This window comes from Bubalus kerabau, chromosome 15 (genome assembly GCF_029407905.1).
Source record: "Bubalus kerabau isolate K-KA32 ecotype Philippines breed swamp buffalo chromosome 15, PCC_UOA_SB_1v2, whole genome shotgun sequence".
Classification (NCBI taxonomy): Eukaryota; Metazoa; Chordata; class Mammalia; order Artiodactyla; family Bovidae; genus Bubalus; species Bubalus kerabau.
Window position 1 is genome coordinate 83,975,089 of NC_073638.1, and position 72,089 is coordinate 84,047,177.

Consider the following 72,089-nt stretch of genomic DNA (forward strand, 5'->3'; position numbering starts at 1 on the left):
ATCTGCTGGAGAAGGAATGACAATCCACTCTAGTATTCTGGCCTGGGAAGTCCTAGAGACAAAGGAGCCTGGGGGGCTACAGTCCACAGTGTCGCCAAAGGATCAGACAGGACTTACCGACTAAACAGAAACAAAAAATATTTAATGTATAAGGTATGTACTGATGTGTAACAAACCTCTTCAAGCTTATTGACTTAGATCAGATCAGTCTCTCAGTTGTGTCCTACTCTTTGCAACCCCATGAATTTCAGCACGCCAGGCCTCCCTGTCCATCACCAACTCCCAGAGTTCACTCAGACTCACGTCCATTGATTCAGTGATGCCATCCAGCCATCTCATCCTCTGTTGTCCCCTTCTCCTCCTGCCCCCAATCCCTCCCAGCATCCAGCATCAGGGTCTTTTCCAATGAGTCAACTCTTCGCATGAGGTGGCCAAAGTACTGGAGTTTCAGCTTTAGCATCATTCCTTCCAAAGAAATCCCAGGGCTCATCTCCTTCAGAATGGACTGGTTGGATTTCCTAGCCGTCCAAGGGACTCTCAAGAGTATTCTCCAACACCACACTTCAAACGCATCAATTCTTCGGCACTCAGCCTTCTTCACAGTCCAACTCTCACATCCATACATGACCACAGGAAAAACCATAGCCTTGACTAGACGAACCTTTGTTGGCAAAGTAATGTCTCTGCTTCTAATATGCTATCTAGGTTGATCATAACTTTCCTTCCAAGGAGTAAGGGTCTTTTAATTTCATGGCTGCAGTCACCATCTGTAGTGATTTTGGAGCCCAGAAAAATAAAGTCTGACACTGTTTCCACTGTTTCCCCATCCATTTCCCATGAAGTGATGGGACCAGATGCCATGATCTTCGTTTTCTGAATGTTGAGCTTTAAGCCAACTTTTTCACTCTCCACTTTCACCTTCATCAAGAGGCTTTTTAGTACCTCTTCACTTTCTGCCATAAGGGTCGTGTCATCTGCATATCTGAGGTGATTGACATTTCTCCCGGCAATCTTGTTTCCAGCTTGTGTTTCTTCCAGTCCAGCGTTTCTCGTGATGTACTCTGCATATAAGTTAAATAAACAAGGTGACAATATACAGCCTTGACATACTCCTTTTCCTATTTGGAACCAGTCTGTTGTTCTATGTCCAGTTCTAACTGCTGCTTCCTGACCTGCATATAGGTTTCTCAAGAGGCAGATCAGGTGGTCTGGTATTCCAATCTCTTTCAGAATTTTCCACAGTTTATTGTGATCCACACAGCCAAGGGCTTTGGCATAGTCAATAAAGCAGAAATAGATGTTTTTCTGGAACTCTCTTGCTTTTTCCATGATCCAGTGGATGTTGGCAATTTGATATCTGGTTCCTCTGCCTTTTCTAAAACCAGATTGAACATCAGAAAGTTCACAGTTCACATATTGCTGAAGCCTGGCTTGGAGAATTTTAAGCATTACTTTACTAGCGTGTGAGATGAGCGCAATTGTGTGGTAGTTTGAGCATTCTTTGGCATTGCCTTTCTTTGGGATTGGAATGAAAACTGACCTTGTCCACTCCTGTGGCCACTGCTGAGTTTTTCAAATTTGCTGGCATATTGAGTGCAGCACTTTCAGAGCATCATCTTTCAGGATTTGGAATAGCTCAACTGGAATTCCATCACCTCCACTAGCTTTGTTTATAGTGATGCTTTTTAAGGCCCACTTGATTTCACATTCTAGGATGTCTGGCTCTAGGTCAGTGATCACACCATCGTGATTACCTGGGTCGTGAAGATCTTTTTTGTACAGTTCTTCTGTGTATTCTTGCCACCTCTTCTTAATATGTTTAAAATGCTTCTGTTAGATCCATACCATTTCTTTCCTTTACTGAGCCCATCTTTGCATGAAGTGTTCCCTTGGTATCTCTAATTTCCTTGAAGAGATCTCTAGTCTTTCCTATTCTATTATTTTCCTCTATTTCTTTGCATTGGTCACTGAGGAAGTCTTTCTTATCTCTCCTTGCTACTCTTTGGAACTTTGCATTTAAATGAGTATATCTTTCTTTTTCTCCTTTGCCTTTTGCTTCTCTTCTTTCCTCAGCTATTTGTAAGGCCTCCTCAGACAGTCATTTTGCCTTTTTCCATTTCTTTTCCTTGGGGATGGTCTTGCTCGCTCTCTCCTGTACAACATCACGAACATCTGTCCATAGTTCTTCAAGCACTCTATCAGATCTAATCCCTTGAATCTATTTCTCACTTCCACTATATAATCATAAGGGATTTGATTTAGGTCACACCTGAATTGTCTAGTGGGTTTCCCTGTCTTCTTCCTTTTAAATCTGAATTTTTCGATAAGAAGAGTGGAGAAATAACTCCAGAAAGAATGAAGAGAGAGAGCCAAAGTGAAAACAACGCCCAGTTGTGGATGTGACTGGTAATGTAAGTAAAGTCTGATGCTGTAAAGAGCAATAATGCATAGGAACCTGGAATATTAAGTCCATGAATCAAGGCAAATAGGAAATGGTCAAACAGGAAATGGCAAGAGTGAACATCGACATTTTAGAAATCAGTGAACTAAGATGGACTGAAATGGGTGAATTTAACTCAGAAAACCATTATATCTACTACTGTGGGCAAGAATCCCTTAGAAGAAATGGAGTAGCCATCATAGTCAACAAAAGAGTCTGAAATGCAGTACTTGGATGCAATCTCAAAAAACGACAGAATGATCTCTGTTCATTTCCAAGGCAAACCATTCAATATCATGGCAATCCAAGTCTATGCCCCAACGAGTAATGATGAAGAAGCTGAAGTTGAACGGTTCTATGAAGATCTATGAGACCTTCTAGAACTAATACCCAAAAAAAGGTGTTCTTTTCATCATAGCGGATTGGAATGCAAAAGTAGGAATTCAGAGCACTCGAGTAACAGGCAAGTTTGGCCTTGGAGTACAAAATGAAGCAGGGCAAAGGCTAATAGAGTTTTGCCAAGAGAACGCACTGCTCATAGCAAACACCCTCTCCAATGACACAAGAGAAGACTCTACACGTGGACATCCCCAGAAATCAGATTGATTATATTCTTTGCAGCCAAAGATGGAGAAGCTATATACAGTCAACAAAAACAAGATCAGGAGCTGACTGTGGCTCAGATCATGAACTCCTTGAACATTACAGGCAGGATTCAAAAATGTCACATCCTTTACATGTACTATTAATTTTGCATTTTTATCACATCGCATTGAAATTTGTTATTTTTACATCCTGTCCCCTACTAGAGAGTGAAATTCCTAAGGAAGTTGTTGCTGTTTAGTCGCTCAGTCATGTCCAACTCTTTGTGACTGCACACCAGCCTCCATGAGATTCTCCAGGCAAGAATACTGGAGTGAATTGCCATTTCCTTCTCCAGGGAATCTTCCCAACCCAGGGATCGAAGCCGGGTCTCCTGCACTGGCAGGTGAATTCTTCTCCACTGAGGCCCCAGGGAAGCCCCATTGTGATTACTCATTCTCTCTCATCACTTAGCCCGTTAGTAAGTGTCCACTAAACGCTGGCTGAATGGAAGAATATGTGAATACCTGTTGGGCCTGCTGATGGAACACTTATTCTAAGCTCATTTCTTGGTTCAGAATAGAACAGGACATTGTCACAGTCTTTTAGCCAGGTCTTGCTTCAAGATTTTTTTTTTCTTCTCATTTTATTTTCAAGAGTTTTGTTAAAGTATAGCTCACATGTCATAAATCCATCCATTTTAAGTGTGCGATAATTTTAGTAGACTGAAATCATCCCCACAATCCACTTTTAGAACATTTCCGTCACTCAAGAAAAGACCCCCGTGCACAATGGTGGCTCACTTGCATCCCCACTGTAATTGTGGACCGTGTGCTGCAGTCTCTAAGCGTCGGTCCTTCGTCTATTATTTGGGGTGATACGTGCCTTGATCCCCCACAGAGAGACACAAGTGTCACAGCTGTGAGAACAAAGGAGAGTAACACATGCTTATGGAGTTCAGGGTTTGTATTTTTCCCCCAAGTACCTGTGGTGACAGAGACAGCACCAGGGAAAACCTGAAACACCAGGTGCTGCTACAGACTGTGTACGGAGTCTTTAATTCTGCAGTTTTAGAGTGGAGCACATGCATTCTTCTTAATGCTTGCCTCTACCATTGTTTTCCATGACAATCAAGTCCTTAGGCTCATTCTGGCTCCTAAGTTCATCAGTACCGGTACTCATCCTTACAACAGCCATGCCTATTTCAAATAAATAATTTGTCTTCCTTCCAAGGATAAAGCTATTCACCTGCAATCTCATCAGGGTGTGGCTCCATCAATAACTCACTTTCTGCTATTTACTTTCCACAGCTACCTGTCAAGTCTTGCTTCTCTCTGTTTATGAATATACCCACGTCACGGACTTCCTCTTTTACCTTTATCCGTTCATTCTGGGTGGGACAGCCCTCTCTCCCAATGGTGAGATCAGGCAGAATGATCTAAATAAGAGAGCACCTTTATTACTGCAGTCACAAGGCATGCGCGTTCATGGACTGAGCCTTCGCTTTCCTGCTTTGCATGGTTTGGAGGCTTTTCTTAACTCAACTATGTATCAGAGGTTATTTTCATCAACTCCAAATATAAATCTCTCTGGTGAATCTATAAGAGATAGTCAGGAGATGCTCTTGGCAACTTTTGAATGGCTAAAAGAAATCTGAACGTCCTGTCTAAGCACAGTAGAGCAGCCAGCGGGCAGATAGTAAGCAAGCCTTCAGGGGCTTGTTTTTCTAGCTCCACTCTACCCTTCTCAGGCACTTCTCTGCCCTTGATTCTTTTCAACTTAATTTAAAATAAATACAAGGGAAGCTATAAGAACACAGAACAGTGCAATTTTAAAAAAGCACAAAATCCTGGCACCCAGAAGCAGCTGCTAATAATAACACTGACTCTCTAGGGGAGCTCAAAAATGATCTCCGAGTAAAGACTCCCTAAGGCTCTGTGGCAACTCTGCACCTCATTTACCAAGGAGAGGAGCTGGTCAGTGATGCTGGGCTGGACAAAGTGCTTTTGAAGGCTTTCTCTGGGGAGTGCATGCCCAAGGTGCTAGGCTAAGCATAGACTGTAAGGGTCTGAAACTCATACATTTCATTTATTGAAATATAATTGATGTACAATGCTGTGTTAATTACTGCTGTACAGCAAAGCGATTCTGTTATACTTACGTATACATTTTTTGAATATTCATTATGGTTTCTCATAGGATTTTGAATTTAGTTCTCTATGCTAAAGTGAGCTTCCCAGGTGATGCTAGTGGTAGAGAACCCACCTGCCAATGCAGGCAGACCTGAGATGTGGGTTCCAACCCTGGATCGAGAAGATCTCCTGGAGGAGGGCACAACAACCCACTCCAGTATTCTTGCCTGGAGAATCCTATGGATGGAGGAGCCTGGCAGGCTGCAGTCCATAGTGTTACAGACAGTCAGACACAGCTGAAGCGACTTAGAACGCACGCCTTGTGACCCCATGGACTGCAGCACTTCAGGCCTCCCTGTCCTTCACCATCTCACGGAGCTTGCTCAAACTCATGTCCATTGAGTTGGTGATGCCATCCAACCATCTCATCCTCTGTCGTCCCCTTCTCCTCCTGCCTTCAATCTTTTCCAGCATCAAGGTCTTTGCCAATGAGTCAATTCTTCACATTAGGTGGCCAAAGTATTGGAGCTTCAACTTCAGCCTCAGTCCTTCCAATGGATTTTCAGGACTGATCTCCTTTAGGATAGACTGGTTGGATCTCCCTTGCAGTCCAGGGGACTCTCAAGAGTCTTCTCCAACACCACAGATCAGAAACATCAATTCTTCGGCTCTCAGTCTTCTTTATGGTCCGACTCTCACATCCATACATGAATACTGGAAAAACCATAGCTTTGACTAGATGGAACTTTGTTGGCAAAGTAATGTCTCTTCTTTTTAATATGATGTGTAGGTTGGTCATAGCTTTTCTTCCAAGGAGTAGTCTTTAAATTCCATGGCTGTAGTCACTGTCTCCAGTGTTTTTGGAGTCCAACAAAATAAAGTCTGTCACTATTTCCATTGCTTACCCATCTCTTTGCCATGAAGTGATGGGACTGGATGCCATGATCTTCATTTTTTGAATGTTGAGTTTTAAGCCAGCTTTTTCACTGTCCTTTTTAACTTTTGCCAAGAGGCTCTTTAGTTCTATTTCATAGATAGGCTCATCTGTGTCATATTTTAGATTCCACATATAAATGATATCATAGGGCATTATTTCTGACTTACTTTGCTTAGTATGATAATCTCTGGTTGCATGCATGTTTCTGCATGGCAGAAGTTTTTATGGCAGAGTACTATTCCATGGTGTATCTGCACCATGTCTTCTTCATCTGGTCATCTGTTGATGGGCATTAGGTTGTTTCCATGTTGTGGCTATTGTATATAGGGCTGCTATGCACATACGAGTCCATGTATCTCTTTTAATTACAATTTTGTCTGGATATATGCCCAGGAGGGGGATTTCTGGATCATGTGGTAGTTCTATTTTTAGTTTTCTGAGGAAATTCCATACTCTTTCCACAGTGGCTGCACAAACTTACATTCCCATCAACAATACAGGAGGGGGTCCCTTGTATTCACATCCTTCTCAGCATTTGTTATTTGTAGACATTTTAATGATGGCCATTCTGACTGGTGGTACCTCACTGTAGTTTCAATTTGCCTTTCTCTCCATTTTCAGTAAAGAATCCACCTGCAATGCAGGAGACCCGGTTCAATCCTTGGATCAGGAAGATCCCCTGGAGAAGAAAGTATTGGAACTTCAGCTTCAGCAGCAGTCCTTCCAGTGGATATTCAGTATGGATTTCCTTTAAGCAATCCTGATTTGATGTCCTTGCAGCCCACCAAGGGACTCTCAAGAGTCTTCTTTACCACCACAGTTCAAAAGCATCAGTTCTTCAGTGTTGAGCTTTCTTTAAGCTCCAACTCTCAAATCAGTACATGACTACTGGAAAAACCATAGCTTTGACTATAAAAACCTTGTTGGCAAAATGATGTCTCTGCTTTTTAATATACTGTCTAGGTTTGTCATAGCTTTCCTTCCAAGGAGCAAATGTCTTTTACTTTCCCCTAGTACAAATTTACAAAAACTATCCTGGTTTCTAAGATCATCAAGACAAAAGTGTTCATCTCATGTAGTTACAAAAACAGGGACAGAGTACTGCTTAGGAGTTCATCTGATTATTCAGCCTCTGTCGTGACTGATTAATCTCAGAACCTTTATCATTCTTGAGAAATTCCTACACAGGGATTCTATCTCCCAAACACCTATGTCTTTCAGGTAATTTGAAGGTCAGAATAAAAGGTAGCCAGGTATTCTGTTTAAATAGGCTCCTCTTATTTAAGGACCTTATCACTCTTTCATGAAGATCATGTTTTTTGTAATTGAAGCAATTTGAAATTTCACATAATGAAACTTCTCTGCTGTCTGTGACATTGATTTTAAACAGGTATATTGGAGATCATAATTATATTTGGCCATAAAAATGTTAAGGATCCAGCCGGGCAAAATATGTGGCATTTCAGGAGTTCCTTTTCTTTCTCAACTCCAGTCTAGTCTCAACTCCAGTCCAGTCTTGGTCACTAGGCTAAAGCTGAGGAAGATCCGAAAGGGATACTAATAGATGTTAGTGCTGGAAAAGACATTAGATCAAACCTATGTCTACCATCCTATATATCTAACTTGCCTTGACAAAACTGTATCCAATAACTGTAACTCAGGAATACGGAGTTTTCTAGGACTCAGGAATAAGGAGGCCTAAAAGCAGAAACTTCAAAGCTGTAGTGCCTACAGGTGTCCAACACTTGCTTTTAGTTCTTACCACATGAATACTCCTGTGGATTTTGAATTTTCCCTTCTGAACATAAAAGGGAAAATGAACAGAATGCCTTTTACCAAGAATAGTCTCCTGAATTATATTTTTTATTTCTGGCCTAAAGATTATGAAAATCAGAATCCTACCAGAAGATAAACAAGAGTGTTTTCTGTCCCAGCCTCAATACTTGAGTATTTCTCTGTGCCTTGTAACACTTCCAACCAAGGTTACAAGGGAAATAGACAAATCTAGACTTTCTCATGTACCAGAGTACATGTACCAGACTTTTCTCATGTATCAGCTTCTTATAGCTAATTTTACCAACCACTTTCCACTTGTTAATTACTGGAAAAACAACTTCCTAGTGGAGACTTGGTCTATTCAAAAAGCAAAAAACAACAAAAAAAGTAACATAAAGACATTGTTGGAGGTGCCAAAATCAGGCACTAGACCATCTCACCAGCAAAAGGCCATTTTCTGATTCCTTTTTCCAGTTACACAGTGAAGAACAAAGAACAGAGATGACTGTATAGCAATAACAGATTAAAAAATTGTCTAAATGTCTCTAACAAGCCAACTGATCAACCAAATCTTAAATATTACAGACATGTTGAGCATTCTCATTGCAACAAATTTATTTTTGTGTGAAGTTAACAAATCTTTGATCTCTTGTTTATTTTTGCTTTGAACAAGTCCATAAGTGAAGTAGTGAATTCATGATTTCCAGAGGTGAAAGAATAGGTTAAATGAGAGAACTAACAGAATGAGTTAGGAAATTCTTTTTTAAAAGAGCTCAGTACTAATAGTAATTCCTGTCCTGCCTAAAGTGAGATGCTATGGAGAGGCTTGCTGGTCTCCTGGCAACCTTGATCTACTTGGTCCACTGGCACCATTGGTCCTTGAGGTAGTACATGCTAAAGGATGGAACATTGAATGGAAGAGTCACATCGTCACAACTAACTACAAAAATGCTTGTGAATTTCTTGACCTATTGATATATTGGGTCATCACTGATGAAGCACGGAGATAATGAACTTCCAGATACTTCTCATGTGTTGTCCTGTCCTTGCACGAGCCATGGGTTTACATCAGAAGATGATAGTAATTATAACTCACTCTGCAGTTAGAAGAGTTGTGGATCAATGTTTTAGTTGACATTTCTCCTACAGCGTACAACTGAAATAAATTCCATAGTCAGTAACACCAGGAAAAGAGTTTCTTCTTCCGTATGCTTAGGGTATCTTTGATTTCTTTGTTCCGCAAGCTATAGATCAATGGATTTAGCATGGGGATTATAACAGTGTACAAGACAGACGCCAGCTTGCTTTGGCTCGAGGAACCATCAGAATTGGGATACACATAAACAAAGATACCCGAGCCAAAGAAGAGGGTCACTGCTGTCAGGTGGGAAGCACAAGTGTTGAAGGCTTTGGACCGGCCTTCAGCTGAAGTGATCTTCACAATGGTGGCGACAATGTAACCATAGGATATCATGATAACCAAGACAGACATGAACCCAAAGATGACTGTGAGCACAGATGTCATGACTTGAAAGAACAAGGTGTCTGAGCAGGATAGGGTTAGCAGTTGGGGCAGGTCACAGAAGAAATGGTTGATGATGTTTGGTCCACAGAAGTGGAGCTGAAGTAAGGCACACAACTGAATGAACGAGCCAAGGAATCCAGTTACACAAGATCCTGCCACCATCTGCACGCAGAGAGAGGGGCACATGGTGGCTGTGTAGAGCAGAGGACTGCAAATGGCGACGTAGCGATCATAAGCCATGGCAGCCAACAGACAGCACTCAGTCAGACCCAGGCTAGAGAACAAGAAGTACTGCATGATGCACCCCATAAAGGAGATGAGTTTATGCTTCCTGAAGAAGTCTGAGAGCATTCTAGGAGCTATGGTGGAAATATAGCAGGTGTCCAGCAAGGACAGGTTACTGAGGAAGAAGTACATAGGCGTGTGCAAATGGGAGTCCATCCTGATGAGGGCGATGAGTCCCAGGTTCCAAAACACTGTCGCCAGGTAGATCCCTAGGAACATTGAAAAGAGGACAGCGGTGAGCTGTGGAAACTCAGAGAACCCCAAGAGAATGAACTCTGTGATTGTTGTACTGTTCCTTCCTCCAGCCATCGCCCTGGGGGGTCCTCAGATCTGTAGGAAAAGGATAAATCTTTAAGTCAGTTGTTACCCCAATGTCCATGGGAAGAAACTGCCTTCAACCCACACCGAACACAGAATCGAGGGAAATAGTGAACAACTTTAAAAGCAACAACCCTGGTTAACTTTGCCCCTAACTGATCACTCTATGTGCCAGAGTTCCCACATGTACAAGATGGCAGCCCAGGGAGCTCAGCCTGGCGCTTTGACGGCCCAGCGGGGCGCGGTAGCAGACGGGTGGGGAGGCTCAGGAGGAAGGGATGTATGGACACAGACGGCTGAGACCCGCTGTGCAGCAGAAGCTAAAACCACATCGTAGAACACTTATACTCCAATTAACTTTATTAAATTTAAAAAGAGGATATTACACTTTTCAATATTAACCCACCTACCTATCACAAAGACAAAAGAATGTATACTAACATTTGGAAAGCCCTTCTTAGAAGATACTTGGGGAATTTTAGGATATTATTAATGAGATTATAACTCCTGTGTTTAGCTTAGTGACTAAAAACATGGTCTTAGATACTACATAGGTGTTCTGGAGTGTGACTCTGCCAACTGTGAGCTTTATGACTCCAAACAGATTGGTGTCCTTCTACTTAATTGACTTCATCGGAAAGCAAGAAAAATAATTACAATAGAACTTATCTCATAAGGTTTACTTGAAGTTAAATTAGGTCTGTTTACATACAGTAACTGCCGTGGATAAAGTAGTGTACAAAGCAGAGTCAATACGTAATATGTTCTTAATATCATTTTGAAGTATCCGTTTGTTTGTGAGAAACTTTTTTCAATATTTATTTTTATTTATTCGGCTGCACCAGGTCTGAGTTGCAGTATGTGGGCTCTAGTCCCCTGACCAGGGGTCAAACCCAGGGCCCCTGTGTTGAGAGCATGGAGTCTTAGCCCCTGGACCAGCCAATGAAGTCCCTGAGAGAAACTTTTAAAGTGAAAATTTTAAAAGGTTGGTCACACAGATAAGACTCAGACTACAGTGTGGTTAATTTGAAATCAGTAAACTATTTTCAAATATTCAAAATTATTCAAAAAAAAATTTGAAACCAGTAAAATAATGAGAAATAGCATAATTGGAAACTAATTACGTATTTCTAAACTATTCAGGAGTCAAATAATAAATTATTATAAAAAAGGCAGGGCAGGGACTGACATGCACAGGTTTCTTTCTAGTCTTTCTGCAGCTCAGTCTTCCCAGACTGAAAATAATTCCTCTAAAGCAGAGCTTCAACCGTGGCTGTCCATTAGAACCATCTGGCACACTTTCTAAAGCCCCATTGATCAAACTGATTAATTCAGCATCTCGGGGGCTGGAAGCCAAGTATCAGTATTTGGTAAAACTCTACAAAAGATTTCAATGTGTAGTCATACTTCAGTGTGCATAAGGCAGTGAACTGTTGGGGTTTTTTTTCAAACTTTAAACTTTTTACTTTGCATTAAGATATAGTGGATTAACAATGTCATGGCACTTTCAGGAGATCAGCAAAGGGACTCAACCATGCATATACGTGCATCCATTCTCCCTGAGCCCTCCCTCCATCCAGGATGGCACGTAACACTGAGCAGAGTTCCCTGAGCGGTACAGTAGGTCCTCGCTGGTTATCCATTTTAAATGGAAGACTGTAGCTCTATCTTAGGAAAGCAAAACCATAATCTACACCTATTTTTTGTAGCACCTCCAGTGGCTCAGATACTCGAGGGCACACATTTGTTGAAGGAATCAGCTTTTGTAAGAACCTGATGCTTCCACATAATATGTTATCATTACGTCCATTGGTGCATAAATCTTCAAATGATGTAAAACCATGATGGATTTTCTTTAACATTGGAAAGCAATCACACTTGTGGGACAAATAAGGATTTTAAGAGGCTCTTTTATACACTGAAATATCATCATTCCATTTTAAGGGAAATTATATATGTGGGGAAAATGTCTATTACAGAATGAGAAGCAGAATTTGATTTTCTCTAAGATGATAGCTCAGAGAAGGCAATGGCACCCTACTCCAGTACTTTTGCCTAGAAAATCCCATGAACGGCGGAGCCTGGAGGCTGCAGTCCATGGGGTCACTAGAGTCAGACACGACTGAGGGACTTCACTTTCATGCATTGGAGAAGGAAATGGCAACCCACTCCAGTGTTCTTGCCTGGAGAATCCCAGAGACGGGGAAGCCTTGTGGGCTGCCGTCTATGGGGTCACTCAGAGTCGGACACGACTGAAGTGACTTAGCAGCAGCAGCAAGATGATAGCTGGAGCTAAGGTGGGAAAAATACCCAGAGGGTTTCTGTGGGCGGCTACTACTTGTCCTTTTGACCTTTGCTAAACCAGCCTTGGGGACCAGGGGATTCAGAAATCCTGAGACTAGCATAAGTTCTTGGAATCTGAGGGTGTTGCTCTCAAGAAGGTTGATTTATGATGGGCCTTTCAAGCTTCCCTGGTAGCTCAGAGGGTAAAGCGTCTGCCTGCCATGCAGGAGACCTGGGCTTGATCCCTGGGTCAGGAAGATCTCCTGGAGAAGGAAATGGTGACCCCCTCCGGTGTTCTTGCCTGGAGAATCCCATGGACTGAGGAGCCTGGTGGGCCACAGTCGCAAAGAGTCAGACATGGGATGGGCCTGTTTTAACCTTTCTCAAGTTAGCAAAGAAAGTGTGTCCTATCTTTAAAAGCTATTTTCTCTTTATTATTCCTTGCACGCAGGGAAGCAAAAGAGAAGGAAGAAAGGGAGGATGGGAGGAAAGAAGGGCAGAGGAAGGGAGGGAAAGGCAGAGGAAGAAAGAGGAGAGAAGCCCATACTGAGAAAATTCAAAGAACAAACTGACCCACTTACACGCAGACTCACAATGAGGTATATTTAGCTCACTGATTCCTCATATTTGAGGTAGAGGGTATGTTGTACCCTTTAAGCCCTAACTAGACTCTAAATGAAGTTAGAAACAAGAGCCTTCAAAGTGTGAAATAAATGTTGATTCTTATTGAAATAGTTAGGCAATGTCAAATGAGGTATGCTCATTTTAATTATAAGAAGAGTTCGAGGTATGCTCATTTTAGTTATAAGAAGAATTCAGAAATTGACAGACTTAGAAAACCAACTGTAACTTTTAGAATGGTAGTGTTTGTGTTAGTCGCTCAATTGTGTCTGACTCTGCAATTCCCATGGTCTGTAGCCTGCTGAGCTCCTCTGTCCATGGAATCCTCCAGGCAAGAATACTGGAGTGGGTTGTCATTCCCTTCTCCAGGGGATCTTCCCAACCCAGGGATTGAACCTGGGTCTCCTGCATTGCAGGCAGATTCTTTGCCTTCTGAGGCACAGTATCTTAAATATCTACCTTTTTTTTTCTGTCTTCATTAATGATAATGATATTAAATACTTATTGAACACTTACTGTCCTAGTCATTCTTTTAAAACACATATTAACCCATTTAATCCTCACTACAACTCTATTTTAACATGAGACACACAAAGTTAGGAATTTGCACAGGGCCCCACTGCTAATAAGCAGCAGACTTGGAAACCCACTCAGGTAGGCTGGCTCCAGGGCTGGTAATTTAAAAATCATACTATCCTGCAAATTTTGTGTCTCCTTCCCTACAATTGTTCTACTAAATGCAGTAAGTCAGAAAGACAGGGACAAATACCATGTGATATCACCTATATATGGAATCTAAAATGTGATTCAAATGAATTCGTTTATGAAACTGAAACAGAGTCATAGACATAGAAAACAATCTTCTGGTTACCAAAAGGGGGATGAGGGGGATAAATTAGCAGATACAAACTACTGTGTACAAAAAGTAGATAAATAAGGCCCTACTGTGCAACACAGGGAATATATTCAATATCCCATAATAAACCATAATGGAAAAGGATATGTCTATATGTATAACTGAATCACTTTGCTGAATTGCTTTGCTAACACATTATAAATCAACTATACTTTAATAAAAATAATAAAATAAGTAAATAAATAAAAATTTGTGTCTCTAAATTTCTATTCATTTTTATAGCCCTGTTTAATAAAATTTATAAGTTGTTTACTGTTTCAAGATCATTTTAAAAGTATAAACAATGAAAATCAGAAGAGGTGGGTCAAAAAGCCACACTGGCCCAGTATAAACTCTAGCTAAAGTAAGTCATTTCCCACATCAGCTATTATAATGATTAATATCCCTCAGGTCTGAAAATATGGCAGCCAAGAATAATTTTTAATTTTTTAAGTTGGGTAAAATTGTATATTTATGCAAAATAACACCATCAAATTGCCTTGGAATAAAATCACAGCAAGCCCTCTGAAAGTGAAAGTCGCTCAATCTTGTCTGACTCTTTGCACCCCCCTGGACTATGCACTCCATGGAATTCTCCAGGCCAGAATACCGGAGTGGGTAACCTTTCCCTTCTACAAAGGATCTTCCCAACCCAGGGATCGAACCCAGGCCTCCTGCCTTGCCAGCAGATTCTTTCTCAACTGAGCCACAAGGGAAGCACAAGAATAGTGGACTGGGTAGCCTATCCCTTTCCCAGCAGATCTTTCCAACCCTGGAATCGAACTGGGGTCTCTTGCATTGCAGGCAGATTCTTTCTCAACTGAGCCACCAGGGAAGCCCCTCGAGCCCCTCTGGCTACTCTCTTTCAGACTAAGCAAAAGTTTCAACTTTCTCTGATGAATATAAGCAGAATTAGGGAGAAGCACAGTACATTTGGCTCCATCATTTACCAACTTCGTGATTTTTGGCAAATCACTGTATCTCTGTGGCTCTATTTCTTCATCTGTAAGGGAGAATTTATTACTACACAGGGTGTTTGTGAAAACCTACTAGGTATGTTACATAGGGCTTCCCTGGTGACTCAGGGGTAAAGAATCCACGGGCCAATGCAGGGAACATGAGTGTGATCTCTGGTCCAGGAAGATTCTACATACTAAGCCCCTTCATCTCAACTATTGAGCCTGTGCTCCAGAGCCTGGGCGCTGCAACTACTGAGCCCACGGTCCACAACTCCTGAGCCCACGGCCACAATTTCTGAGCCCACTGGCCACAGCTCATGAAGCCCACATGCCCTAGAGCCCATATTCCACGAGAGAAACCACTGCAACAAGAAGCCCGCACATGGCAGCTTAGAGAGTAGACCCCACTCACCACAACTAGAGAAAGCCCTATAGCAACAAAGACCCAGCACTGCCAATAAACAAATAAAATTAGTTTTTAAAAACATGTAATAGAGTGCTGGGCATCCCTCATAGCGCAGTTGGTAAAGAATTTGCCTGCAGTGCAGGAGACTCGGGTTCGATTCCTAGGTCAGGAAGATCCCCTGTAGAAACAAATGACAACCCACTCCAGTATTCTTGCCTGGAGAATCCCATAGACAGAGGAGCCTGGAGGGCTACAGTCCATGGGGTCTCAAGAGTCGGACACAACTTAGCAACTAAACCACCAACAGAGTGCTGGTCACACAGTAAGCTCTCCAAAACTGGAGTTGTTACATTAAGAATGAACAACCATAATGATTATGCCCCCAAAAGTATTTACTAACTGAAAATCTTCGACAGGGGAAGACTGGGAATATTTGGTGGTGACAGCTTGGGGCTCCTTGGCCCAGCTTGAGAGGCATCTTATCCTACCTTGCTCTCGCCACCCACTTGCTAATATCTGATATCCCACATCAGATGCTCTTCCTTAGGCTTTAACACCTCAGTTTCTGTTATAATTCAAATAATCCCATTGGGATAAGGGAGAAGAAGCATGGTTACTGTGAGAAAATAAAAACAACCACTGCACCTGAGTATGCGAAGTCTCTGGGTTGACTGCATAGGACAGCGAGGTTGCAAGAAGGAAAACAGAACATGCCAGATGGTCCCATTCTGATGTTACCCACCCAGATATTCTTGTAGACTTTCTGCCAGGTGTGTCTTGGTGGAACCTAGGAGGTGCTGCTGCTACAGAGGCCTTTTCTTGGACCTGTATCTTGATGGCACTCTAGATGCCTAGACATGCACAGAGTTCTTTCAGGAATCAGAGGACATGAATGGAGTATGAAGATTCTGGATGGTGAAGTTGGCTTTCCTAGGCTTCATGCTTTCAGCCTTGGCTCCTGCTAACCATTGCTATAAGAGAGGCGCTTCCAGCTCAAGACTCCCTTAAATGTTTCCTTAGGGTCCAGGGTGAAGAAAGAGGAAGCAATTAACAAAAAACACCACTCTCAGTTAATTATTCTCTAGAGTGCCGGATGGAGGAAGAAATGGAGAAATGATCCCAGCTGATTCCGTTCCTCCATATTAGCACGGACATCTCACAACCTTATGGAATCAAGCTCCAATTCTCCTTTCTAGATTTTTAGAGTCATGAGATCTGAAAGGGGCTGTCAATGCAGGGTGATCTTATTATTCATTATCAAAACTGGATCACCTTCGTCATGAGAAGGAGTTATTAATAATCATATAGGGGCAACAAGCATTAAGCAGCATTGTCCCAGGCAAACCAAACTGTATGGTCATCCAACATTTGCATGCTTTATCAGAAGAGTCATTCAGTGTAGTTTTGGTGATTATGTTCTCAGTCTCTGGGTGGACCTGCTTGGATTGACTTCTAACTTAGTTACTTACAAGCTTGTGACCTTGATTCTTTTACTTAATCTCTCTGTGTCTCAGTTACTTAATTCAATAAAATGGATGCAAGCCTGGATGGGAGGGGAGTTCGGGGGGAAATGTATGCCTGAGTCACTTTATGTGCAACTGAACTATCACAACATTGCTAATTGGCTATACTCTAATATAAAGAGTTAAAAAAACAAAGTAGTCATTTCCAAAGCTCAATATAACCCAGAGGTTATATTGCCTATCCATTTTTAATACCCAGATTTAGAAGGCACAAATATATCCATCCTGTGTCCAGGGCTCTACCTGGCTTGCCTTTCCAAGTACTTATAGAGAGCTGTGAGAAATGTTTACAGATCAGATCAGATCAGATCAGTTGCTCAGTCGTGTCTGACTCTTTGCGACCCCATGAATCGCAGCACGCCAGGCCTCCCTGTCCATCACTAACTCCCGGAGTTCACTCAGACTCACGTCCATCGAGTCAGTGATGCCATCCAACTGTCTCATCCTCTGTCGTCCCCTTCTCCTCCTGCCCCCAATCCCTCCCAGCATCAGAGTCTTTTCCAATGAGTCAACTTTTCCCATGAGGTGGCCAAAGTACTGGAGTTTCAGCTTTAGCATCATTTCTTCCAAAGAAATCCCAGGGCTGATCTCCTTCAGAATGGACTGGTTGGATTTCCTAGCTGTCCAAGGGACTCTCAAGAGTCTTCTCCAACACCACACTTCAAAAGCATCAATTCTTCGGCACTCAGCCTTCTTCACAGTCCAACTCTCACATCCATACATGACCACAGGAAAAACCATAGCCTTGACTAGACGAACCTTTGTTGGCAAAGAAATATCTCTGCTTTTGAATATGTTATCTAGGTTGGTCATAACTTTCCTTCCAAGGAGTAAGCGTCTTTTAATTTCATGGCTGCAGTCACCATCTGTAGTGATTTTGGAGCCCAGAAAAATAAAGTCTGACACTGTTTCCACTTTTTCGCCATCTATTTCCCATGAAGTGATGGGACCCGATGCCATGATCTTCGTTTTCTGAATGTTGAGCTTTAAGCCAACTTTTTCACTCTCCACTTTCACTTTCATCAAGAGGCTTTTTAGTTCCTCTTCACTTTCTGCCATAAGGGTGGTGTCATCTGCATATCTGAGGTTATTGATATGTCTCCCAGCAATCTTGATTCCAGCTTGTGTTTCTTCCAGCCCAGCGTTTCTTATGATGTACACTGCATATAAGTTAAATAAATAGGGTGACAATATACAGCCTTGACGTACTCCTTTTCCTATTTGGAACCAGTCTGTTGTTCCATGGCCAGTTCTAACTGTTGCTTCCTGACCTGCATACAAATTTCTCAAGAGGCAGATCAGGTGGTCTGGTATTCCCATCTCTTTCAGAATTTTCCACAGTTTATTGTGATCCACACAGTCAAAGTCTTTGGCATAGTCAATAAAGCAGAAATAGATGTTTTTCTGGAACTCTCTTGCTTTTTCCACGATCCAGTGGATGTTGGCAATTTGATCCCTGGTTCCTCTGCCTTTTCTAAAACCAGCTTGAACATCTGGAAGTTCATGGTTCACATATAGCTGAAGCCTGGCTTCTAGAATTTTGAGCATTACTTTACTAGCATGTGAGATGAGTGCAATTGTGCAGTAGTTTGAGCATTTTTTGGCATTGCCTTTCTTTGGGATTGGAATGAAAACTGACCTTTTCCTGTCCTGTGGCCACTGCTGAGTTTTCCAAATATGCTGGCATATTGAGTGCAGCACTTTCACAGCATCATCTTTCAGGATTTGGAATAGCTCAACTGGAATTCCATCACCTCTACTAGCTTTGTTCGTAGTGATGCTTTCTAAGGCCCACTTGACTTCACATTCCAGGATGTCTGCTTCTAGGTCAGTGATCACACCATCGTGATTATCTGGGTCGTGAAGATTTTTTTTGTATAGTTCTTCTGTGTATTCTTGCCATCTCTTCTTAATATCTTGTGCTTCTGTTAGGTCCATACCATTTCTGTCCTTTATCGAGCCCATCTTTGCATGAAATGTTCCTTGGGTATCTCTGATTTTCTTGAAGAGATCTCTAGTCTTTCCCATCCTGTTGTTTTCCTCTATTTCTTTGCATTGATCGCTGAAGAAGGCTTTCTTATCTCTTCTTGCTATTCTTTGGAACTTGCATTCAGATGTTTATATCTTTCCTTTTCTCCTTTGCTTCTCACTTCTCTTCTTTTCACAGCTATTTGTAAGGCCTCCCCAGACAGCCATTTTGTTTTTTTGCATTTCCTTTCCATGGGGATGGTCTTGATCCCTGTCTCCTGTATAATGTCACGAACCTCAGTCCATGGTTCATCAGGCACTCTATCTATCAGATCTAGGCCCTTAAATCTATTTCTCACTTCCACTGTATAATCATAAGGGATTTGATTTAGGTCATACCTGAATGGTCTAGTGGTTTTCCCTACTTTCTTCAATTTCAGACTGAATTTGGCAATAAGGAGTTCATGGTCTGAGCCACAGTCAGCTCCTGGTCTTGTTTTTTCTGACTGTACAGAGCTTCTCCATCTTTGGCTGCAAAGAATATAATCAATCTGATTTCGGTGTTGACCATCTGGTGATGCCCATGTATAGAGTCTTCTCTTGTGTTGTTGGAAGAGGGTGTTTGCTATGACCAGTGCATTTTCTTGGCAAAACTCTATTAGTCTTTGCCCTGCTTCATTCCGTATTTCAAGGCCCAATTTGCCTGTTACTCCAGGTGTTTCTTGACTTCCTGCTTTTGCATTCCAGTCCCCTATAATGAAAAGGACATCTTTTTTGGGTGTTAGTTCTAAAAGGTCTTGTAGGTCTGCATAGAACCGTTCAACTTCAGCTTGTTCAGCGTTACTGGTTGGGACATAGACTTGGATTACTGTGATATTGAATCTTTTGCCTTGGAAATGAACAGAGATCATTCTGTTGTTTTTGAGATTGCATCCAAGTACTGCATTTCGGACTCTTTTGTTGACCATGATGGCCACTCCATTTCTTCTGAGGGATTCCTGCCCGAGGTAGTAGATATAATGGTCATCTAAGTTAAATTCATCCATTCCAGTCCATTTCAGTTCACTGATTCCTAGAATGTCATATTCACTCTTGCCATCTCTTGTTTGACCACTTCCAATTTGCCTTGATTCATGGACCTGACATTCCAGGTTCCTATGCAATATTGCTCTTTACAGCATCGGACTTTGCTTCTATCACCAGTCACATCCACAGCTGGGTATTCTTTTTGTTTTGGCTCCATCCCTTCATTCTTTCTGGAGTTATTTCTCCACTGATCTCCAGTAGCATATTGGGCACTTACTGACCTGGGGAGTTTCTCTTTCAGTATCCTATCATTTTGCCTTTTCATACTGTTCATGGGGTTCTCAAGGCAAGAATACTGAAGTGGTTTGCTGTTCCCTTCTCCAGTGGACCACATTCTGTCAGATCTCTCCACCATGATCCGCCCATCTTGGGTTGCCCCACGGGCATGGCTTAGTTTCATTGAGTTAGACAAGGCTGTGGTCTAGTGTGATTAGATTGACTAGTTTTCTGTAAGTATGGTTTCAGTGTGTTTGCCCTCTGGTGCCCTCTTGAAACACCTACCGTCTTACTTGGGTTTCTCTTACCTTGGGTGTGGGGTATCTCTTCATGGCTGCTCCAGCAGAATGCAGCCATTGCTCCTTATCTTGGACGAGGGGTATCTCCTCACCACCGCCCTTCCTGACCTTCAATGTGGGATAGCTCCTCTAGGCCTTCCTGAGCCCATGAAGCCATGGCTCCTTGGACGTGGGGTTGCTCCTCCCGGCCGCCGCCCTTGACCTTGGGCTTGGGGCGTGGGGTATCTCCTCCCAGCCACCCCTGACCTCGGACGCAAGGTAACTCCTCTTTTTTTTTTTTTTTTTTTAATTTTATTTTATTTTTAAACTTTACAAAAGTGTATTAGTTTTGCCAAATATCAAAATGAATCCACCACAGGTATACATGTGTTCCCCATCCTGAACCCTCCTCCCTCCTCCCTCCCCATACCATCCCTCTGGGTTGTCCCAGTGCACTAGCCCCAAGCATCCAGTATCGTGCATCAAACCTGGACTGGCAACTCGTTTCATACATGATATTATACATGTTTCAATGCCATTCTCCCAAATATTCCCACCCTCTCCCTCTCGCACAGAGTCCATAAGACTGTTCTATACATCAGTGTCTCTTTTGATGTCTCATACACAGGGTTATTGTTACCATCTTTCTAAATTCCATATATATGCGTTAGTATACTGTATTGGTGTTTTTCTTTCTGGCTTACTTCACTCTGTATAATAGGCTCCAGTTTCATCCACCTCATTAGAACAGATTCAAATGTATTCTTTTTAATGGCTGAGTAATACTCCATTGTGTATATGTACCACAGCTTTCTTATCCATTCATCTGCTGATGGACATCTAGGTTGCTTCCATGTCCTGGCTATTATAAACAGTGCTGCGATGAACATTGAGGTACACGTGTCTCTTTCCCTTCTGGTTTCCTCAGTGTGTATGCCCAGCAGTGGGATTGCTGGATCATAAGGCAGTTCTGTTTCCAGTTTTTTAAGGAATCTCCACACTGTTCTCCATGGTGGCTGTACTAGTTTGCATTCCCACCAACAGTGTAAGAGGGTTCCCTTTTCTCCACACCCTCTCCAGCATTTATTGCTTGTAGACTTTTGGATCACAGCCATTCTGACTGGCGTGAAATGGTACCTCATAGTGGTTTTAATTTGCATTTATCTGATAATGAGTGATGTTGAGCATCTTTTCCTGTGTTTGTTAGCCATCTGTATGTCTTCTTTGGAGAAATGTCTATTTAGTTCTTTGGCCCATTTTTTGATTGGGTCATTTATTTTTCTGGAATTGAGCTGTAGGAGTTGCTTGTATATTTTTGAGATTAGTTGTTCGTCAGTTGCTTCATTTGCTATTATTCTCTCCCATTCTGAAGGCTGTCTTTTCACCTTGCTAATAGTTTTCCTTGATGTGCAGAAGCTTTTAAGGTTAATTAGGTCCCATTTGTTTATTTTTGCTTTTATTTCCACTATTCTGGGAGGTGGGTCATAGAGGATCCTGCTGTGATGTATGTCAGAGAGTGTTTTGCCTATGTTCTCCTCTAGGAGTTTTATAGTTTTGGTCTTAGGTTTAGATCTTTAATCCATTTTGAGTTTATTTTTGTGTATGGTGTTAGAAAGTGTTCTAGTTTCAGGGGCTGCAACAAGGTAACTCCTCTTGTCACAGCCCCTGACCTCGGACAAGGGACAACTCCTCTCGTCGCCGCCCCTAACCTCGGACGCGGGGTAACTCCTCTTGGCCACTGCCCTTCGGGCATGGGGTCCTCCCAACTTCTGCCCCTGACCTCCGACGTGGGGTGGCTCCTCTCAGCCGCGCATAGCAGCGATCACAGCCGCCTGCGTTTTAGTGCACTGGTAAGCAGCCGCCTGCGAAATGTTTACAGGTCCTACAAATTCCTCCTGGTTGTTACTTGCTACTCGGTGGATTTTCAAAGGAATTTCTCTGCTTCTATTTTCCTCTCTAGTAAGTAAATTAGGGTTAGGGTTAGCTTGTGCATCTGTCATATGAACGATCATTTTTCTCTCTCTCCTTACCCTAACACTGTTCACTGCAATGAGACAAGACGGCTCTTGCTGGAGAATGTATTCATACCTGTTCTAATAACAGAGAACAAGGCGGCAGAGCACTTAAGTAGGTGTTTATTCTCTCCTAGGTCAAAGACACAGTCAATATTTTGTGTGGAACAGAGGGAGTGAGCAGGGCTTCCCTGGTGGCTCAGCAGTAAAGAATCCACCTGCAATACTAGAGACACAGGAGTCAGGGGAGGGTTGGGTCCTGGGTGGGGGCCACCCTCTGGAGGAGAGCATGACAACCCACTCCGGTATTCTTGCCTGGAGAATCCCATGGATGGGGAAGCCTGCAGGCTACCTCCCATAGGGTCGCAAAGAGTTGGGACACAACTGGAGCGACAGAGCATGCACACACAGAGGGAGTGAGCATGAGGCAAGAGACGGTCAGACCCTGCCCAGGTGAGATGCATTAGAAGCCTTGCAGGTTGGTTGTAACAGCAACAAATGGGTCTATAACAAAAACAAACAAAAAACAGAAATAGGTGCATCCCAGCATATCTGAAGTGAGGTATCTGAAATAGATAACAATTTCACTGCTCATCCTCCTGCAATGCGGGGGATCTGGGTTTGATCCCTGAGTTGGGAAGATCCCCTGGAGAAGGGAACGGCTTCCCACTCCAGTATTCTGGCCTGGAGAATTCCGTGGACTGTATAGTCCATGGGGTCACCAAATCAGACATGACTGAGCGACTTTCACTTTCCCTGCTCATATCTGTTCATACCTCCTGTAGTTCAGTCACTCAGTCATGTCTGACTCTTTGCAACCCCATGGACTGCAGCACACCAGGTTTCCCTGTCCTTCACTGTCTCCCAGAGTTTGGTCAAACTCATGTCCATTAAGTCAGTGGTGTTATCTAACCATCTCATCCTCTGAGACTCCATTCTCTTCTTGCACTCAGTCTTTCCCAGCATCAGGGTCTGAAAAGAGTCCACTCTTCGCTTCAGGTGGCCAAAGTATTGGAGCTTCAGCATCAGTCCTTCCAGTGAATACTCAGTGTTGATTTCTTTTAGGAGTGACTGGTGTGATCTCCTTGCTGTCCAAGGGACTCTCAAGAGTCTTCTCCAACACCACAGTTCAAACTCTTTGGTGTTCAGCCTTCTTTATGATCCATTTCTCAAATTCGTACATGACTACTAGAAAAATCATAGCTTTGACTCTATGGACCTTTGTCAGCAAAGTGATAATACACTGTCTAGGTCTGTCATAACCTTTCTTCCAAGGAGCAAGCATCTTTTAATTTTGTGGCTGCAGTCACAGTCCGCAGTGATTTTGGAGCCCAAGAAAATAAAATCTGTCACTGTTTCCACTGTTTCTTCATCTATTTGCCATGAAGTCATGGAACCGGAGGCCATAATCTTAGTTTTTTTTTTTTTACTGTTGAGTTTTAGGCCAGCTTTTTCACTCCCTCTTTCACCCTCAAGAAGCTCTTGAGTTCCTCTTTGCTTTCTGCCATTGGAGTTGTATCATCTGCATACATGAGGTTGTTGATACTTCAAGCAATCTTGGTTCCAGCTTGTGAGTCATCCAACCCAGCCTCTGACTGTGTCCAGTTCCACTGTTACAATATGGAGGCTCCACTTTGGCAGGAACGAGATGCCATCCCTTCCTCCCAAGAGGGGAGGTACAGTCAATAGAGCTAAGAAGCAAGTAACCTTCCTTGCCCCAGCAGCTAGATCTGAGGTTCCATATAATTAATCTTATCCCTCCTCAACCAGTTTCAGATTTCCAGCAGTCTTAGGCATTATTTCAGATGGTCTAAGTTGCTTATCTAGAGGGTTAGACCATCCCTACATTCCTGAAGAGGCTGAGCCCTGAGTTACCTTGCTCTGTGTAGCTTTCGGTTACCACAATTGCCTGTTAACCCATCTCTAGGCCCAGAAACGTCAGGAGATGCCCCAGTGAATTCCATGGGTTCCATAAATACTCCTTCCAGCCCTTGCTATACAGCAGTGCTCACTGCTAACCCAGTGAGACCCTAGCTTTCTTGTTTATTCAACTGATAATTTTTTAAAATTTCCCTTCCTAAGAAGTGAGTTTAACTCACACACACACACTACATCTTTTTAAATTTTTTTTTCAGTTTGAGTAGCATTAGTTAATGTTTTGTTGGGTTTTTTTTTTTTTAATTATTGAAGTTCTCCTGATTATTCCTCAGCTCACGTCTACTTAGTGCTATGCCCTCTCTAAATGGAGGAGGTCAGTAGAGAATTTACAAAGCGTCACTTTCTGCCACATAAGATGCTTTAGTCTCATATAATCAAACATCAGAAATTACTCAAATTTCCTGACATATGGACTCTCGTTATCTCTCACTTCAGTAGTAATAAGGATAATTCACTATTTGCAAGTTTTGCAAGTCATCTCAGTGCAATGTAACTGGGAATGAGCAAAATGCTAGGGTAATGTAACATGGAAACTTACATTACCATATGTAAAATAGATAGCCAGTGGAAATTTTCTGTATGCCTCTAGGGAACTCAAACAGTGGCTCTGTATCAACCTAGAGGGGTGGGATGGGGCGGGAGATGGGAGGGAGGTTCAAGAGGGAAGGGATATATGTATACCTATGGCTGATTCATGTTGAGGTTTGACAGAAAACAGCAAAATTCTGTAAAGGATTTATCATTCAATTAAAAAATAAATAATGTAAACAAAAAGATGCCAGGGTGAAATCTGCTATCTTGTCGAAACGTCTCAACAGCTTTTTTTTTTTTTTAATATAGCATATTTGAAGCTTTAAAACTTACAAAACAACAGTGAGTCAGAATAATTGTGTCATGACAGTCCTTCTTTTTAGTCCCCCTTTCAACAACGGAAAATCAGCATCTCTCTCCCCTGGTGGCTCAGCAGTAAAGAATCCGCCTGCAATGCAGGAGACACAGGAAACGTGGTTCGATCCTGGGTCAGGAAGATCCCCTAGAGAAGGGAATGGTGACTCTATCGCTGATCCTGCTCCTGATGCCAGTTGGCTTGCTGTCCTCGCTGTCCACACTGTTCACTGAACCCAGGGCAGGCAAGGCGAGAGCTAAGAGGCTGGAAAGAGACTCGAGGTGCCCTAGGAACTGCTGATACGGTTATTCTCATCTGTTTGATCAGCAGCCATAGCAGAAGACATGCTGTATTCTCTCCTCTCTAGCTGACCAAATGGACATGGTGGGAACATGAAAGTAATAGGGCAGGTGTGTTTGGGTGGAGCCCGCATATGCCTACAGCACAAAGCAGTTCCTGACCAAGCCAGTACCTCCAGAGCGCACTTGCAGTGCTATAAAGGAGCTCAGCTGTTACAAAATGTGGGGCGAGAGAGCCTGACCACGCCACCTTGGGTAATTTGCCCTCTCCCTACAGCTACCTGCTCCAGTATCCTTGCCTGAAAAATCCCATGGATAGGAGAACCTGGTGGGTGGGCTACATCCGTGGAGTCGCAAGAGTCAGAAGTTACATAGTGACTAGACCACCACCACCATCCGCAAATAAAAGCACCTTTGGGAGAATTGTGGGTTTCAGCACTATATGCCAACAGACCTGAGCGGAGTCCTTCCCACCTGTGCGTCAGATAATAGGCATACAGATCTTGGCATGGCTGCAGAACCAACAGCCAGCCAACTGGCCAGACCACTCTTGATGTGATTGGGGAAAACTGCAAGAATGATTGGGTTGGTCTGACATCCATGGATGAGAGAGACTTTGCAGAAGTCCAACATTCCCAAGGAGAGATTTTAGTAGTCCATTGGTATTCTAGTGTATGCTCTGCTAATGTTCTAAGCCACTTCAGTCCTGTCTGACTCTTTGCCACCCCCATGGACTGTAGCCCGCCAGACTCCCCTGTCCTTTGGATTCTTCAAGCAAGAGTACTGGAGTGGGTTGCCATGCCCTTCTCCAGGGGATCTTCCCAACCCAGAGATCGAGTCTGGGTCTCCTGAAGCTTCTGCATTGAAAGCAGATTCTTTACAACTGAGCCACTGGGGAACCCTGACAACATTGGAGCAGGAAAAAAAAAAAAGACTTTGTATCCACTGGAAGAAGCAGGATCTTGCCACCCATCCAACAAGGCAACAGAGCACAGAGCTGAACTAGCTGGCAACAGTGTCTCCCAGGAAGCAGAGGAATAGGGTGATTATATGTCTGTAGAATTCTGTAGAGGAATGTGTTTCTCTGTCACAGCACCCAAAGTCCTAAAGCAGGATCTTTGTGACTGGGGGAGGGATGAGATAGGGAAAGAGCAAGATAAGAAAATCATTAAAAGGATTTGTTTTCTGGTGTTTTCATGGCTCCTGCAGGAAGCCCAACAATGACTCTGTGAGAACTTCATCTAAGGATGCTCACATCTGGTCTGAAGTGAACTCAATGCCCCAAGTTCTAACACATGTGTTCCCCAACTGCATCAGCTCATTGTGCTCATTCTCAGGTGTGACAGGAGAATGAACTTTGGTAAAAAATAAACACACTCATAAAATTGGACCATGCTCTAGGGGCAAGGGAAAAACCACAACTTGAGCTATATTGCCACATTCTGCAAAATGAAAGAAAGGTTGTCAGTAGCCAACCTGGTAAGCTGCAAGAACCAAAGAGACATAGAAGCTTAAGACATCAGTTGCGAGGGAAAGCAAGTGTGTGGAGCTGGTATAGTTATACGAGGTTGGAGAAAACTCCAGATATTACAGTAAAACACGACTGAACTTTTTGGCCAATGTAATAGTAACATGAAAACATATGCAAATGTATAACACAGGATAAATGGTAACTACATAGAATTACAACAGTCTAATCTGAAGGATGAAGGAGGAAGTAAAATTGTCATTAACTGCAGATGATATAATCACACCCAGAGAAAAATCTTGAAGACTCCCCCCAAAAAAACTGGCATAAGTAATCAACAAATTCAGTAAATATACAGGATATAAAACTGATGTACAGAAATTAGTTGCATTTCCATGCACTAACATCTAACAGAGTTCTGTCTCCTAAGGAAGTCATCATGGCCCCTTAAGAACAGACTCATACATCAATGCTTCAGAAAAACATTATATATATATATATATATATATATATATATATATATATATATATATATATATATATATATCTGATGCTGGGAAAGATTGAGGGCAGGAAGAGAAGGGAGCAACAAAGGATGAGATGGTTGGATGGCATCACCAACTCAATGAACATGAGTTTGAGTAAACTCTGGGAGATAGTGAAGGACAGGGAAGCCTGGCGTGCTGCAGTGCATGGGGTCGCAACGAGTCAGACATGACTTAGCAACTAAACAGCAACCACAAATACCTGAAAGGGAGGCAAAACATCCTTTATTCATATTACAGGTTCCTTATCATAGGATAAGCCCCACCCACCAGAGTTTCAACAATCCCCCCTTTCTAAATCTTACACATGTGTAAATTCATGGGAGATTTGGCAAAGACTTCAAATACATCTGCATTTACAGTCCTTCATTAAACAGAATAGTTCATGTGGCTCGTTGAAAATGAGACCTCTCAAACATTCATTAAGAGCCCAGTGAATCTCCAAGGGTAATATGTAAATGTAAATGACATCTGGTTTATATCAAGTTTGTTCAAGTTTCAAATCAATAGTGAATGCTGCTATACCTGTTCCTCTTTTGAACCAGACCACAATGACCAAAAGCTTTTTATCTTTCTTCAACAATGAAACTGATGACAATTGGGAACCCTGCCCATCCCACTATTTTGTCTCCTGGCCCTTGAGGATTCCTGGGAATAAACAGCACTAAGCAACACTATCAATTCTACTCCAGCCAACATACCACCCCTGCAGCCATAGATCTCTAGGAGATAAAACACCGTACGCACACGGGAGGAAGAGACGTATACCAGTTTTCCATATTTGTTTTTACTCCCTGCAATATTGAATATCCAGTAGTGCTATTATCACAATAATTTCCCACATAAGTCTCCTCACATCAAATTTTAATAGATCCTTTTGAGGTCAGAAATAATTGGGGGATCCAATCCCATTGGCTATGTCAAACAGAGTAATTTTCCAGGCTAAGGAGGGCAGAAGAGAAAGAAAAGTTTGAGTCCCACAGTGGCAGAAATTACTATTGGTTATGACATGGATTTTGAATATCATCTCCCATCAGAAATCCCCACTGGGTACCAGTTGCAAGAAATTACATCATCAGACTCATGAGTAAATGGCACTGAAGGGACCATGTGCGTCATTCCATTTCTCTTTATGATTCAAATCACCTCCTCCTTCCTTAGGTTACAGCTGGTAGAAACTAGGATGTAATCAAAATTTTATTAGATATTAAGCCCCAAAAGAGGCTTTGCACAAGCATAAGCTATCTCAGACTGGTCTTTCCAGGAGGCACAACCAAGCCAATTGTATACCTGTTTCTGTCCGAAGACACATTTCTCCTCTGTTCCATTGCATTCTTGTCAGATGCCCAAAATGGACATCAGTGAGCATCATGTCTGGATTACGCTACATCCAAATATTTGAGGGACAAGGTGTACACACTCCTGGGGCCTCTGTCAGGTCTCTCCTTCAGGGTCAGAAGCCCGAGATGGAACAGGGCTCCCTCTCAGAAGCAAAAAAGAAGTAGCAAGGTTCTAAACCTTAATGTTTCACAAATACTTACAGATATATTAATAAATGTTGAGGCCACTCCTCATGTAGGATGAAAACTATGAACCTCCAAGACACGAAGATATCATATTCATGTGGCAACAAGTCAGCTGTTGGTCCATATTGGCATATTGCATATCAAACTAAGCCCTCTTTGCCAAAGGCACCAGAAATTTTATAGTCCATTCATAGGAATATTATTGAGGGTTTCTGCTGCTTCTAAGTCACTTCAGGCGTGTCCGACTCTGTGTGACCCCATAGACGGCAGCCCACCAGGCTCCACCATCCCTGGGATTCTCCAGGCAAGAACACTGGAGTCGGTTGCCATTTCCTTCTCCAATGCATGAAAGTGAAAGGTGAAAGTGAAGTCGCTCAGTCGTGTTCAACTCTTAGGGACCCCATGGGCTGCAGCACACCAGGCTCCTCTGTCCATGAAATTTTCCAGGCAGGAGTACTGGAGTGGGCTGCCATTGCCTTCTCTGATTATTGAGGGTTAAGATGATTCTAAAAAGACAAATCTGTCAGAAATCTCAACCTATGACTTTAGCAACACCCTCTCTTCTTTTGCAACCTCTTCAAGGCATCTTTGATTTCTTTGTTTCTCAGACTGTAAATCAAAGGATTCAACATGGGAATCATCACAGTGTAGAAGACTGATGCAAATCTGTCAAAGCTGGAGGAACCACCAGAGCTGGAACTCAAATAGACAAACATACCTGAGGTATAGAAGAGAGTGACTGCTGTCAGGTGGGAAGCACAGGTGTTGAAAGCCTTGGATCTGCCACTTCCTGTCGTGATCTTCATGATGGAGATGACAATGGAGACATAGGATATCATGATAACAGAAACATTTATTACCCCAAAGATCATTGTCAACATAACAGTTAAGAGATGTAAAAAGAAAGTGTCAGTGCAGGATAGAACTAACAGCTGGGGCAGGTCACAGAAGAAGTGGTTGATGACATTAGGCCCACAGAAGTGGAGCTTGAGCATGAAACACAATTGGAATACAGTAGCAGAGAGTCCAGCCAAGTAGGATCCCAGCACCATCCGACCACAAAGAGCGGGCGACATGACTGACGAATAGAGGAGTGGGTTACAAATGGCGGCATATCGGTCATAAGCCATGGCAGTCATGAGGCAAGACTCACTCAGCCCCATGGTGGAGAATACAAAGTACTGAACAGCACAAGCCACAAAGGTGATAGTTTGCCGCTCCTGGAAGAAGTCGTAGAGCATCTTGGGGGCTGTGGAGGTCACATAGCAGATGTCCATGAGGGACAGGTTACTGAGAAAGAAGTACATGGGGGTGTGGAGGTGGGAGTCCATTCTTATTAAGATGAGGAGCGACAGGTTCCAAGTCAGGGTCAAAATGTATATCACCAGGAACACCACAAAGAGCACTACTATGATTCTGGGAAAATCTGAGAATCCCAACAAGATAAAATGAGTGATCTCTGTGATATTTCCTCCTCCAATCATTGGCTTGATGCTCCTAAAATCAGAAAAGAGACAAGAGAATACATTGCCCATTCATGAAATGATAGAATTACAATTCTCATATACACCATATTTTCCCCCATTGAGCACTGGAAAAGTGGAAATGCTCAACTGTCCCAGGGAGACACCCCAGCTTTTCATCTTGAATGGTCAAGAAATGCCTTCTCAATGTCCCATGGACTACAGAGTCCATGGAGTTCTCCAGGCCAGAATACTGGAGTGGGTAGCCTTTCCCTTCTCCTGGGGGTCTTCCCAACCCATGGATCAAACCCAGGTCTCCTGCATTGCAAGCAGACTCTTTACCAGCTGAGCCACCAGGGAAGCCCAAGAAGAGTGGACTGAGTAGCCTATCATTTCTCCAGCAGATCTTCCCAACCAGAAATTGAACTGGTGTCTCTGCAGTTGCAGAATTGCAGACAGATTCTTTACCAGCTGAGCCCCAAGGGAAGCCAAAGTATTTTATGAGGTCTCACAAAAATTAAAAGGAGGGTGGGAAGGTTTGGGAGAATGGCATTGAAACATGTAAAATATCATGTATGAAATGAGTTGCCAGTCCAGGTTCGATGCATGATACTGGATGCTTGGGGCTGGTGCACTGGGACGACCCAGAGGAATGGAATGGGGAGGGAGGAGGGAGGAGGGTTCAGGATGGGGAACACATGTATACCTGTGGCGGATTCATTTTGATATTTGGCAAATCTAATACAGTTATGTTAAGTTTAAAAATAAAATAAAATAAAAAAAAAGGATACTAAAAAAAATAAATAAATAAATAAAAGGCATATTTTTTAAATTGAAACTTTGAAATAAAGCAAAGTCTATCTCTGCCAAAGCAATTGAAATTCTGTGCTTGCGTATAATGAAGAGACCTTTGGTTAAAACAACAGGGAATGTAAAGACCTCTGATGATTTAATATATGTGACTGTTGCTTTATAATAATAAAAGGATAAGCAGCATCATTTCAGGACAAATTTGAACTAAACCTTCTTCCCATCATAGTCACCCAGATGGGTTTTCAAAAATTTCTTCTTTGCCCATAAAAAAATTACCCTGTTTATGGAGCTGGTTAAGCCCCCAGGATTGGGGGAGGCATGCCAAGGGTGCCCCAGATGGAGACCCGACGGTCATCTGATTTCCTGGAAATCAAATGCGGAGGGGCTAGTGGGCCACGTAGAGGCAACACCGATGTTTTAACAATGGTGCTGTATAGACGGAGAAGTCTTCAGGGTACTGTAAAAATAAGACTGAAAACCAGAAGCAGGAGGCTTAAATTCAAATCCTAAGAACACCAGAGAACTCCTGACTCCAGGGAACATTAATTGACAGGAGCTCATCAAACGCCTCCATACCTACACTGAAACCAAGCACCTCTCAGAGCAAGACATACCACACAAATTCTCCAGCAACACAGGGAGACAGCACTGAGCTTCAATATACAAGCTGCTCAAAGTCACTTCAAACCCATTGACATCTCATAACTCATTACTGGACACCTCACTGCACTCCAGAGAGATGAAATCCAGCTCCACCCACCAGAACACCAACACAAGCTTCCCTAACCAGGAAACCTTGACAAGCCACCTATACCTCCCCACCCACAGTGAGGAAATTCCACAATAAAGAGAACTTCACAAACTGCCAGAATACAGAAAGGCCACCCCAAGCAAAGCAATATAAACAAGATGAAGAGACAGAGGACTACCCAGCAGGCAAAGGAACAGGATAAATGCCCACCAAACCAAACAAAGAGGAAGGGAATCTACCTGATAAAGAATTCCGAATAATGATAGTGAAAATGATCCAAAATCTTGAAAAAAAAATGGAATAACAGATAAATAGCCTGGAGACAAGGATTGAGAAGATGCAAAAAGGTTTAACAAGGACCTAGAAATAAAAAAGCGTCAACATATAATGAATAATGCAATAAATGAGATCAAAAACACCCTAGAGGGAACAAATAGTAGAACAAATAGTAGAATAGTAAATACAGAAGATAGGATTAGTGAGGTAGAATATATCATGGTAGAAATAAATGAATCAGAGAGGAAAAAAAAAATTAAAAGAAATGAGGACAATCTCAGAGACCTCTGGGACAATGTTAAATGCCCCAACATTCTAATCATAGGGGTCCCAGAAGAAGAAGACAAAAAGAAAGACCATGAGAAAATACTTGAGATAATAGTTGAAAACTTCCCTAAAATGGAGAAGGAAATAATCACCCAAGTCCAAGAAACCCAGAGAGTCCCAAACAGGATAAACCCAAGTCAAAACACCCCAAGACACATATTAATCAAATTAACAAAGATCAAACACAAAGAATAAATATTAAAAGCAGCAAGGGAAAAACCACAAATAACACACAAGGGGATTACCATAAGGATAACAGCTGATTTTTCAATAGAAACTCTTCAGGCCAGGAGGGAATGGCAGGACATACTTAAAGTGATGAAAGACAATAACCTACAGCCCAGATTACTGTACCCAGCAAGGATCTCATTCAAATATGAAAGTGAAAGTGAAGTCACTCAGTCGTGTCCGATTCTTTGCAACCCCATGGACTGTAGCCTACCAGGCTTCTCAGTCCATGGGATTTTCCAGGCAATACTAATGGAGTAGATTGCCATTTCCTTCTCCAGGAGATCTTCCCAACCCAGGGATCAAACCCAGGTCTCCCACATTGTAGACAGATGCTTAACTTTCTGAGCCACCAGGGAAGTCAAGGAGAAATCAAAAGCTTTACAGACAAGCAAAAGCTGAGAGAATTCAGCATCACCAAACCAGCCCTTCAACAAATGATAAAGGATCTTCTCTAGACAGGAAACACAAAAAGGGTGTATAAACTCAAAACCAAAACAATAAAGTAAATGGCAACAGGATTATACTTATCAATAATTACCTTAAACGTAAATGGGTTGAATGCCCCAACCAAAATACAAAGACTTGCTGAATGAATACAAAAACAAGACCCCTATATATGTTGTCTACAAGAGACCTACCTCAAAACAAGGGACACATACAGACTGAAAGTGAAGGGTTGGAAAAAGATTTTCCACACAAATAGAGACCAAAAGGAAGCAGGAGTAGCAATACTCATATCAGATAAAATAGACTTTACAATAAAGGCTGTGAAGAGACAAAGATGGACACTACATAATGATCAAAGGATCAATGCAAGAAGATATAACAATCATAAATATATATGCACCCAACATAGGAGCACCGCAATATGTAAGACAAATGCTAACAAGTATGAAAAGATAAATTCACAATAACACAATAATAGTGGGGGACTTTAATACCCCACTCACACCTATGGATAGATCAGCTGAACAGAAGATTAACAAGGAAACACAAACTTTAAATGATAAAATAGACCAGTTAGACCTAATTGTTATCTATAGGACATTTCACCCCAAAACAATGAATTTCACCTTTTTCTCAAGCACACATGGTACCTTCCCCAGGATAGATCACATCCTGGGCCATAAATCTAGCCTTGGTAAATTCAAAAAAATAGAAATCATTCCAAGCATCTTTTCTGACCACAGTGCAGTAAGATTAGATCTCAATTACAGCAGAAAAACTATTAAAAATTCCAACATATGGAGGCTGAACAACACGCTGCTGAATAACCAACAAATCACAGAAGAAATCAAAAAAGAAATCAAAATATGCATAGAAACGAGTGAAAATGAAAACACAACAACCCAAAACCTGTGCAACACTGTAAAAGCAGTGCTAAGGGGAAAGTTCATAGCAATACAGACATACCTCAAGAAACAAGAAAAAAGTCCAATAAATAACCTAACTCTACACCTAAAGCAACTAGAAAAAGAAGAAATGAAGAACCCTAGGGTTAGTAGAAGGAAAGAAATCTTAAAAATTAGTGCAGAAATAAATGCAAAAGAAACAAAAGAGACCATAGCAAAAGTCAACAAAGCCAAAAGCTGGTTCTTTGAAAGGATAAATAAAATTGACAAACCATTAGCCAGACTCATCAAGAAACAAAGGAAGAAAAAACAAATCAATAAAATTAGAAACGAAACTGGAGAGATCACAACAGACAACACAGAAATACAAAGGATCATAAGAGACTACTATCAGCAATTATATGCCAATAAAATGGACAACTTGGAAGAAATGGACAACTTTCCAAAACTGAACCAGGAAGAAATAGAAAATCTTAACAGACCCATCACAAGCATGGAAATTGAAACTGTAATCAGAAATATTCCAGCAAACAAAAGCCCAGGTCCAGATGGCTTCACAGAAGAATTCTACCAAAATTTTAGAGAAGAGCTAACACCTATCCTCTCAAACTCTTCCAGAAAATTGCAGAGGAAGGTAAACTTCCAAACTCATTCTATGAGGCCACCGTCACCATAATACCAAACCTCACAAAGATGCCACAAAAAAAGAAAATTACAGGACAATATCACTGATGAACATAGATGCAAAAATCCTTAACAAAATTCTAGCAATCAGAATCCATCAACACATTAAAAAGATCATACATCATGATCAAGTGGTCTTTATCCAAGGGATGCAAAGATTCTTCAATATCTGCCAATCAATCAATGTAATACACCACATTAACAAATTGAACAGTAAAAGCCATATGATTATCTCAATAGATTCAGAAAAAGCCTTTAACAAAATTCAACATCCATTTATGATAAAAACCCTCCAGAAAGCAGGAATAGAAGGAAAAAACCTCAACATAACAAAAGCTATATGTGACAAACCCACAGAATACATTATCCTCAGTGGTAAAAAATTGAAAGCATTTCCCATAAAGTCAGGAACAAGACAAGGGTGCCCACTTTCACCACTACTATTCAACATAGTTTTGGAAGTTTTGACCACGGCAATCAGAGCAGAAAAAGAAATAAAAGGAATCCAAATTGGAAAAGAAGAAGTAAAACTCGCACTGTTTGCAGATGACATGATCCTCTACATAGAAAACCCTAAAGACTCCACCAGAAAATTACTAGAGCTAATCAATGAATATAGTAAAGCTGCAGGACATAAAATCAACACACAGAAAACCCTTGCATTCCTATACACTAATAATGAGAAAATAGAGAAATTAAAGAAAAAATTCCATTCACCATTGCAATGAAAAGAATAAAAACTTAGGAATATATCTACCTAAAGAAACAAAAGACCTATATATAAAAAACTATAAAACACTGGTGAAAGAAATCAAAGACAACCCTAATGGATGGAGAAATATACCGTGTTCATGGATTGGAAGAATCAATATAGTGAAAATGAGTATACTACCCAAAGCAATCTATAGATTCAATGCAATCCTAATCAGGCTACCAACAGTATTTTTCACAGAGCTAGAACAAATAATTTCACAATTTGTATGGAAATACAAAAAACCTTGAATAGCCAAAGCAATCTTGAGAAAGAAGAATGGAACTGGAGAAATCAACCTGCCTGACTTCTGGCTCTATTACAAAGCCACAGTCATTAAGACAGTATGGTACTGATACAAAGACAGAAATGTAGATCAATTAAACAAAATAGAAAGCCCAGAGATAAATCCAAGCACCTATGGACACCTAAGCAAACCATTCAATATCGCAGTAATCCAAGTCTATGCCCCAACCAGTAACACTGAAAAAACTGAAGTTGAATATTTCTATGAAGACCTACAAGACCATTTAGAACTAAAATGCAAAAAGATGTCCTTTTCATTATAGGGGACTGGAATGCAAAAGTAGGAAGTCAAGGAACACCTCGGGTAACAGGCAAAACTGGCCTTGGAATACAGAATGAAGCAGGGCAAAGGCTAATAGAGTTTTGCCAAGAGAATGCACTGGTCATAGCAAACACCCTCTTCCAACAACAAAGAGAAGACTCTACACATGGACATCACCAGATGGTCAACACCGAAATCAGATTGATTATATTCTTTGTAGCCAAAGATGGAGAAGCTCTATACAGTCAGCAAAAACAAGACCAAGAGCTGACTGTGGCTCAGATCATGAACTCCCTATTGCAAAATTCAGATATTAATTGAACAAACTAGGGAAAACCAATAAACAATTCAGGCATGACCTAAATTAAATTCCTTATGACTATACAGTGGAAGTGAGAAATATATTTAAGAGACTAGATCTGATAGATAGAGTGCCTGATGAACTATGGATGGAGCTTTGTGATATTGTACAGGAGACAGGGATCAAGACCATCCTCATGAAAAAGAAAAGCAAAAAAGCAAAATGGCTGTCTGGGGAGGCCTTAGCTGTGAAAAAAAGAGAAGCAAAAAGCAAAGGAGAAAAGGAAAGATATAAGCATTTGAATGCAGAGGTCCAAAGAATAGCAAGAAGATATAAGATAGGCTTCCTCAGCAATCAGTGCAAAGAAATAGAGGAAAACAACAGAATGGGAAAGACTAGAGATTTCTTCAAGAAAATTAGAGATACCAAGGGAACATTTCATGCAAAGATGGGCTCAATAAAGGACAGAAATGGTATGGACATAACCGAAGCACAAAATATTAAGAAGAGGTGGCAAGAATACACAGAAGAACTGTACAAAAAGAGCTTCATGACCAAGATAATCATGATGGTTTGATCGCTCACCTAGGGCCAGACATCCTGGAATGTGAAGTCAATAGGGCCTTAGAAAGCATTACTACGAACAAAGATAGTGGAGGTGATGGAATTCCAGTTGAGCTATTTCAAATCCTGGAAGATGATGCTGTGAACGTGCTGCACTCAATATGCCAGCAAATCTGGAAAACTCAGCAGTGGCCACAGGACTGGAAAAGGTCAGTTTTCATTTAAATCCCAAAGTAAGGCAATGCCAAAGAATGCTCAAACTACCACACAATTGCACTCATCTCACACGCTAGTAAAGTAATGCTCAAAATTCTCCAAGCCAGGCTTCAGCAAGACATGAACCGTGAACTTCCAGACGTTCAAGCTGGTTTTAGAAAAGGCAGAGGAACCAGAGATCAAATTGCCAACATGCACTGGATCATGGAAAACAGAAGAGAATTCCAGAGAAACATCTATTTCTGCCTTATTGACTGTGCCAAATCCTTTGACTGTGTGGATCACAATAAACTGTGGAATATTCTGAAAAAGATGTGAATATCAGACCACCTGACCTGCCTCTTGAGAAACCTGTATGCAGGTCAGGAAGCAACAGTTAGAACTGGCTGTGGAACAACAGACGGTTCCAAATAGGAAAAGGAGTATGTCGAGGCTGTAAATGGGCACCTTGCTTATTTAACGTCTATGCAGTGTACATCATGAGAAACGCTGGGCTGGAAGAAGCACAAACTGGAATCAAGATTAATGGGAGAAATTTCAATAACCTCAGATATGCAGATGACACCACCCTTATGGCAGAAAGTGAAGAGGAACTAAAAAGCCTCTTGATGAAAGTGAAAGAGGAGAGTGAAAAAGTTGGCTTAAAGCTCAACATTCAGAAAACAAAGATCATGGCATCTGGTCCCATCACTTCATGGAAAATAGATGGGGAAACAGTGGAAACAGTGTCAGACTTTATTTTTGGGGGCTCCAAAATCACCCAGATGGTGAATTCAGCCATGAAATTAAAAGATGCTTACTACTTGGAAGGAAAGTTATGACCAACCTAGATAGCATATTCAAAAGCAGAGACATTACTTTGCCAACAAAGGTCCATCTAGTCAAGGCTATGGTTTTTCCAATGGTCATGTATGGATTTGAAATTTGGACTGTGAAGAAAGCTGAGCACTGAAAAATTGATACTTTTGAATGTAGTGTTGGAGAAGACTCCTGAGAGTCCCTTGGACTGAAAGGAGATCCAACCAGTCCATCCTAAAGAGATCAGTCCTGGGTGTTCTTTGGAAGGACTGATGCTAAAGCTGAAACCCCCATACTTTGGCCACCTCATGCGAAGAGCTGACTCACTGGAAAAGCCCCTTATGCTGGGAGGGATTGGGGGCAGGAGGAGAAGGGGACGACAGAGGATGAGATGGCTGGATGGCATCACCGACTCGATGGATGTGAGTCTGAGTGAACTCCAAGAGTTTGTGATGGACAGGGAGGCCTGGCATGCTGCAATTCATTGGGTTGCAACTAGTTGGACATGACTGAGTGACTGAACTGAACTGATGGACACCTTATCTTTGACAAAGAAGGCAAGAATATACAATGGAGAAAAGACAGTCGCTTTAACAAGTGATGCTGGGAAAACTGGCCAACCACCTGCAAAAGAATGAAACTAGAACACTTTCTAACACTATACACAAAAATAAACTCAAAATGGATTAAAGATCTAAACCTAAGACCAGAAACTATAAAATTCCTAGAGGAGAACATAGGCAAAACACTCTTGGACATGAACCACAGCAGGATCCTCTATGACCAACCTCCCATAATATTGGAAATAAAAGCAAAAATAAACAAATGGGACCTAATTAAAATTAAAATCTTCTGCACACCAAAGGAAACTATAAGCAAGGTGAAAAGACACCCTTCAGAATGGGAGAAAATAATAGCAAATGAAGCAACTGACAAAGAATTAATTTCAAAAATATACAAGCATCTCCTGCAGCTCAATTCCAGAAAAATAAACGACCCAATCAAAAAATGGGCCAAAGAACTAAACAGACATTTCCACAGAAGGCATACACATGGCTAACAAACACATGAAAAGATGCTCAATATCACTCATTATCAGAGAAATGCAAATCAAAACCACAATGAAGTAGCATTTCACGCCAGTCAGAATGGCTGTTATCCAAAAGTCTAAAAGCAATAAATGCTGAACAGGGTGTGGAGAAAAGGAAACCCTCTTACACTGTTGGTGGGAATGCAAACTAGTACAGCTACTATGGAGAACACCGTGGAGATTCATTAAAAAACTGGAAATAAAACTGCCATATGACCCAGCAATCCCACGGCTGGGCATACACACTGAGGAAACCAGAATTGAAAGAGATACGTGAACCCCAACATTAATCTCAACACTGTTTATAATAGCCAGGAGATGGAAGCAACCTAGATGTTCATCAGCAGACAAATGGATAAGGAAGCAGTGGTACATATACACAATGGAGTATTACTCAGCCATTAAAATGAATACTTTTGAATCTGTTCTAATGAGGTGGATGAAACTGGAGCCTATTATACAGAGTGAAGTAAGCCAGAAAGAAAAAACACCAATACAGTATACTAACGCAAATATATGGAATTTAGAAAGATGGTAACGATAACCCTTTATGCGAGACAGTGAAAGAGACACAGATGTAGAGAACAGTCTATTGGACTCTGTGGGAGAGGGTGGGATGATTTGGGAGAATGGCATTGAAACATGTATAATATCATATGTGAAACAAATCACCAGTCCAGCTTCAATGCATGATACAGGATGCTCGGGGCTGGTGCACTGGGATGGATGACCAAGAGGGATGGTATGGGGAGGGAGGTGGGAAACGGGTTCAGGATGGGGAACACGTGTACACCTGTGGCAGATTCAGGCTGATGTATGGCAAAACCACTACAATATTGTAAACTAATTAGCTCCAATTAAAATGAATAAATTTATATTAAAAAATAAAGTTATTGGATATATAAAGAATTACCCTGTTCATAATAACATCTCAATTTTTTTACATATATCTCAACACATCATCTCCAAAATAATCTGGAAATTTATCTTAATTTATACTCCTGATAAAATTTGGTAGAGCAAAGCATGTGTGCCCAATAGTTACAAAATCAGTCTTCTCATGGAAGCCTCGTACAAACTGTTCTAAACGGAGCCTAGTACAACTCATTACTACCCTTAATTATTGTCCTAATATTCGAACATATTAGGACAATGTTCTAATATTATATCCAATAGACTGTTCTCTACATCTGTGTCTCTTTCACTGTCTCGCATAAAGGGTTATCGTTACCATCTTTCTAAATTCCATATATTTGCGTTAGTATACTGTATTGGTGTTTTTTCTTTCTGGCTTACTTCACTCTGTATAATAGGCTCCAGTTTCATCCACCTCATTAGAACAGATTCAAAAGTATTCATTTTAATGGCTGAGTAATACTCCATTGTGTATATGTACCACTGCTTCCTTATCCATTCGTCTGCTGATGAACATCTAGGTTCTAATATGTCCTAATATGTCTAATGTGTCCTAATATTCTGCATGTTAGACACCATTAGTTCAATGGACATGAGTCTGAGCAATTGCCAGGAGACAGTGGAGGACAGGGAGGCCTGGTGTGCTGCAGTCCATGGGATTGCAAAGAGCCAGATATGACTGAGCGACTGAACAACAACAAGGAAACAATAGGTTCCAACTCAGAGATTTAGTTCTCGGTGACATAATCAAGATGACAACATAGGTCATTCCTGACTTCAGTTCCCCTCACCAGAAAACAGAAAAGTGAAAGTCGCTCAGCCATGTCTGACTCTGTGACCCCCTGGACTATAGCCTTCCAGGCTCCTCTATCCATGGAATTCTCCAGGCCAGAATAATGGAGTGGGTAGCCTATCCCTTCTCTAGAGTAACTTCCTGTTCCAGGAATCAAAACAGGGTCTCCTGCATTGCAGGTGGATTCTTTCCCAGGTGAGCTACCAGGGAAGCCCCAACACAAAAATAATTAGCCATTATTTAGAGCAACGTACCAATGAAAAATCCTAAAGCACAGGAACGAGGCTGAACTAGAGAGATGGGGAAAAACCACATTAGATGGGTAGAGGACCAGATATGTTTGATTGTATTGCTCCTCTCCTAGCTACACCAAGAGCACCCTTCTAGGGCTATGGTTTCTTTATGGAAAAGAGAGAGAGCCCACTGTGGACCTCCAGGTCCTCCAGCATTACAGGTCACTCCTTAGGAAGACCTACTTTGGTCTCATGTCTTAGAAACCATTCAGGGATCTCTGGGGTGTGGCCAGTGAGAATCACACTGTGACAGAGAAGGGAGACCCACCTTGGAGCAGTCAGGGCTTGGATCTTGGCAGACTGAGTTCCAGCAGTTTTGCCTGATTTGGGACTCTGAAAAATGAGCCTTGCCATTCTGGGAGCCTCTTCTCCTGCACCTATGATACATAACCCCATCTACTACTGAGGTTATTCAAGCATGGCTAGAACACTCAGAAAATTCCATCACCCAGGAGCACTTGAGTAGTGTCCAGACGGGAGCTCTGCCCATTTGCATGGCTCCATCTGGCCAGAGAACTTTGTGTGCAGTTCTTCCTAATGTGTTTCCCAAACAAGGAGCCTTGCCAGTCGTGGGCCTGTTCTGTGGTCGTGTCCAGGCAAGAAGAATAATGTATAGTCCTAACCACTCTGAACACAACCTTCAGCCTCACCATCCAGGAGAACTAACTGAAGCATGTGGGAAACTGCGTAGCCCATCCCACAACCCTGCTTACAGTAGCGTGTGAGCAGAGAGCCCAACCTCTCTGTCTCTCTGCAGAGCAAAGCCATGCCCCCACGTGACCAAGGAACTCGGTGTACAGTTCTTCTGATTTGGGTTCCCAGTTAGTGGGTCACGACAGCCTTGGAGCCCATTCTGCAGCCCTGTCCAGGTTGTGAAGTTAATTCCCAGCCCTACCTCCTGCTGGATAGAGTACTCAGTCCTGCTCAGCTCAGAAGCCTGGCCCAAGAATCCAGGGAAGAAGAGAAGCTGTCCTGATGCTACTCTTGGCCAAGAAACCAAGGAAGCAATCGCATCAACCACTCCCGGCCAGCAGCATCTGCACCCCAGCCTCAGAGCCTGGGCAATGTCCTCGCCCCAAAATAGACCTTGATCAGTATCAGTATCAGTTCAGTTGCTCGGTCGTGTCCGATTCTTTAGGACCCCATGTACTGCAGCATGCCAGGCTTCCCCGTCTAGCAACAACTCCTGCAGTTTACTCAAACTCGTGTTCATTGAGTCAGTGATGCCGTCCAATCATCTCATCCTCTGTCGTCCCCTTCTCCTGCTGCCTTCAATCTTTCCCAGCATCAGGGTCTTTTCAAATGAGTCAGCTGTTCATGTCAGGTGGCCAAACGACTGGAGTTTCAGCTTCAACATCAGTCCTTCCAAAGGATATTCAGGACTTATTTCCTTTAGCATGGACTGGTTGGATCTCCTTGCCGTCCAAAGGACTCTCAAGACTCTTCACCACACCACACTTCAAAAGCATCAATTCTTCAGCACTCAGCTTTCTCTATAGTCCAAATCTCACATCTGTACATGACCACTGGAAAAAACACAGCTTTGACTATTTGGACCTTTTCTGGCAAAGTAATGTCTCTGCTTTTTAATATGCTATCTAGGTTGGTCATAACTTTCCCTCCAAGAAGCAAGTGTCTTTTAATTTCATGGCTGCAGTTACCAACTGCAGTGATTTTGGAGCTCCCCAAAATAAAGTCTGTCACTGTTTCCATTGTTTCCCAATCTATTTGCCATGAAGTGATGGGACCGGATGCCATGATCTTAGTTTTCTGAAAGTTGAGTTTTAATCCAGTTTTTTCACACTCCTCTTTCACTTTCACCAAGAGGCTCTTTAGTCCTTCACTTTCTTCCATAAGATTGGTGTCATCTGCATATCTGAGGTTATTGATATTTCTCCCAGCAATCTTGATTTCAGCTTGTGCTTCATCCAACCCAGAATTTGATAGCTAGCCCAATTGATAAAGGTCACTGCCGGATGATCTACCTAGAACTCCAAGCTGAGCTGAATGGGAAAGGGCTATCTCTACTAAAACAAGCCTGGAAAATTTGGAAGTAGAGATCATTTACGCAAATGTGCAGACACTAACAAAGGAATCAAGGATCATGAAAAATTAGGTAAATATGACACCACTAAAGGAAACTTATAAAGCTTTAATAGCTTTATAAGAATCTGCTGGCAAAGAATCCGCCTACAATGTGGGAGACCTGGGTTCGATCCCTGAGCTGGGAAGATCCAGTGGAAAAGAAAAGAGCTACACACTCCAGTATTCTAGCCTGGAGAATTCCATGGACTGTAAAGTCCATGGGGTTGCAAAGAGTCAGACATGACTGAGTGACCTTCACTAAAGAAATAAAGATCTATAAATGGTCTGACAAAGAACTCAGCATAATTCTCTTTTAAAAGTTTGGTGACATATAAAACCCATAAACAGACAACTGGATGAAATTAAGAAAACAATGCATTAGCAAAATGAATAAAATGTGTTTAACAAAGAAAGAGAAACCATTAAAAAAAAAAAAAACAGAAATCCTAGAGTTGAAGAAATCAATAGAGACTTCTAACAGCACACTTAATAAACAGAAGAGAAAACAATGAAAAAGAGTTAAGAAAGCCTAAGAGGTTTATTATGGGAAAACATCACCATCATGACAAAAGACATGTGCATTAGCTAATCTCTCTCTCTCTCTTTCATGCACACTGCATGTAAACTAAATACAAAGGCCAAAAGTAATTGAATGGTATGGTTTTTATTTTCTCCTTTACTTGTATATTGTTTTTCAACTTTCTGCAACTCCTATATTTCTAATAAGAACAAGTTACTAAGATATATGCATTTAATCCTTAATAGCAAAGGGAGACAGAGAGACAGGGAGAGGGAAAATGACAGAGAGAATGAGGAAAAATATCAGAGACAATAGATTTTCCTGACTTTTATCTACTGGCTGTGCAACACTTAGCTAGTTATTATCTCCCAGTTGCCTCATCTATAAATGGGGCTAATAATCCTTTACCACCTCATTGGGTTGTTGCAGGGACTGAATGGCATAAAGGGCTCAAAACAGTAAGAGATGAATAAATGTTAGCGGTTGTCATTTCCATGATCATTCCTCACCATAAAGGGAAAAATAAGGCAGAACTAATCCTGAAGTAGCAAGGAGTTCTTCATAAAATTAGAAATGAGTTCTAAACCTAGACTCCAGAATATTGTTAATAAGTGATTATGTTTATTTCTATATTGTATTATTTCCCAGTCAGAGAAATTGTAAGCTCCGATTTTTGCTTTTTATGTTCCACCAACACCAAGTAGAGTGGAACTTGTGATATTCACTATAGACTGCATGTAGACAAGTGGACGGAGAAGGAAATGGCAACTCATTCCAGTGTTCTTGTCTGGAGAATCCCCGGGACGGGGGAGCCTGATGGACTGCCGTCTATGGGGTCGCACAGAGTTGGAAACGACTGAAGCGACTTAGCAGCAGCAGCAGCAGCAGCAGACTAGTGGAGAGGTTATGCTATGTGCATCTCATATACTAATATTTGTATTCCTCAGTAAATATATGCTGGATATGTTAAGAAGTAATCCCTTAACCCATTTTTGGATATGAAAGTAAAAATACATTTGTTTCATTTCAATTTATACTTTTATAACTTTAAAATCTTTCTGTTTACTCTTAGTACTTCCAACATATTCTCATCCATTCTGTCCGAGATGTGTAGAATTCCATGAAAATATTTTGAAAGTATAAACTCTCACCCACATTCCCAGTATATCAACACAATTAATCAGTTCAGTGAAAGTAAGTCCAGCTTTTGACCAATCACTCGCAGTGAAATCTTTCATCTTCCCAATACATTCTAGGAACAGACTCAGCCTCAACTAAAGTTATCTGTGTAACCCATATCTGCCAGAAAAGAATGACGAGCTGTGTGTGGTTTCACTTATCCCCGATAAAATTTATCCTAAAAATTTATGTTGTTAAAATTTGGAAAACTGCAGGAAAAGCAAAGATCTTGTAATATAGTCACTCTCTTCGAATGAATCTTTCTGTATGTGTTCACCAGCTTTCAAGATGGTTTGTAGCAGAAAAGGTGACTGATGTAAGTATTGGTTGGAGATTTTCACTAGGGAGATATAGCCTATTAAAACTTCTTCCAAATCTTATCCACTAAGGACATGGTCATTTGCCAGGTGGTGCAGAGTACAAAGTCAGGTTAAGAAAGCCAAGAATGTTGCTGGATAAAGAAGGACAATGTAAGGAAGAAAAGACTAAAAGTGACATTTAAGCCAACACTACCTGTACTTGCAGTGGGGAATCTCTGATGTCTGTTTCATCCAAGCTCTGGTCCCCAAACCCCCGAATTATTCAAAATAATAGTGGACAGCAACTTAAAGTAATTCAAAAGCCCAGTGGAATGGTACTTGAGTACTTTTCCATAGCATTATGGCATGACCAGCTGGACTTTTGTTCCACAGAAATAATGAATCACAGCTGTATATTGAAGTGGAACTCAAATTCATTATTATCTTTTACAACCATTCTCAGCAAGCATAAATTTAAAGGGTCCTTGGGATGGATAAAGTTGGGAAACACAGGCAAGCATTTCTGAGCTTAGGAAATTCCCCTGAAATTCAGTAAACTATTAGTTAAATTCAGCACTCAGTTAACTTGTACAACGTCTTGGGCTTCACAGACATCATTTCATGTGAGTCTCAATGATCTTGTTACCCCTATTTTACCAGTGAAAAAGAGACGGTAACAGAGTTCAAAATTATATCCTTGGGAAATTGCAGAACTAGATCTCAACAGTTGTCTCTCACTACAGAGTGAGACCTGAAATTTTAAGTTAGAGATTATCCTTGTCACTGAAAGTCAGAGAATTTGCGTAAGGAGAAAGGGAACCTAAGGACGAGTTTAGGAGGTCATGGACCTGCGGTAGGGGGAAGAGTTGAAGAAAGAAAGAAACAGGACTAAAAACCTTCCTCTCTGAAGAATCACATAGCTATAGACATAGCACAAAATCCACACTTCTCTATAAATCTTGCCTTCTCACCTTGACTCAGATCCCCCAGAATGACAGAGTTCTTGCCAAACATTGAAATCGTCTATTTCTATCTCTCCAAAATTTCAGATGGGGCCTATTGCAGTCAAAGATGGAACCTTTTGTCCATGAGCTGGCTGTTCACTCACAGCCAGAGAGAATGCCACACGGGGGATACTCTTAAATGTGTTAATAACGGCAGAGGTGAAATGGAAAGCACAATTAGGGAAAGAAAACTCTCCAGGCACTTGCTCTCTGGAGTCATGGTTGTCACGGAGTCTTCGTCCCTGCTAATTTCAGGCTCGATTTTACTCTGTCCCTTCTGGATCCATTCCCCACTTCCCCATAGTCCAATCATGATTGTTTGATTATAACTTTTCTTTTAATGAACTTGGAGTCATTAGAGCTGGAGATCCCTGGACCTAGGGATTATCTAGTTCAATGCATTCAATTTCCAGGTGAGGACCTGAAGCCAGTGCAGCTAAGGGATTTGCTCAAGAAAACATAACCAGTTGGTAAATTGCATGAAAAAAAAAATAAACATGTGTCCTTTCTGTTTACAAAGCACTTTATTTTAGATATATGCATACACATATTTTTTCAATTGCCTTTACTGAATCAATCATCATAGCAGCCCTGTGAGGCAGTCAAGATGATGTCATTTTCTATGTATAAGTGAGGAAATCAAGGCAATAAGGAGCACAAAAAATTAATAGATGACAAGGCCACGAATTATTGTGGTTACAACAATGAGCATTGGTATCAGCAAATCTGAGTTCATATCATCTTTTAGACTTGAGGATTTCATAATCTTCAGCAAATTAACCTCCCTAAGCCTCAGGACTGCCACCTCAGTGTTATCATGGAGCTGACAATAGTAGCTATTTCATAGAGTAGCTCTTCATGTGTGTGTATGTGTGCTTAATCACACAAGATTTTTTAAAAGCAAGATACATTATATAAAGATAAGAAAAGCAATAGAAAATTAATAAAATCAAAGATGATTTTTGTAGGGATAACAAAGTGACAAAGCTTTAGACAGACTGAGAAAATGAGAGAAATTAACTCTGACCTTAACCCTAAATGAACCTATGAGCCATGCCATGTGGAGCCAGCCAAGACTGACAGATCATGGTGGATAGGTCTGACAGAATGTGGTCCACTGGAGAAGGGAATGGCAAGCCAAACTTCCGTATTCTTGCCTTGAGAACCCCATGAACAGTGTGAAAAGGCCAAAGCGGGACACAGAAAGATGGACTCCCCAGGTGAGTAGGTGCCCAATATGCTACTGGAGATCAGTGGAGAAATAACTCCAGAAAGAATGAAGAGATGGAGCCAAAGCAAAAACAACATATAGGTTTGGATATGACTTGTGATGGAAGTAAAGTCCAATGCTGTAAACAGCAATATTGCATAGGAACCTGGAAGGTTAGGTCCATAAATCAAGGCAAATTAGAAGTGTCAAACAGGAGATGACAAGAGTGAACATTGACGTTTTAGGAATCAGTGATCTAAAATGGACCAGAATGGGTGAATTTACCTCAGATGACCATTATATCTACTACTGTGGGCAAGAATCCCTTAGTAGAAAAGGAGTAGCCATCATGGTCAACAAAAGAGTCTGAAATGCAGTACTTGGATGCAATCTCAAAAAGGACAGTATGATCTCTGTTCATTTCCAAGGCAAACCATTCAATATCATGGTAACTCAAGTCTATACCCCAACCAGTAATGCTGAAGAAGCTGAAGTTGAACGGTTCTATGCAGACCTACAAGACTTTCTAGAACTAACACTCAAAAAAGATATGTGTTTTTTTTTTTTCATTATAGTGGACTGCAGTGCAAATGTAGGGAGTCAAGAGACACCTGGGGTAACAGGCAAATTTGGCCTTGGAGTACAGAATGAAGCAGGGCAAAGACTAATAAGGGTTTTGCCAAGAGAACGCACTGGTCATAGCAAACACCCTCTTCCAGCAACACAAGAGAAGACTCTACACATAGAAATCACCAGGTGGTCAACACCAAAATCAGATTGATTATATTCTTTGTAGCCAAAGATGGAGAAGCTCTATACAGCCAGCAAAAATAAGACTGGGAGTTGACTGTGGCTCAGATCAGGAACTCCTTATTGCCAAATTCAGACTTAAATTAAAGAAAGTAGCAAAAACCACTAAACTATTCAGGTATGACCTAAATCAAATCCCTTATGACTATATAGTGGAAGTGACAAATAGATTCAAGGGATTAGATCTGATAGACAGAGTGTCTGAAAAACTATGGATGGAGGTTCGTGACATTGTACAGGAAGTAGTGATCAAGACCATCTCTAAGAAAAAGAAATGCAAAAAGGCAAAATGGTTTTCTGAGGAGGCCTTACAAATAGCTGAGAATAGAAGAGATGTGAAAGGCAAAGGAGAAAATCAAAGATATACCCACTTGACTGCAGAGTTTCAAAGAACAGCAAGGAGAGATAAGAAAGCCTTCCTCAGTGATCAGTGCAAAGAAATAGAGGAAAACAATAGAATGGGAAGACTAGAGATCTCTTCAAGAAAATTAGAGAAACCAAGGGAACGTTTCATGCAAAGATTGGCACAATTAAGGACAGAAATGGTATGGACCTAACAGAAGCAGAAGATATTAAGAAGAAGTGACAAGAATACACAGAACTATACAAAAAAGATCTTCATAACCCAGATAATCACGATGGTGTGATCACTCACTTAGAGCCAAACATCCTGGAAAGCAAAGTCAAGTGGGCCTTAGGAAGCATCACTACAAACAAAGCTAGTGAATGTGATGGAATTCCAGCTGAGCTATTTCAAATCCTAAAAGATGATGCTGTGAAAGTGCTGCACTCAATATGCCAGCAAATCTGGAAAACTCAGTAGTGGCCACAGGACTGGGAAAGGTCAGTTTTCATTCCAATCCCAAAGAAAGGCAATGCCAAAGAATGCTCAAACTACCGCACAATTGCACTCATCTCACAGGCTAGTAAAGTAATGCTCAAAATTCTCCAAACCAGGCTTCAGCAGTACAAGAACCATGAACTTCCAGTTTTAGAAAAGGCAGAGGAACCAGAGATCAAATTGTCAACATCCGTTGGATTATCAAAAAACAAGAGAGTTTCCAGAAAAACATCTCCTTCTGCTTTATTGCCTATGGCAAAGACTTTGAATATGTGGATAACAACAAACTGTGGAAAATTCTTCAAGTGATGGGAATACCAGACCACCTGACCTGCCTCTTGATAAATTTGTATGCAAGTCAGGAAGCAACAGTTAGAACCAGACATGGAACAACAGACTGGTTCCAAATCGGGAAAGGAGTATGTCAAGGCTGTATGTTGTCACCATGCTTATTTAATTTATATGCAGAACTCCAGTACTCTTGCCTGGGAAATCCCATGGACGGAAGAGCCTGATAGGCTGCAGTCCATGGGGTCGCTAAGAGTTGGACACAACTGAGCGACTTCACTTTCACTTTTCACTTTCATGCATTGGAGAAGGAAATGACAACCCACTCCAGTGTTCTCGCCCAGAGAATCCCAGGGACGGGGGAGTCTGGTGGGCTTCCATCTATGGGGTTGCACAGAGTTGGACACAACTGATGCTACTTAGCAGCAGCAGCAGAACATATCATGAGAAATGCTGAGCTGGATGAAGCACAAGCGGGAATCAAGATTGCCAGGAGAAATATCAATAATGTCAGATATACAGATGACACCACCCTTACGGCAGAAAGTGAAGAAGAACTAAAGATGAAAGTGAAACAAGAGAGTGAAAAAGTTGGCTTAAAGCTCAACATTGAGAAAACGAAGATCATGGCAACCTGTCCCATCACTTCATGGCAAATATATGGGGAAACAGTGACAGGCTTTATTTTGGGGGGCTCCAATATCACTGCAGATGGTGACTGCAGCCATGAAATCAAAAGACACTTGCTCCTCGGAAGAAAAGTTATGACCAACCTGGACAGTGTATTAAAAAGCAGAGACATTACTTTGCCAACAAAGGTCTGTCTAGTCAAAGCTATGGTTTTTCCAGAGGTCATGTATAGCTGTGAGAGTTGGACTATAAAGAAAGCTGAGCACTGAAGCATTGATGCTTTTGAACTGTGGTGCTGGAGAAGACTCTTGAGAGTCCCCTGGACTGCAAGGAAATCCAGCCAGTCCATCCTAAAGGAAATCAGTCCTGAATATTCATTAGAAGGACTGATGTTGAAACTCCAATACTTTGGCCACCTGATGCGAAGAACTGACTCATTTGAAAAGACTCTGATGCTGGGAAAGATTGAAGGCAGGAGGAGAAGGGGATAACAGAGGATGAGATGGTTGAATGGCGAGATGGTTGAATGGCATCACTAACTCAATGGACATGAGTTTGAGTAAACTCTGGGAGTTGGTGATGGACAGGGAGGCCTGGCATGCTGCAGTCCATGGGGTTGCAAAGAGTCAGACATGACTGAGCAACTGAACTGAACTGAACTGATACATTTGTCAAAACTCACTGAAATGTAATTTTTATTTATTTTTTAGAAATGTATGTATTTGGCTATTCTGGATCTTTGTTGCTGCACTCGGGCTCTTTCTAGTTGCCATGAATGGGGGCTACTCTCTCACTGTGGGGCATGAATTTCTTATTGCAGGGAGTAATATGTACTTTATATCACTTTGTTGAAGTCTGGGAAATCTGGCAAGTCAACAGTCAATACACATCTTGTTCTTATTTTTAAGCTGATCACGAGGACCAAAATTTACATCCTCCTACTGCAGAAGAAAATTGGCCAGAGTTAAGAACCCTGCCTATTTTCAATCTATTTCGTGTTTTGCACCTTAAGGTTTCCTGGTAAATATCAGCTTTAAAGTAACTCTAACCATTCTACTCCAACCATTATATCACACCATACAACCACAAGTTTCTGGGACATAAAATGTTGAACACATATAAAAGAAAAGAATTTATACCAGTTTTTCATATTTGTTCTTGCTCTACAGTATGAAATATTTAGTAATTTTATTATGTTCATGAATTCTCACACAATTCTCATCACATTAAACATGTTTAGATGCTTGGAATAGCAGAAATTATTTGGTAGCATGATCATACTGTCTATGTCCAACAAGGGTGTGCTCAGCTGCATCTGATTCTTCAGTCCCATGCACTGTAGCCCACCAGGCTCCTCTGCCCATATGATTTTTCGAGGCAAGTATACTGGAGTGGGTTGCCATTTCCTACTCCAAGGGATCTTCCAAACCCAGGGATCACACCTGTGTCTCTTGCATTTCCTGCATTGGCAGGCAGTTTCTTTATCACTAGCACCACCTGGGAAGCCTGCCATCTAGGGTGAATTTTCCAAATTTAATGGGAGAGAGAGATTTGAGTCCTACAATATCAGAAATCTCTATTGACTGTGACATAGATTTTTAATATCATCCCCATGAGAACTCCCCATTCTACACTACAAGCAAGAAATTACATCATGGAACTCATGAGGAAATGGCACCGAAGGGAACACATGCTTCATTCCTTTCCTCTGTATGATTGACATCACCTCTGCCTTATTAGAGTGGTGGAGCCCAGGATATACTCCCAAACTATTAGGTAATTGTCCCTGAGAAGGACTTACACAAATATAAGCTATGTCATACTGGTCTTTCCAGGAGGCACAATCAGGCCAATGAAGTGAAGTGAAGTGAAAGTTGCTCAGTCGTGTCCGACTCTTTGCAACCCCATGGACTATAGAGTCCATGGATTTCTGCAGGCCAGGATACAGGAGTGGGTAGCCTTTCCCTTCTTCAGGGGATCTTCTCAACCCAGGGATCAAACTCAGGTTTCCCGCATTGCAGGCAGACTCTTTACCAGCTGAACCACCAGGGAAGCCCAATCAGGCCAATGGTACACTTGTTTCTGCCCAAAGGTATGTTCCCTCTCTGCGTACATTCTCATCAGAAACACAAAACAAACACTGGCCACCACGAAGTCCGGATTATGTTGTGTCAGAATATCTGGGAGACAAGGTTTACACACTCCTGAGGCCTCTGTCAGCTGTCTCTCCTTCAGGGTCAGAAGCCCGAGATGGAACAGGGCTCCCTCTCAGAAGCGAAAAAGAAGCAACAAAACACTAAACTCCAGTGTTTCACAAATACTTGTGGATGTATCAATAAATGATGAGGCCTCTCTTCATGTAGGCTGAAAGTAAAGAGGCCCTAGGATGTAAAAATACTGTTTGTGTAGCATGATCCAACTGTTCATCCATTTGGGGATATTATGTGTCAAATTAAGCTTTCTTGGTCCAAAAGCAGTATGACTTTTGTTATACTTCATTCATAAGAATGTTATTGTGTAAAGTGACTCTGACAGGAAAAATCCATCTGAAATCTCAGAATCTGTGGCCTCAGCAATACCTGCTCTTCTTTTGCAACCTTCTCAAGGCATCTTTGATTTCTTGGTTCCTCAGACTGTATATCAAGGGATTCAACATGGGAATCATCACAGTGTAGAAGAATGACGCAAATCTGTCAAAGCTGGAGGAACCACCAGAGCTGGAACTCAAATAGACAAACATACCTGAGGTATAGAAGAGAGTGACTGCTGTCAGGTGGGAGGCACAGGTGTTGAAAGCCTTGGACCTGCCACTTGAGGTCGTGATCTTCATGATGGAGATGACAATGTAGACATAGGATATCATGATAACAGAAACATTTACTACCCCAAAGATCATTGTAAATATAACAGTTAAGAGATGTAAAAAGAAAGTGTCAGTGCAGGATAGAACTAACAGCTGGGGCAGGTCACAGAAGAAGTGGTTGATGACATTAGGCCCACAGAAGTGGAGCTGGAGCATGAAACACAATTGGAATACAGTAGCAGAGAGTCCAGCCAAGTAGGATCCCAGCACCATCCGACCACAAAGAGCGGGCGACATGACTGACGAATAAAGAAGTGGGTTACAAATGGCAGCATATCGATCATAGGCCATGGCGGTCATGAGGCAAGACTCACTCAACCCCATGGTGGAGAATACAAAATTCTGAATAACACAATCCACATAGGTGATAATTTGCCGCTCCTGGAAGAAGTCATAGAGCATCTTTGGGGCTGTGGAGGTCACATAGCAGATGTCCATGAAGGACAGGTTACTGAGAAAGAAGTACATGGGGGTGTGGAGGTGGGAGTCCATTCTTATTAAGATGAGGAGCGACAGGTTCCAAGTCAGGGTCAAAATGTATATCACCAGGAACACCACAAAGAGCACTATTATGATTCTGGGAAAATCTGAGAATCCCAACAAGATAAAATGAGTGATCTCTGTGATATTTCCTCCTCCAATCATTGGCTTGATGCTCCTAAAATCAGAAAAGAGACAAGAGAATGCATTGCCCACTCATGAAGTGATAGCATTACAAGTCTCATATACACCATATTTTCCCCCATTGAGCACTGGAAAAGTGGAAATGCTCCACTGTCCTAGGGCAAGACCCCAGCTTTTCATCTTGAATGGTCAAGAAATGCCTTCTCAATGTTCCATGGACTACAGAGTCCATGGAGTTCTCCAGGCCAGAATACTGGAATGGGTAGCCTTTCCCTTCTCCAGGGGGTCTTCCCAACCCATAGTTCGAACCCAGGTCTCCTGCATTGCAAGCAGATTCTTTAACAGCTGAGCCACCAGGGAAGCCCAAGAAGAGTGGATTGAGTAGCCTATCATTTCTCCAGCAGATCTTCCCAACCCAGGAATTGAACTGGTGTCTCTGCAGTTGCAGAATTGCAGACAGATTCTTTACCAGCTGAGCCCCAAGGGAAGCCAAAGTATTTTATGAGGTCTCACAAAAATTAAAAGCCATATTTTTTTAATTGACTGAAGCTTTGAAATAAAGCAGTCTATCTCTGCCAAAGCAATTCAAATTTTGTGCTTGTGTATGATGAAGAAACCTTTGGTTAAAACAACAGGGATTTTAAAGACATCTGATGATTTAATATATGTCACTGTTGCTTTATAATAATAAAAGGATAAGCAGCATCATTTCAGGATAAATTTGAACTAGCCCTTCTTCCCATGATGGTCAGCCAGATGGGTTTTCAAAAATTACTTCTTTGCCCATAAAAAATTACCCTGTTTATGGAGCTGGTTCAGCCCCCGGGATTGGGGGAAGCATGCCAAGGGTGCCCCAGGAAATCCGACGGTCGTCTGATTTCCTGGACCCCAAATGCAGAGGGGCTAGCAGTCCGGGTGGACGCAATCCAGATGTTTTATCAACGGTGCTGTATAGATGGAGAAGTCTTGAGGCTACTGTAAAAATAAGACTGAAAATCAGAAGCAGGAGGCTTAAGTCCAAATCCTGAGAACACCAGAGAACTCCTGACTCCAGGGAACATTAATTGACAGGACTTCATCAAATGCCTCCATACCTACACTAAAACCAAGCACCTCCCAAGGGCCAACAAGTTCCAGAGCAAGACATACCATGCAAATTCTCCAGCAACACAGGAACACAGCCCTGAGCTTCAATACACAGGCTGCCCAAAGTCACTCCAAAACCATAGACATCTCATAACTCATTACTGGACACCTCATTGCACTCGAGAGAAGAAATCCAGCTCCACCCAACAGAACACCAAGACAAACTTCCCTAACCAGGAAACCTTGACAAGCCACCCATACAACCCCATCCACACCCTGGAAACTCAACAATAAATAGAACTCCACAAACTGCCAGAATACAGAAAGGCCACCCCAAACACAGCAATATAAACAAGATGAAGAGACAGAGGAATACCCAGCAGGTGAAGGAACAGGATAAATGCCCACCAAACCAAACAAAAGAGGAAGAGATAGGGAATCTACCTGATAAAGAATTCCAAATAATGATAGTGAAAACGATCCAAAATCTTGAAAACAAAATGAAATCACAGATAAATAGCCTGGAGACAAGGATTGAGAAGATGCAACAAAGATTTAACAAGGACATAGAAGAAATAAAAAAACAGTCAATATATACTGAATAATGCAATAAATGAGATCAAAAACACCCTAGAGGGAACAAATAGTAGAATAATGGATGCAGAAGACAGGATTAGTGAGGTAGAAGATAGAATGGTAGAAATAAATGAATCAGAGAGGAAAAAAGAAAAACGATTTAAAGAAATGAGGACAATCTCAAAGACCTCTGGGACAATGTTAAATGCCCCAACATTTGAATCACAGGAGTCCCAGAAGTAGAAGACAATAAGAAAGACCATGAGAAAATACATCAGCAGATGATAGTTAAAAATTTTCCTAAAATGGGGAAAGAAATAATCACCCAAGTCCAAGAAACCCAGAGAGTTCCAAACAGGATAAACTCAAGGCCAAACACCCCAAGATACATATTAATCAAATTAACAAAGATCAAACACAAAGAATAAATATTAAAAGCAGCAAGGGAAAAACCACAAATAACACACAAGGGGATACCCATAAGAAAAACAGCTGATCTTTCTTTTTTTTTTTTTAATTTTATTTTATTTTTAAACTTTACATAATTGTATTAGTTTCAATAGAAACTCTATAAGCCAGGAGGGAATGGCAGGACATACTTAAAGTGATGAAAGAAAATAACCTACAGCCCAGATTACTGTACCCAGCAAGGATCTCATTCAAATATGAAGGAGAAATCAAAAGCTTTACAGACAAGCAAAAGCTGAGAGAATTCAGCACTACCAAACCAACTCTCCAAAAAATGATAAAGGATCTTCTCTAGACAGGAAACACAGAAAGGGTGTATAAACACGAACCCAAAACAATAAAGTAAATGGCAACGGAATCATGCTTATCAATAATTACTTTAAATGTAAATAGGTTGAATGCCCCAACCAAAAGACAAAGACTGGCTGAATGGATAAAAACAATACCCCTATATATGTTGTCTACAAGAGACCCACATCGAAACAAGGGACACATACAGACTGAAAGTGAAGGGCTGGAAAAAGATATTCCATGCAAATAGAGACCAAAATAAAGCAGGGGTAGCAATACTCATATCAGATAAAATTGACTTTAAGACAAAGGCTGTGAAAAGAGACAGGGAAGGACACTACATAATGATCAAAGGATCAATCCAAGAAGAAGATATAACAATCATAAATATATATGCACCCAACATAAGAGCACTGCAATATGTAAGACAAATGCTAACAAGTATGAAAGGAGAAATTAACAATAACACAATAATAGTGGGACACTTTAATGCCCCAATCACACCTATGGATAGATCAACTAAACAGAAGATTAACAAGGAAACACAAACTTTAAATGATACGATAGACTAGTTAGACATAATTGGTATCTATAGGACATTTCACACCACAATAATGAATTTCACCTTTTTTCTCAAACTCACAAGAAACCTTCTCCAGGATAGATCACATCCTGGGCCATAAATATACCCTTGGTAAATTCAAAAAAATTGAAATCATTCCAACCATCTTTTCTGACCACAATGCAGTAAGATTAGATCTCAATTACAGAAGAAAAACTATTAAAAATTCAAACATATGGAGGCTGAACAACACGCTGCTGAATAACCAACAAATCACAGAAGAAATCAAAAAAGAAATCAAAATATGCATAGAAATGAATGAAAATGAAAACACAACAACCCAAAACCTGTGGGACACTGTAAAAGCAGTGCTAAGGGGAAAGTTCATAGCAATATAGGCATACCTCAAGAAACAAGAAAAAAGTCCAATAAATAACCTAACTCTACACCTAAAGCAGCTAGAATAGGAAGAAATTAAGAACCCCAGGATTACTAGAAGGAAAGAAATCTTAAAAATTAGGGCAGAAATAAATGCAAAAGAGACCATAGCAAAAGTCAACAAAGCCAAAAGTTGGTTCTTTGAGAGGATAAATAAAATTGACAAACCATTAGCCAGACTCATAAAGAAACAAAGGGAGAAAAATCAAATCAATAAAATTAGAAATGAAACTGGAAAGATCACAACAGACAACACAGAAATACAAAGGATCACAAGAGACTACTATCAGCAATTATATGCCAATAAAATGGACAACTTGGAAGAAATGGACAAATTCTTGGAAAAGGACAACTTTCCAAAACTGAACCAGGAAGAAATAGAAAATCTTAACAGACCCAACACAGTTATGGAAATTGAAACTGTAATCAGAAATCTTCCAGCAAACAAAAGCTCAGGTCCAAATGGCTTCACAGCTGAATTCTACCAAAAATTTAGAGAAGACCTAACACCTATCCTCCTCAAACTCTTCCAAAAAACTGCAGAGGAAGGTAAAGTTCCAAACTCATTCTATGAGGCCACCATCACCCTAATACCAAAACCTGACAAAGAGGCCACAAAAAAAAAAGAAAACTACAGGCCAATATCACTAATGAACATAGATGCAAAACTCCTTAACAATATTCTAGCAATCAGAATCCAACAACATATTAAAAAGATCATACACCATGACCAAGTGGGCTTTATCCCAGGGATGCAAAGACTCTTCAATATCCACAAATCAATCAATGTAATACACCACATTAACAAATTGAAAAATAAAAGCCATATGACTATCTCAATAGATGCAGAGAAAGCCTTTGATAAAATTCAGCACCCATTTATGATACAAACTCTCCAGAAAGCAAGAATAGAAGGAACATAACTCAACATAATAAAAGCTATATATGACAAACCCACAGCAAACATTATCCTCAATGGTGAAAAATTGAAAGCATTTCCCATAAAGTCAGGAACAAGACAAGGGTGCCCACTTTCACCACTACTATTCAACATAGGTTTGGAAGTTTTGGCCACAGCAATCAGAGCAGAAAAAGAAATAAAAGGAATCCAAATTGGAAAAGAAGAAGTAAAACTCTCACTGCTTGCAGATGACATGATCCTCTACATAGAAAACCCTAAAGACTCCACCAGAAAATTTCTAGAGCTAATCAATGAATATAGTAAAGCTGTAAGACATAAAATCAACACAAAGAAAACCCGTGCATTCCTATACACTAATAATGAGAAAATAGAGAAATTAAGGAAACAATTCCATTCACCATTGCAATGAAAAGAATAAAAACATAGGAATATATCTACCTAAAGAAACAAAAGACCTACATATAGAAAACTATAAAACACTGGTGAAAGAAATCAAAGACAACCCAAATGGATGGAGAAATATACCGTGTTCATGGATTGGAAGAATCAATATAGTGAAAATGAGTATGCTACCCAAAGCAATCTATAGATTCAATGAAATCCCAATCAAGCTAACAACAGTATTTTTAACAGCGCTAGAACAAATAATTTCACAATCTGTATGGAAAAAAAAAAAAAAAACTCAAATAGCCAAAGCAATCTTGAGAAAGAAGAATGGAACTGGAGGAATCAACCTGCCTGACTTCAGGCTCTATTACAAAGCCACAGTCATTAAGACAGTATGGTACTGACACAAAGACATAAATATAGATCAATTGAACAAAACAGAATCCCCAGAGATAAATCCATGCACCTATGAACACCTAGGCAAACCATTCAGTATCACAGTAATCCAAGTCTATGCCTCAACCAGTAACGCTGAAAAAGCTGAAGTTGAATAATTCTATGAAGACCTACAAGACTTTTTAGAACTAACACGCAAAAAAAAAAAAAATGTCCTTTTCATTATAGGGGACTGGAATGCAGAAGTAGGAAGTAAAGGAACACCTGGGGTAACAGGCAAATTTGGCCTTGGAATACAGAATGAAGTAGGGCAAAGGCTAATAGAGTTCTGCCAAGAGAATGCACTGGTCATAGCAAAGACCCTCTTCCAATACCACAAGAGAAGACTGTACACATGGACATCACCAGATGGTCAACACCGAAATCAGATTAATTATATTCTTTGTAGCCAAAGGTGGAGACGCTCTATACAGTCAGCAAAAATAAGACTGGGAGCTGACTGAGGCTCAGATCATGAACTCCTTATAGCCAAATTCATATTTAAATTGAAGAAAGTATGGAAAACAACTAGATCATTCAGTTCAGTTCAGTTCAGTTGTTCAGTTGTGTCCAACTCTTTGCGACCCCATGAATTGCAGCACGCCAGGCCTCCCTGTCCATCACCAACCCCTGGAGTTCACTCAGACTCATGTCCATAAAGTCAGTGATGCCATCCGGCCATCTCATCCTCTGTCATCCCCTTCTCCTTCTGCCCCCAATCCCTCCCAGCATCAGAGTCTTTTCCAATGAGTCAACTCTTTGCATGAGGTGGCCAAAGTACTGGAGTTTCAGCTTTAGCATCATTCCTTTCAAAGAAATCCCAGGGCTGATCTCCTTCAGAATGGACTGGTTGGATCTCCCTGCAGTCCAAGGGACTCTCAAGAGTCTTCTCCAACACCACACTTCAAAAGCATCAATTCTTCAGCGCTCAGCCTTCTTCACAGTCCAACTCTCACATCCATACATGACCACTGGAAAAACCATAGCCTTGACTAGATGGACCTTTGTTGGCAAAGTAATGTCTCTGCTTTTAATATGCTATCTAGGTTGATCATAACCTTCCTTCCAAGGAGCAAGCATCTTTTAATTTCATGGCTGCAGTCACCATCTGCAGTAATTTTGGAGCCCCAAAAAATAAAGTCTGGCACTGTTTCCACTGTTTCCCCATCTATTTCTCAGGAAGTAATGGGATCGAATGATATGATCTTCGTTTTCTGAATGTTGAGCTTTAAGCCAACTTTTTCACTCTCCACTTTCACTTTCATCAAGAGGCTTTTTAGTTCCTCTTCACTTTCTGCCATAAGGGTGGTGTCATCTGCATATCTGAGGTGATTGATATTTCTCCCGGCAATCTTGATTTCAGCTTGTGCTTCTTCCAGCCCTGCGTTTCTCATGATGTACTCTGCATAGAAGTTAAATAAGCAGGATGACAATATACAGCCTTGACGTACTCCTTTTCCTATTTGGACCAGTCTGTTGTTCCACGGCCCGTTCTAACTGTTGCTTCCTGACCTGCATACAGATTTCTCAAAAGGCAGGTCAGGTGGTCTGGTATTCCCATCTCTCTCAGAATTTTCCACAGTTTATTGTGATCCACACAGTCCAAGGCTTTGGCATAGTCAATAAAGCAGAAATAAATGTTTTTCTGGAACTCTCTTGCTTTTTCCACGATCCAGCAGATGTTGGCAATTTGATCTCTGGTTCCTCTGCCTTTTCTTAAGCCATCTTGAACATCAGGAAGTTCACGGTTCACATATTGCTGAAGCCTGGCTTGGAGAATTTTGAGCATTACTTTACTACCATGTGAGATGAGTGCAATTGTGCAGTAGTTTGAGCATTCTTTGGCATTGCCTTTCTTTGGGATTGGAATGAAAACTGACCTTTTCCAGTCCTGTGGCCACTACTGAGTTTTCCAGATTTGCTGGCATATTGAGTGCAGCACTTTCACAGCATCATCTTCCAGGATTTGAAATAGCTCAACTGGAATTCCATCACCTACCCTAGCTTTGTTCATAGTGATGCTTTCTAAGGCCCACTTGACTTCACATTCCAGGATGTCTGTCTCTACGTCAGTGATCACATCATCGTGATTATCTGGGTCATGAGGATCTTTTTTGTACAGTTCTTCTGTGTATTCTTGCCACCTCTTCTTAATATCTTGTGCTTCTGTTAGGTCCATACCATTTCTGTCCTTTATCGAACCCAACTTTCCATGAAATATTCCCTTGGTATCTCTAATTTTCTTGAAGAGATCTCTAGTCTTTCCCATTCTGTTGTTTTCCTTTGTTTCTTTGCATTGATCACTGAGGAAGGCTTTCTTATCTCTTCTTGTTATTCTTTGGAACTCTGCATTTAGATGCTTACGTCTTGCCTTTTCTCCTTTGCTCTTCTCTTCTCTTCTTTTCAAAGCTACTTGTAAGGCCCCCTCAGACAGCCATTTTGCTTTTTTGCATTTCTTTTCCATGGGGATAGTCTTGATCCCTGTCTCCTGTACAATGTCATGAACCTCATTCCATAGTTCATCAGGCATTCTACCTATCAGATCTAGGCCCTTAAATCTATTTCTCACTTCCACTGCATACTCATAAGGAATTTGATTTAGGTCATACCTGAATGGTCTAGTGGTTTTCCCTACTTTCTTCAATTTCAGTCTGAACTTGGTAATAAGGAGTTCATGATCTGAGTCATAGTCAGCTCCCAGTCTTGTTTTTGTTGACTTTATAGAGCTTCTCCATCTTTGGCTGCAAAGAATATAATCAATCTGATTTCGGTGTTGACCATCTGGTGATGTCCATGTGTAGAGTCTTCCCTTGTGTTGTTGGGAAAGGGTGTTTGCTATTACCAGTGCATTTTCTTGGAAAAACTCTATTAGCCTTTGCCCTGCTTCATTCCATATTCCAAGGCCAAATTTGCCTGTTATTCCAGGTGTTCCTTGACTTCCTACTTTTGCATTCCAGTCCTCTATAATGAAAAAAAGCATCTTTTTTGGGTGTTAGTTCTAGAAAGTCTTGTAGGTCTGCATAGAACCATTCAACTTCAGCTTCTTCAGTGTTACTTGTTGCGGCATAGACTTGGATTACTGTGATATTGAATGGTTTGCCTTGGAAAAGAACAGAGATCATTCTGTCATTTTTGAGATTGCATCTAAGTACTGCATTACGGACTCTTTTGTTGACCATGATGGCTATTCCATTTCTTCTGAGGGATTCCTGTCCGCGGTAGTAGATATAATGGCCATCTGAATTAAATTCACCCATTCCAGTCTATTTGAGTTCGCTGATTCCTAGAATGTCATATTCACTCTTGCCATGTCTTGTTTGACCACTTCCAATTTGCCTTGATTCATGGACCTGACATTCCAGGTTCCTATGCAATATTGCTCTTTACAGCATCAGACCTAGCTTCTATCACCAGTCACATCCACAGCTGGGTATTGTTTTTGCTTTGGCTCCATTCCTTCATTCTTTCTGGAGTTATTTCTCCACTCATCTCCAGTAGCATATTGGGCACCTACTGACCTGGGGAGTTCCTCTTTCAGTATCCTATCATTTTGCCTTTTCATACTGTTCATGGGGTTCTCAAGGCAAGAATACTGAAGTGGTTTGCCATTCCCTTCTCCAGTGGACCACATTCTGTCAGATCTCTGCACCATGACCCACCCATCTTGGGTTGCCCCACGGGCATGGCTTAGTTTCAATGAGTTAGACAAGGCTGTGGTCCTAGTGTGATTAGATTGACTAGTTTCCTGTGAGTATGGTTTCAGCATGTCTGCTCTCTGATGCCCACTTGCAACACCTACCATCTTATTTGGGTTTCTCTTACCTTGTGCGTGGTGTATCTCTTCAAGGCTGCTCCAGCAAAGAGCAGCCGCTGCTCCTTACCTTGGACGAGGGGTATCTCTTCACCGCCGCCCTTCCTGACCTTCAACGTGGGCTAGCTTCTCTAGGCCCTCCTGCCACCACTCAGCCACCACTGCTTGGACGTGAAATTGGTCTTCCCAGCTGCCACCACTGGCCTAGGGTGTGGCGTAGCTCCTCTCGGCCACTGCCCCTGACCTCGTACTTAGGTAGCTCTTCTCAGCTGTTCCTGCACCGTAGCAGCCTGGCACTTTAGGCCACTGCCCTTGACCTCAGATGTGGGGTACCTCCTCTCGGCCACACTTCAGTGTGCCAGTTGCAGCCGGGTATGACTTAAATCAAATTCCCTATGATTATACAGTGGAAGTGAGAAATAGATTTAAGGGATTAGATTTGATATATAGAGTGTCTGATGAACTATGGATTGAAGTTCATGACATTGTACAGGAGACAGGGATCAAGACCATCCCCATGGAAAAGAAATGCAAAAAAGCAAAATGGCCGTCTGGGGAGGCCTTACAAATAGCTGTGAAAAGAAGAGAAGAGAAAAGCAAAGGAGAAAAGGCAAGACGTAAGCATCTAAATGCAGAGTTCCAAAGAATAACAAGAAGAGATAAGAAAACCTTCCTCAGCGATCAATGCAAAGAAATAAAGGAAAACAACAGAATGGGAAAGACTAGAGATCTCTTCAAGAAAATTAGAGATACCAAGGGAATATTTCATGGGAAGATGGGCTCGATGAAGGACAGAAATAGTATGGACCTAACAGAAGCACAAGATATTAAGAAGAGGTGGCAAGAATACACAGAAGAACTGTACAAAAAAGATCCTCATGACCCAGATAATCACGATGATGTGATCACTGACGTAGAGACAGACATCCTGGAATGTGAAGTCAAGTGGGCCTTAGAAAGCATCACTATGAACAAAGCTAGGGTAGGTGATGGAATTCCAGTTGAGCTATTTCAAATCCTGGAAGATGATGCTGTGAAAGTGCTGCACTCAATATGCCAGCAAATCTGGAAAACTCAGCAGTGGCCACAGGACTGGAAAAGGTCAGTTTTCATTCCAATCCCAAAGAAAGGCAATGCCAAAGAATGCTCAAACTACTGCACAATTGCACTCATCTCACATGGTAGTAAAGTAATGCTCAAAATTCTCCAAGCCAGGCTTCAGCAATATGTGAACCGTGAACTTCCAGATGTTCAAGCTGGTTTTAGAAAAGGCAGAGGAACCAGAGATCCAATTGCCAACATCTGCTGGTTCATGGAAAAAGCAAGAGAATTACAGAAAAACATCTATTTCTGCTTTATTGACTATGCCAAAGCCTTGGACTGTGTGGATCACAATAAACTGTGGAAAATTCTGAGAGAGATGGGAATACCAGACACCTGACCTGCCTCTTGAGAAACCTATATGCAGGTCAGGAAGCAACAGTTAGAATGGGCCGTGGAACAACAGACTGGTTCCAAATAGGAAAAGGAGTACGTCAGGCTGTATATTATCACCCTGCTTATTTAACTTCTATGCAGAGTACATTATGAGAAACGCGGGGCTGGAAGAAGCACAAGCTGAAATCAAGATTGCCGGGAGAAATATCAATCACCTCAGATATGCAGATGACACCACCCTTATGGCAGAAAGTGAAGAGGAGGAGGAGCCAAGATGGCGGAGGAGTAGGACGGGGAGAACACTTTCTCCCCCACAAATTCATCAAAAGAGCATATAAATGTCGAGTAAATTCCACAAAACAACTTCTGAATGCCGGCAGAGGACATCAGGCACCCAGAAAAGCAACCCAAGTCTTCGAAAGGAGGTAGGAAAAAATATAAAAGACAAAAAAAGAGACAAAAGAGGGAGGGACAGAGTTCCGTCCCGGGAAGGGAGTCTTAAAAAGAGAGAAGTTTGCAAACACCAGGAAACCCTCTCACTGCCGAATCTGTGCCGAGCTTTGGAAGCACAGAGGGCAACATAAAAGGGAGAAAAAAAAATAAATAAACAATTAAAAATCACAGATTGTGAGCCCTACAGTAACTCCCCCAGCGGAGAAGCAGCGCAGACGCCTGCACACGGCATTAGCAAGCGGGGGCTGGGCAGGGAAGTGCGGCGCGGGCTGTGTCCCTTAGAGTAAAAATCGGCCCGAATGTCCTGAGCGCTATCTGAGCGAAATAATTTGGGCTAGCAAACCAGACTGTGGGATATCTACCACGCGAAAAGCCAGCCCTAACCTAAGACACTGCCAGGCCCGCGCACAGAACAAAGGACTGAACAGAGATAGCCGGTTGCAGACCTTCCCCCTCCGGTGACAGGCAGCCAGAGCCGGAAGGGGGCAATCGCAGCCCCACAGAGGCATTATCTATAAAACTGTAAGCAGGCTTCTTTGCTAACTAAAACTTCTTGGGGGTCTGGACAGTCAACATCTGCCTGAGAAGGTGTGCCGGTTTTACACCCAGATAACCGAGTGGCGGGGAGGCGATAAGTCGCAGCATTGGCGCCCGCCAAACACCTCATCACCTGAGCTGCTCGGACCTGGGAAGAGCACAAAACGCAGGCCCAACCGAGTCTGCGCCTCTGAGGACTACCCGAGTGCCTGAACCTGAGCGGCTTGGACCTGGGAGCTCAGCCCAGGGCCGGCCTCTGATTGTTCCCGGTGGAACAACCTAGAGCCCGAGCAGTGTGGGCAGGGAGGCTACACACGCCGTGAGTGGGGGCAGACCCTGTGTGGCTGAGGCACTGCGAGCACACGCCAGTGTTATCTGTTTGCAGCATCCCTCCCTCCCTCCCCACAGCGCGGCTGAACAAGTGAGCCTAAATAAAAAAAACAAAAAGTGTCCTCCACCGTCCCCTTTGTGTCAGGGCGGGAACCAGACACTGAAGAGACCAGCAAACAGAAGAAGCTATAACAGAGGGAAACGCCTTGGAAGCTACAGGCCATAGATTAAAACCCTGTGGTTACTACAGACTGCATAGGAAGAGGCCTATAGATCTTGAGAAATATAAGTCGGACCAAGGAACTAGCCAAAAATGAACTGAACCCACAATACTCACAACAAAACCAGAGAAAGACCTAGATATATTTTTACTATTTTTACGATCAATCTTTCTTTCTTTTTTTTTTAATTTTTTTAAAAAAAAATTTTAAGTCCTCTATTGTCCTTTAATTTTCACTTTTATAACTATTACTTTGCAAAAAAAAAAAAAAAGACCCTATTTTTTTTTCTTCTTCAGCAAACTTCATATATGTATTTTATAATTTTTTGACCGTGTTTTGTTTTTTTTTTCTTTTTCTTCTTTTCTTTAACATTGTATTTTTGAAATTCCAAACTCTACTCTAGATTTTTAATTTTAGCCTTTTGGTATATGTTATCAATTTTGTACCTATAGTTTTTTTCATAATTTCTGTGACTTTTTTTTCCCCTCTGTTTCTTTCTCCTCTTCTTTTATATAACATCGTATATCTGCAATTCCAAACTCTACTCAGGATTTTTAATTTATGCTTTTTGGTATTTGATATCAAATTTGTACCTGTATTTTCTTTATAATTTTTGCGACATTGTTTTTGTTGGTTTGTTTGTTTTCTCTCTTTATTTTTCTTCTTCTTCTTTTTTTTTAACATTGTATTTTTGAAATTCCAAACTCTACTCTAGATTTTTAATTTTAGCCTTTTGGTATATGTTATCAATTTTGTACCTATAGTTTTTTTTTATAATTTCTGTGACTTTTTTTTTCTTTTTTTCCCTCTGTTTCTTTCTCCTCTTCTTTTATATAACATCGTATATCTGCAATTCCAAACGCTACTCAAGATATTTAATTTATGCTTTTTGGTATTTGATATCAATTTTGTACCTGTATTTTCTTTATAATTTTTGCGACATTGTTTTGGTTGGTTGGTTTGTTTTCTCTCTTTATTTTTCTTCTTCTTTTTTTTTTTAACATTGTATTTTTGAAATTCCAAACTCTACTCTAGATTTTTAATTTTTGCTTTTTGGTATTAGTTATCAATTTTGTACCTGTAGTTTCTTCATAATTTTCACGACCTTGTTTGTTTTTCTTTGTTCATTTTTTCTCTCTTTCTTTTCCTTCTTCTTTTCACTAACATCGCATTTTTGAAATTCCAAACTCTACTCTAGATTTTTAATTTTGCTTTTATGTATTTGTTACCAATTGTGTACCTTTAAGAACCCAATCTTCAGGACCCATTTTTCACTAGGGAACGAGACTACTGGCTTGACTGCTCTCTCTCCCTTTGGACTTTCCGTTTTCTCCAACAGGTCGCCTGTATCTCCTCCCTAACCCCTCTCTACTCTACCCAACTCTGTGAATTTCTGTGTGTTCCAGACGGTGGAGAACACTTAGGGAACTGATTACTGGCTGGATCTGTCTCCCTCCTTTTCATTTCCCCCTTTTATCCTTTTGGCCACCTCTGTCTCCTGCCTCCTTCTTCTCTTCTCTGTATAACTCCGTGAACATCTCTGAGCAGTCCAGTTGTGGAGAGCACATAAGGAAATGACTACTGGCTAGCCCACTCTCTCCACTATTGATTCCACCTCATCTCATTTGGGTCACCTCTAACTCCCTCCTTCCTCTTCTCTTCTCCATGTAATGCTATGAACCTCTCTGAGTGACCCTCACAGTAGAGAAACTTTTCATCTTTAACGTAGATGTTTTATCAATGGTGCTGTATAGAAGGAGAAGTTTTGAAACTACTGTAAAAATAAGACCAATAACTGGAAGTAGGAGGCTTAAGTCCAAACCCTGACTCCAGGGAACTCCAGACTCCAAGGAACATTAATTGACAGGAGCTCATCAAACGCCTCCATACCGACACTGAAACCAAGCACCACACAAGGGCCAACAAGTTCCAGGGCAAGACATACCAAGCAAATTCTCCAGCAACAAAGGAACACAGCCCTGAGCTTCAAGATACAGGCTGCCCAAAGTCACCCCAAAACCATAGACATCTCATAACTCATTACTGGACATTTCATTACACTCCAGAGAGAAGAAATACAGCTCCATCCACCAGAACATCGACACAAGCTTCCCTAACCAGGAAACCTTGACAAGCCACCTGTACAAACCCACACACAGCAAGGAAATGCCACAATAAAGAGAACTCCACAAACTGCCAGAATACAGAAAGGACACCCCAAACTCAGCAATTTAAACAAGATGAAGAGACAGAGGAATACCCAGCAGGTAAAGGAACAGGATAAATGCCCACCAAACCAAACAAAAGAGGAAGAGATAGGGAATCTACCTGATAAAGAATTCCGAATAATGATAGTGAAATTGATCCAAAATCTTGAAATTAAAATGGAATCACAGATAAATAGCCTGGAGGCAAGGATTGAGAAGATGCAAGAAAGGTTTAACAAGGACTTAGAAGAAATAAAAAAGAGTCAATATATAATGAATAATGCAATAAGTGAAATTAAAAACACTCTGGAGGCAACAAATAGTAGAATAACAGAGGCAGAAGATAGGATTAGTGAATTAGAAGATAGAATGGTAGAAATAAATGAATCAGAGAGGATAAAAGAAAAACGAATTAGAAGAAATGAGGACAATCTCAGAGACCTCCAGGACAATATTAAACGCTACAACATTCGAATCATAGGGGTCCCAGAAGAAGAAGACAAAAAGAAAGACCATGAGAAAATACTTGAGGAGATAATAGTTGAAAACTTCCCTAAAATGGGGAAGGAAATAATTACCCAAGTCCAAGAAACCCAGAGAGTCCCAAACAGGATAAACCCAAGGCGAAATACCCCAAGACACATATTAATCAAATTAACAAAGATCAAACACAAAGAACAAATATTAAAAGCAGCAAGGGAAAAACAACAAATAACACACAAGGGAATTCCCATAAGGATAACAGCTGATCTTTCAATAGAAACTCTTCAAGCCAGGAGGGAATGGCAAGACATACTTAAAATGATGAAAGATTTTGCCCAGATTATTGTACCCAGCAAGGATCTCATTCAAGTATGAAGGAGAAATCAAAAGCTTTTCAGACAAGCAAAAGCTGAGAGAATTCTGCACCACCAAACAAGCTCTCCAACAAATACTAAAGGATATTCTCTAGACAGGAAACACAAAAATGGTCTATAAATTCAAACCCAAAACAATAAAGTTAATGGCAACGGGATCATACTTATCAGTAATTACCTTAAATGTAAATGGGTTGAATGCCCCAACCAAAAGACAAAGACTGGCTGAATGGATACAAAAACAAGAGCCCTACATATGTTGTCTACAAGAGACCCACCTCAAAACAGGGGACACATACAGACTGAAAGTGAAGGGCTGGAAAAAGATTTTCCATGCAAATAGGGACCAAAAGAAAGCAGGAGTAGCAATACTCATATCAGATAAAATCGACTTTAAAACAAAGACTCTGAAAAGAGACAAAGATGGTCACTACATAATGATCAAAGGATCAATCCAAGAAGAAGATATAACAATTATAAATATATATGCACCCAACACGGGAGCACCGCAGTATGTAAGACAAATGCTAACAAGTATGAAAGGAGAAATTAACAATAACACAATAATAGTGGGAGACTTTAATACCCCACTCACACCTATGGATAGATCAACTAAACAGAAAATTAACAAGGAAACACAAACTTTAAATGATACAATAGACCAGTTAGACCTAATTGATATCTATAGGACATTTCATCCCAAAACAATGAATTTCACCTTTTTCTCAAGCGCACATGGAACCTTCTCCAGGATAGATCACATCCTGGGCCATAAAGCTAGCCTTGGTAAATTCAAAAAAATAGAAATCATTCCAAGCATCTTTTCTGACCACAATGCATTAAGATTAGATCTCAATTACAAGAGAAAAACTATTAAAAATTCCAACATATGGAGGCTGAACAACACGCTGCTGAATAACCAACAAATCACAGAAGAAATCAAAAACGAAATCAAAATTTGCATAGAAACGAATGAAAATGAAAACACAACAACACAAAACCTGTGGGACACGGTAAAAGCAGTCCTAAGGGGAAAGTTCATAGCAATACAGGCACACCTCAAGAAACAAGAAAAAAGTCAAATAAATAACCTAACTCTACACCTAAAGCAACTAGAAAAGGAAGAAATGAAGAACCCCAGGGTTAGTAAAAGGAAAGAAATCTTAAAAATTATGGAACAGTCTTATGGACTCTGTGGGAGAGGGAGAGGGTGGGAAGATTTGGGAGAATGGCATAGAAACATGTAAAATATCATGTATGAAATGAGTTGCCAGTCCAGGTTCGATGCACGATACTGGATGCTTGGGGCTGGTGCACTGGGACGACCCAGAGGGATGGAATGGGGAGGGAGGAGGGAGGAGGGAGGAGGGTTCAGGATGGGGAACACATGTATACCTGTGGCGGATTCATTTTGATATTTGGCAAAACTAATACAGTTATGTAAAGTTTAAAAATAAAATAAAATTAAAAAAAAACAAATATGTATTAATGAATATATATGGAATCTAGAAAAATAGTACTGATAAACCTATCTAAAAAAAAAAAATTAGTGCAGAAATAAATGCAAAAGAAACAAAAGAGATCATAGCAAAAATCAACAAAACCAAAAGCTGGTTCTTTGAAACGATAAATAAAATTGACAAACCATTAGCCAGACTCATCAAGAAACAAAGGGAGAAAAATCAAATCAATAAAATTAGAAATGAAAATGGAGAGATCACAACAGACAACACAGAAATACAAAGGATCATAAGAGACTACTATCAACAATTATATGCCAATAAAATGGACAATGAGGAAGAAATGGACAAATTCTTAGAAAAGTACAACTTTCCAAAACTCGATCAGGAAGAAATAGAAAATCTTAACAGACCCATCACAAGCACGGAAATTGAAACTGTAATCAAAAATCTTCCAGCAAACAAAAGCCCAGGTCCAGACGGCTTCACAGCTGAATTCTACCAAAAATTTAGAGAAGAGCTAACACCTATCCTGCTCAAACTCTACCAGAAAATTGCAGAGGATGGTAAACTTCCAAACTCATTCTATGAGGCCGCCATCACCCTAATACCAAAACCTGACAAAGATCCCACAAAAAAAGAAAACTACAGGCCAATATCACTGATGAACATAGATGCAAAAATCCTTAACAAAATTCTAGCAATCAGAATCCAACAACACATTAAAAAGATCATACACCATGACCAAGTGGGCTTTATCCCAGGGATGCAAGGATTCTTCAATATCCGCAAATCAATCAATGTAATACACCACATTAACAAATTGAAAAATAAAAACCATATGATTATCTCAATAGATGCAGAGAAAGCCTTTGACAAAATTCAACATCCATTTATGATCAAAACTCTCCAGAAAGCAGGAATAGAAGGAACATACCTCAACATAATAAAAGCTATATATGACAAACCCACAGCAAACATTATCCTCAATGGTGAAAAATTGAAAGCATTTCCTCTAAAGTCAGGAACAAGACAAGGGTGCCCACTTTCACCACTACTATTCAACATAGTTTTGGAAGTTTTTGGCCACAGCAATCAGAGCAGAAAAAGAAATAAAAGGAATCCAAATTGGAAAAGAAGAAGTAAAACTCTCACTGTTTGCAGATGACATGATCCTCTACATAGAAAACCCTAAAGACTCCACCAGAAAATTACTAGAACTAATCAATGACTATAGTAAAGTTGCAGGATATAAAATCAACACACAGAAATCACTTGCATTCCTATACACTAATAATGAGAAAACAGAAAGAGAAATTAAGGAAACAATTCCATTCACCATTGCAATGGAAAGAATAAAATACTTAGGAATATATCTACCTAAAGAAACTAAAGACCTATATATAGAAAACTATAAAACACTGGTGAAAGAAATCAAAGACAATCCTAATGGATGGAGAAATATACCGTGTTCATGGATTGGAAGAATCAATATAGTGAAAATGAGTATACTACCCAAAGCAATCTATAGATTCAATGCAATCCCTATCAAGCTACCAACAGCATTCTTCACAGAGCTAGAACAAATAATTTCACAATTTGTATGGAAATACAAAAAACCTCGAATAGCCAAAGCTATCTTAAGAAAGAAGAATGGAACTGGAGGAATCAACCTACCTGACTTCAGGCTCTACTACAAAGCCACAGTTATCAAGACAGTATGGCACTGGCACAAAGACAGAAATATAGATCAATGGAACAAAATAGAAAGCCCAGAGATAAATCCAAGCACATATGGACACCTTATCTTTGACAAAGGAGGCAAGAATATACAATGGATTAAAGACAATCTCTTTAACAAGTGGTGCTGGGAAATCTGGTCAACCACTTGTAAAAGAGTGAAACTAGAACACTTTCTAACACCATACACAAAAATAAACTCAAAATGGATTAAAGATCTAAACGTAAGACCAGAAACTATAAAACTCCTAGAAGAGAACATAGGGAAAACACCCCCGACATGAACCACAGCAGGATCCTCTATGACCCACCTCCCAGAATAGTGGAAATAAAAGCAAAAATAAACAAATGGGACCTAATTAACCTTAAAAGCTTCTGCACATCAAAGGAAACTATTAGCAAGGTGAAAAGACAGCCTTCAGAATGGG

At 41.1% G+C, this 72,089-nt stretch overlaps 3 protein-coding genes across 4 annotated transcripts; all 3 read right to left on the reverse strand.

Annotated features, from left to right (window-relative positions):
- Window positions 1–9,041: 9,041 nt before the first annotated feature.
- Window positions 9,042–9,986, reverse strand: LOC129628618 (olfactory receptor 1440-like). The gene has a single exon (XM_055548085.1). The coding sequence runs from the start codon at window positions 9,984–9,986 to the stop codon at window positions 9,042–9,044; it is 945 nt and encodes a 314-aa protein (XP_055404060.1).
- Window positions 9,987–29,449: 19,463 nt separating this feature from the next.
- Window positions 29,450–52,753, reverse strand: LOC129628620 (olfactory receptor 5AN1-like). 2 transcript variants are annotated; one of them, XM_055548087.1, is made up of 2 exons: window positions 52,699–52,753; window positions 29,450–30,401 (listed from the first exon to the last, which is right to left on the reverse strand). In XM_055548087.1, exon 2 carries the CDS (start codon window positions 30,386–30,388, stop codon window positions 29,450–29,452), a length of 939 nt encoding a protein of 312 aa, XP_055404062.1. In that variant the 5' UTR covers window positions 30,389–30,401; window positions 52,699–52,753. The 2 variants fall into 2 exon arrangements, with proteins under 2 accessions (XP_055404062.1, XP_055404061.1); XM_055548086.1 differs by lacking the exon at window positions 52,699–52,753 and adding an exon at window positions 31,457–31,567.
- On the reverse strand, window positions 52,526–53,467 carry LOC129628621 (olfactory receptor 5AN1-like). The gene has a single exon (XM_055548088.1). The coding sequence runs from the start codon at window positions 53,462–53,464 to the stop codon at window positions 52,526–52,528; it is 939 nt and encodes a 312-aa protein (XP_055404063.1). The 5' UTR covers window positions 53,465–53,467.
- Window positions 53,468–72,089: the final 18,622 nt, after the last annotated feature.

Bases quoted from the DNA above. Each gene is read 5' to 3' on its own strand.
- LOC129628621 (XM_055548088.1), bottom strand. From the start codon at position 53,464: ATGATTGGAGGAGGAAATATCACAGAGATCACTCATTTTATCTTGTTG.
- LOC129628620 (XM_055548087.1), bottom strand. From the start codon at position 30,388: ATGATTGGAGGAGGAAATATCACAGAGATCACTCATTTTATCTTGTTG.
- LOC129628618 (XM_055548085.1), bottom strand. From the start codon at position 9,986: ATGGCTGGAGGAAGGAACAGTACAACAATCACAGAGTTCATTCTCTTG.